The sequence below is a fragment of the Dermacentor silvarum genome, chromosome 2 (genome assembly GCF_013339745.2).
Source record: "Dermacentor silvarum isolate Dsil-2018 chromosome 2, BIME_Dsil_1.4, whole genome shotgun sequence".
Taxonomy (NCBI): domain Eukaryota; kingdom Metazoa; phylum Arthropoda; class Arachnida; order Ixodida; family Ixodidae; genus Dermacentor; species Dermacentor silvarum.
Window position 1 is genome coordinate 173,664,955 of NC_051155.1, and position 72,089 is coordinate 173,737,043.

A 72,089-nucleotide genomic window follows, 5' to 3' on the forward strand; every position below is an offset into this window, starting at 1 on the left:
CCGCCGTTGTCATGCTGTGCCGTTCGACAGCGCATGCGCGGCTCGTGCGCAGACGAGAAGGACAAACGAGAAGGGCAATTTGAAGTTTGAAGGGCCCCTGAACCGCTTTTTATAGAAGTAGAGAAAGACCTTTAAAGTTAAGATAGGCTATTTCAGAAAGCGGAGTTATTGGCAATCAAACATGCCCTTCACGGTACTTCCGCTCATTCTTCAATGCCTTGTACTGCGAAGACTACGCCGTAGCCGGGCGTGCACACAACGCTCCGCCTACTGAACGTCACCATGGCGCGCAGTTCAAATTTCATTTGGATGTTAACCTAGATGCCACTACTTCCGATATGCGCCAAACGTCAGCCAAACGCGGTTGTCCTCAGCGAGCCGCAGTGCGCTTAGCCAGTAGACTCGTCACGGCATTCCGCGGCGGCTGCGGTATCTACGTTACGTAGCAGAGCACAGCTACATGCAACTGTAGGGCATATGCGCAGCGTTTGCTTTGTGCACGGCGGGGCTCGAGTGCGTGCTCGCGCTCATATACAGCAGTCTGGTCCTGCTACGTGGTTTGTCCTTCACCAGCTGGACCGACACATAGAAGCTATACATCCAACTTGCGCATGTTTGAAGAGTGAGTACGAACTTTATTGAGGTCCTGAGGAGAAAGAATTAAAACGCTTGTCTGCCAATGATTCTAACCAGGAGCGACCAGGAGCGAGCGAGCGCTGGCGAGTGTGCGCGTGGTCTGACCCTAATTTTTGCGTGGTACGAGGCTAGTTGCGTGTTCAAAACTAGTCAGAATTAGCGAGACCCGACGGACATACGACACTGATAAGCAGGGTGGCCAAAGTTTAATTCCTACGCACGCAGCCGCGGCTGAGCTTGAGCAGACGATAGTCTGCTTCTTCCGGAAGTACGTAATTATTTTCGCTTATTTTCGCTTACTCATTTTCGCTTACTCATTTTCGCTTACTTGAGCCTGTTTATTAAGCTTCATCAATAAATATACACAGTAACCGTAGGAAGAAGCGCCCTGATCCAAACACCCTTTCTGATTGACGTCAGCTATTGGCCAATAGCAGCCGCATACGGGAATCGGCTTTATTACGAAATAAAGCGTCCAGAGAAGAGTGAGGAGCAGGCTTGTGTTGAAAAAAAAAAGCGTTTAAGGGAAAGGTGAATTTCCACTCCGGCTGCGAGCTTCACCCGTCGCGCACGACTGTAAAACTTGGCTGAGATGTTCACAGCAGCGTATGCTATCCGAGGACTATGTTTTTTCACCAAGTACGAGGAGTGGTTCGGGTCCATTTAAGCTCTGTCCGCGGCACGTAGGGATGCAATACTTAGCAGACACGATCGTTAGCGCACATTGTATGAACTGTTGTAGGCGCTTGTCAGCTCCAAAATATCTACACCTGGTGAGGGGCCCTTTAAGTTGCAGTTTGTGGTTCTCCGTTGAATTCATTGGAATATATGATTGACTTGAATCTCCTCCGAGTATTTTTCGTAGTTTGTCAGATAACTACACGCTCTGTTTGGAAGTAATCGCGCGCTACATCTTCTAGCTCTTGAGATTGTGTTCCTGAAAGAGCTGACGACTCTTTCACACGAAGGGACGCGTATCGCATTGCTTTCGTCCAGTCGAAGGACTCGATGACACCACCTTTACTTTTTAATGAAGTTCCACAGAGACAATGATAAACAGAGCATCCGCCTAATTGGCACCAGTGTACAGGGATCTTAGATAGATCGTGACGATGAATTACGTGAAATTTCGACGTTATGTTTTCATTACCCTTGGCTATGCAGGATCCACTGGAAAGACCACACGACATGCTCACTACTGTTTGGGGAGGCACCTGCGACCCTGGAGACTGCATAGACATCACGAAGCCGCTCTTCGACGTCAGCGTTGGCGAGTGGCTGCTTATGGACAACATCGGTGCTTACGCGCTGAACAACGCGACGGGCTTCAACGGCGCGCCGTTCCCCGCGGTGCATTACATCGTGCCGGAAGACAGCGTCAGCTTTGTGCGCCACATACTCGCCGCATCGCCTTTGCGCAGTGGCTACAGCCAGCCCGAAGGCGCGTTGAAGAAAGCCGTTCTGGATCTTTGGAAATCAGAAGCTGCGAGACGTAATTCGCGGATAATGGTTCCATCCAGTGTGGTCAGGCCTTGCTGATGTTATTACTAGATACGTTTTAAGTCATGGAGTGAAGTAAAAAACAACCACATTCGTATTAAAATGAGGATAATGGACAATTATGAGTAGCTGCAGCACTAGTCTAAGCAAAGTAGCACTTTAGAAGTCTGCTAGCAAGTTCTGCTAGTAGTCTGCTAGTAGTCTTGCTGTCACCTGAAATCTGAATTCAATATAGCGTGTTTGGGAACTCGGTAATACCATAATATTAGTGTTACGTTTCGGAACTCAAGGGATCACACGCTAATATGTATGTCTGCAGTACATTTACAGGCAAAGATACAGGCAAAGGCAAAGATACACAATCAAGATGGCTGCCTAGACTGATCCTAACTGGATATGCCACTCCTGATTTCGCCGTAACATAACGCCCCGCTGTAAAGGCGCCGTCTTGGCGCCAGTTATAAGGGAGGCGAACTTGTGGCAAAGTAAGGCTTCAGCCGAGACACATGAACGTGAGTGGGGACAGGTGAGTTAATCGGAGCGATCTCGTAGTTGACATCACCAAGCTTACGCAAAAATTATGTAGGGCCATATGTAGCGTGGCAGCAGCATTTCAAACCAGCCGATGCAGCGGCGACGTGGGGTCCATAAAAGAACTGCGGAGCCAGAGGAAAATCGAACCGTCCCGATGTGGGCTGTCGTACCGGATATTCTGCGTGGTCTGACTCTGTGAGCCGGGAGCCGGCAATCTGGCGCGCCGTGTGAGCCCGAGCGACGACGCCTTGAGCATATTTGGTAGGAGAATTCGTCGAGCAAGAAATGAGTGTGCCAAAAGGCATAGTAGGGTGGCGACCGAACACAAGGCTAAAGCGAGAAAAGCCAGCGGTGTCAGTGACGGTACGAATTGTATGCGAAGGTCACGTAGGGTAACGTGTTGTCCCAATCACTGCGGTTGTTAGAAACGTACATGTACATTTCTGTCAACGTGCGATTGAGTCGCTCCGTGAGTCCATTTGTCTGGGGGTGGTAGGCGGTGGAAAGTGTGTGCTCGGCAGAATAGGAACGAAATAAGTCTTCAACAACTCGTGGCAAGAAGGTGCGGCCGCGATCAGTGAGGAACTGCGGGGTGCGCCGTGATGGAGGGTGACGTTATGTAAAAAAAAAAAAAAAATCATGAGCCATTCCACTCTGTGAAAGTGGATGACCAGTGAAGCTGTATAGATGGTATATCTAAATTTACAACAAAAATATACATAAATGTTTTGGTGGCTTCATTTTTTCACGCAAGTTAGCATTGCTTTGTGGTCGCTATCGCAGATGGCCATGCGTTCGGTGACGACGATGGACAGGTTCTTGGCGACGATTAAGTCCAAAGACGTGCATCTAGTGGTTGCTGGCACCTTGGGATGGGTGCAGCACTGTAGGCCCTAACCGTTCGAGCCTAAACGAGGGCAGCCAATTGCCATCTGCCGCGACACGTCCACGTTGAAGTCGCCAATGACGAGGACAGGAATTTGATCGTCGTGGGCCGCTGCGCGCCACATCGCAGGCACGTTCCTCTGCTCGGGTCCCCGAGTCGCCGCCACGACAACGTTCCGCGGCGCGGGCACTCTCTTCTTCCCGCACCGATGGGTCGGCGGCGCGACGTATGTCGTTCCTCGTAAAATCGCTGTTCTTCTGGTGTATGAACCACTGGCGGCCGTCCCATTTCGAAGGTGGAGCTAAAATGACACCGCAACGTCATCTGCTAGAACGCATGACATTGCGCGCATGTGGGCGGGTGCTATAGGGGGAAATACGTTCGAGCAGATGTCGTTTCAAGGACACAGGTGGCAGCTAAAGCGCGCTTCGATGCGATGGAAACATGCGATGATGATAGTTTTTCGCACAACGGAGCCAGCTGCGGAAGAAGACGATGACGCTCGAGCCATTGCTGATGAGGATAGTTTTTGTTCGCGAACAACGAACATGCCCTAGTCATATACAGCTTCGCGGTAAAAAAGAAAAAAAAAATCTCAGTTGCACAGCTGGGGGGCAAAGCTTGCTTGATCGCGTAGTCAATCGCGACAACGACCCCCCTATTGCCATATGTCGACATTGGAAAAGGGCCGAGAGGATCGAGACCGATGCGACAGAATGGGTCTGAGGGCCCATCGATGGAGTGAAGGCGTCCAGAGAGGCAGCACAGGTTTTTTTCGGGGTTGACAAAGCACACAGGCTGCAACGTAGTGGTGCACGGAGCGGTAGAGGCAAGGCCAGTAGAAGCGGCGTCGTATGCGGTCTGCCGAGGTGGTCTGCAGTAGGTGCGTCATGGATCTGCTCAAGAACTGATTTCCGGAGATGGCGTAGTAAAACAAGTAACAGTTCTGTTCATTGAGGGTGTGAACTGCGCCGGTAGAGTACGTCGTCGCGGAGTATAACATGCGGAGGGCGGGCTCGGGATGTCCACAATTGAGACGATCGATGAGAAGACGTAAGCACTGATCACGGCGTTGTTCAGTGCGAATGTCACGCAGATCAGGAATGGCGATGCCGTAAGCATCGGTGCCATGCGCATCATATTCAGGGTGATCGACAAGATGACGGGAGAGACAGTCGTTGCCTTTATGCAAGCGGCCTGACTTTATACAGCAAATGAATTGTGCTGGCTCTCACAAGGCATGGTGATCTGTAACCACAGGAAATGTGCGGCAGTACATTAGGGGCTTAATTTGGCTATGCCCAACCTAACGCCAGGCACTCTCTTTCAGTAATTTAAATTTCCTTTAGGTGGGGGACAAAAGGCGGCTGGCGTATGCAATTACGCGCTCTGTGTTACGCTGCCATTGAACGAGTACAGCCCAAATTCCATGGCCCCTGTCATCAGTGTGAAGTTCAACAGCGGCAGTTGTCATAATGAGTCAGCAATTGGAGAACTGTTAGCAAGCGTAGGAGGGCGGAGAAGGCTTCGGTTTGAGCAGTGCCCCATGTAAAAGCAACGTCCTTCCTGAGTAAGCCGATGAGCGGGTGAGCGGTTTCGTCGAAGTTCTTGATGAAATGACAAATATAGGAGCATATTCCAACAATGGTCCTCACGTCTGAGATGGAAGACGGAACAGGAAAGTTCTGGACAGCGTGAACTTTGTCCGGGCCAGGTTGAACGCTAGCGACACTGACAAGATGGCTAAGAACGGTAATTTGACGACATTCAATATGACACTTGATCGACTTAAGTTGCAGGCCGGCTCGTCGGAAAACATAAAGAGTGGTCTACGGACACGTTAGATGAATCCCAAAAGTTGGCGAAATTACTGTCATATCGTCTAGATAACAGAGGCATGTAGACCATTCATAGCCGTGGAGTAAAGAGTCCATCATTATTTCAAAGGTTGCCGGGACATTAGAAAGGCCGAACGGCATATCTTTGAATTGGTAGAGGCGGTCAGGTGTTACGACGGTGATATTCTCACGATCCATGTCATCTACCAAAATTTGCCAATAGCCCGATAGAAGGTCTGTCGACAAGAAGTATTTGGCTCCGTGCAGGCAGTCCAAGGCGTTATCAATACGCGGAAAGGAATAGACATTCTCGCGCGTGCTTTTGTTGAAGTGTCGTTAGGCGACACAAAAGTGGCAGTTGCCACACTTCTTGTCAAGGATCACGGGACAGCCACGAACTGGAATATGGTTCGACGACGCCTTTAGAATAACATCTTATCGACTTCTAGTTGTATCACTTGTCGCTCAGCATGTGAAACACGGTACGGACGGCGGCGTATGAGATTGGCGTCTCCGGTGTAAATATATACAATGGGTGACCACCGACATCTGTGCTAAAGGGCAGCCGTCAAGGTCAAAAATTATGCTGTAACTTTCCAAGAGACGGCGAATGACAGCAGCTTCTGCAGGAAGGAGGTCAGGTGCAATCATCTTGCTACGTTCGCCTACGTTCGCCGCCGATTCACCGACTAGAGTCGGTGAATCGGCGGTACCTGTAGGGTGCTACAGAATTTCAGCGTCAAGTGCTGATATCTCGAAGTCGTCGATAGGCGAGATGTCTCCCAAGGACATTCCTCTGGGTACAAATTAAGTCGAGCAGTTAAAATTACTCAGAGGGAGTGAGGTCTGATTGTGCGTAACAGTGAGCATGGAACGGGTAAGGGCCAAATTTCTTGCAAGCAGTATGTCAGCGGTGAGACTTAGCACATAGAAACCGTCAGGAACAGGTGGAGGAAATGAAAATTGGCTTGTCGCGGCAGGCGGATGTCTTCGGGTGGACAAAACCGTAGCTGTGTGACCGGTGGACTATGCCAGTCGTGGGGTAGTTCAAACTGAATGACACTAGAAGCGCAGACAGAGGACTGAGTGGAACGATAAAAGGTCTGAACCGAGTATAACGTCGTAAGGGCATTGTTACAAAATGGCAAACAAAACAGTGGTTAGGTGTCCCGAGATGCATGTGCGAGTGGCGTACATACCAAGCACGGTAGGCGTTCCTCCATCGGCAACGTCGAGAGTGCATGCTGCGGTGGGTGTGAGGACTTTGTTCAGGCTTCGGCGCAGTTGGGCGCTCATCACGGATATGTGCGCGCCAGTGTCAATGAGTGCTGGGACATTGGACGTCATCGACTGCAATGTCGACCAAGTTCTGTTTGGTCGGCGAAGTGATCAGACGATTTTGCGGTTGAGTCGTTAATGCAGCGTCAACTCCGGGAACTGCATCGCTTAGTTTCTCGGAGACGGGTATCTTGGATGCATCGGGGACGAGCCTGTGGTGAAAGGGACTGACGGGCGACCAGGTGGTGGCGAAAGAGGCGCGTGACGGTGGAGTGACGACGAAGGATTATTAAAAGCGGCACGAGCGTCATCGTTAGGCTGTTGTGGTTGAAATAGAGGCTGGTAACAACGTGGGCTCTGTTTGGGGAGGTAATAACTGGCGAATGGTGGTCGCAGAGGGGATAAGACAGTACGGTTATCACAATTACAAGCAACATGGCCGATACGCCGACAGGCAAAGCAGATTCACCGGTCGTTTGCGGTTCGCCACTCGGCTGGATTTCGGTAGCGTGCAGGATACCGCTGATCAGTGAAGGACAAGGAGCATTAGGGGGCTGTGATTCGGCGGTGGCACATACAGAATGAACTCCAAACTTAGCGAGCAAATGGCACTGTATGAAAGTTGTTCGGCTCACTGGGTCAAAAAAAAAAAAAAAAGAGGTTGCAGGACACATGGCTTCAGGTTCACGCCGCACTATCTGCGACAGATCGACTGATGATGATAGTCGCTGCATTCTTGGCCTGTCGTCACAAGAGGATGTCGCAGCTGTGTTCGGCATTCGTGAGAACGGCGTTAGAATGCTGCGGCTCATGGCCTGGTCAAAGCGTTGACACTCTTTTATGATATCCTGTACGCTCTCACAATGTTTGCACATGAGCCGGTTGAAAGCATCGTCAGCGATCCCCTACAGTATATGTCCAACCTTGTCAGACAAGGTTGGGCCTACTGTTTTAAGGTCTAGCCAGCACGTCCTGGATTTAAGAGACGTATGATTCAGTGAACGGTGGTACGTGGGTCGCTAGTTATTTTTTCGCGGCGCTGTTCCACGCGGCGATACTGGCCCCACAAGTCCCTCAGCTTCTGCTTGCACGTGTCCCAGTCGCTAAGCTCTTCTTCATGGTCATCATACTAGAACTTCGCTGTGCCTTGTAAGTAGAAAACCAAGCTAGGCAACATATTCATCGAATACCATTTGTTGTTGCCACTCACACGCTCACAAGTGGCGATCAAGTCTTCCACGTCGAGGTGGTCGGTGCCACAGAATGTTCCGGAATCCCGTGGCTGAGGCAGACAAACATCGGGGTTGTAGACGATGATGTGGCCTCTTCGGGGCCTGTTTCGTCCGCCATGTTGTCCAGTCCGAGGTGCCAACCACTGCGGAGCTCCGTTGTCTTTCGTATATGTACCCCACACCTCCACCAATTTGTTACGTTGCGGAAAACAAGAGATCACCCGGAAGATGTGTGTACAATTTGTTTGCAAGAAAGGCAACGATACACAAACAAGGTGGCTGCCGAGACCGATACATTCTCGACCCGTCTAACTGTCTTCTTTTGTCTTTGGCGCCACTCTTGGTTGCGCCGTAACAAATTCACTTGAGTTGCTCATCTGCAAACTCAATAAATATGACACGTATATAAATGGGCATTCTCTTTTTATTGAATGCTTTATAGCTTGCGTCTTCATTATTATTTCTTGAGCTGGCATAACTCCTTCGCCGCTAAAATTATTTGTAATCTCTTCATGAGGGATCATGAGAAAAGTGATCACGTTGTTGAAATGCAAATGTATTTGTCAGTGCCTTTCACTTTTACCTTAGCACATGTAATAAATATTAATCTTTGAATACCTTACATGGCTCTTACTGTGTACAATTATTTGCAAACAAATAGTAACCACTAACACAGAATTGTAGAGATCCTCATCTGCAAACCATCAAGCGATCACACAGGTAGATTCGCGGATAGATGGTGAGTGCCTGCATGCGTTGCAGCACGGCATCTCAAGAGCACGCGTTGAATAAGGAACATGGTTGTGGAAAAAAAGAGAGATGTCGAAAGAGTTTTGTTGCGTTCCAATATGCGGCGAAAAAACAGCAATATATGATGGCATCTTTTCCCGAAAGAAACAGACGACGCGCATCGGAGAGCCACTTGGATAAGAAATATCCCCATTGGGAAAAGGTGACCGATACTATTCCGGTTTGTTCGAAACGCTTCACTCGGGACGACTTCTTTCTTCCCGGCGAGTAGAACATTGTTTTCTTTTTATTAATTTAAATATATTGCGGGCTTTTGAAATCGCGGAGTGTACTTTGTTTAGGCAGGCGCTTTAATAAAGTATAGTGATGTATGCTTAAGCTTCATTTGGTTCTGTTCGTTTATAGTTTTGTGCCCCAGCGTCAGTGTTACTATTCTTTTAAGCAGCAGCAATATTCTCGCTGATATACTTTTGTCTGCAGGCACAGTAGCAGGAATGAGAACTACCTCGGAATTTCTGAAGTTGATCATGACGCATGTTATGCCGCGAGGCAACATATCGTTTTCATAGCATGCTTTAGTTTAGGGGTGCAAGCAGGATACCCTGTTTTCTCATTCACCACGTTTAGTTGTGAGTTTATTTGCTCGGAAAAGAATTTAGAGGCAACAGCAAACAGCGCTCGTTCTAGCTTTGGAGCGTTCGACCTGCGCACAGCGCCGCTAGATTGCTTTCCGACACTGTGCACACAGATAAATTCCATTACAACTCGTTCAAATCGTTTCCAAGTCATGTATTGGAAGCCCAAAAGAAAACCCATGCCCCTCCCCCCCCCCCCCCCCCAAAAAAAAAAAAAAAAAAAAAAATCCTCGCTAAATTTTGGAAACCGGTTCAAAGAAACTTAACTTGGTCCGATTGGTTTTTATTCACTTCTCACTTTTCACCGGGGTTTGAGAATGCCTGCGGGTGGCAGGTGTCTGCTGTGTTCCCAAGACCGAGCCCTACCTCGAACACTGCGTACTGCGAGCATGAACCAGCGCCAGTCATAGGACGCAGGAGACCTTATCACACGTATCTTATCAGACGTATCTTTCTTGTCCCTGGCTCATACCCGCAGATCCAATGTGGGTATGCGCCACCCGTGATTTTATTCTCGTTAATCATGACGTAACCGACGAGCATGTGACCCAGTCGTGTTGCTGTCATGACCTATCAGACATGTTAGTCGTAGATTCGTACCCTTCCATGCTGCCGATTTTGGTATTTACCAAGTGAACGAGACGCGAGTGTTCGACAGGTTTTCGATAGGGTTTTAGCGTGACACCACCACCGACACTTGTAAGGCAATACAACCTCCGCTTGAAAAACAAAAAAGCAGAGGGACAACTCCATTAACAAAATTATTCCAAATCAGCTTATTAGAGCTGGAACTTGAAGGAAAACTTGAACGCGTAAGCATAACTACGATACTCGAACAAGCAACGCACCATATGGGACGCTTCTGAAGCAGCTGGACTGTGCAAAAAAAAAAAAAGACATTTTGAAGCAGCGTAAGTATAAAGCGCAAAATTATAACAATCGAGTGAACTGTCGCACGTTGTAAATCAAGCATAAAAAATTACACCATCTTCCCGTAGGGGAACCCTAAGTAGTATGCGAAGCAGTCATGGGGTCGACTCAAGTTCCCATTACGCGAGCCGTCGTTGCATCAGTAGCCGCTTCTCGGCGGCGTTGACGTTTCCTTTCGGCTTCGCGAGCCCGAAGTTCGGGATCGGCCTGTCGCCGCTGCCGTTTCGTGGCAGCGGCTCGAGCCCTCTTCTCAACACCGCATATCCACGAAGTGAATGATGGTGAGTGGGCGAAGCACCGGGGGATCATTCTGGTAGAGTGACCTAGAATATGGGAGAGTGTCCAAAGCGCCGCGCGAATGCACGGGAGGAGCGAGGACCTTTTTGTGTGAACTCCCGCGCCGCGGCGCTGCTGTACCGGACCCGTGGGCTTTCTCCGCTGCGGAAGCCGCGCCAAGGCGGCGGGCGTCTGCTACGAGCCTGATATTTTGGTTGCTATTAGCCAACATCGCGATAATTTGGGATATATTAAGTACCACGTCACCGGCAAGGTAATACCGCAGTGACTCACCGCACAGAGAACGCGTTTGCTTGCTGTGAATATGGGTATTTTGTTTATTTCCTTCTAGCTCGCTTGGTCCGCGCTTACGCGGCTGTTTGAGTAACGCATTCCGCGCACTTATTTTATTTAGTTATGCGCGGAATTAGCAACGTGAACGTGCTGCAGAAGAAAATAAGCTGGAGACTGCGACAACAACCAAGAGAACGTAGCAGGTATGGCTAGCTCATGCTAACGCTTCTACACCCAATCGTTTCTTTTATTTCATGCATTCGATTTGCTTTACAAGACTGCATCCCGCGCTCTGTTGTTTCTTTATTAAGGCGAAATCCTTAACTGGGCTCTTGGGAAGCGGAATGTGTCTGTTCGCCGATGCCGCAGTACCAAAAATAAATACAAACCGCGTAACTCTCGCGGCTCGTTCACTTGGTATATATACCAAAGTATAGTGTGGAAAGGCACAAATGTGCGACTAAGATGACTGATGGGTCATGGCATTAGCAACTTGACATACTTGCACTCACGTCACGATTAACGATAACAATATGACGTGTGGTCATTTGATGACGGCCAGAAATCTCTCTGATGCTGTGGGTGTGACGATAAAAACGTGAATGCCAATCTCGATCTCAACGTGTCGAACTTACCCATATATCATGAAGAAGTGAGAGCACAGGTAAAGGGTAATAATAGTAATGATAATTTATACTTACCTGGTGCTGGGTCGGCGGTGATCTCTCTCTCTGGGGTTTTACACCCAAAAATCACAATATGGCTATAAGAGATGCCGCAGTGAAGGGCTCCGTTAATTTCGACCACCTGGGGTTCTTTAACGTGCACATAAATCTATGTACACGGGTGCTTTATGCATTTCGCCTCCATCGAAATGTAAGCTGCCGTGGCCGGGAATCGAACCCGCGTCCTCGAACTTAGCAGTACAACCTACCAAAGCCACTAAGTTATACCACGGCGTGTATAGGTAAAGGGTACGCGAGAAATATACGTGGCAAAAAACAAGACAACCAAAATAAATGAAACGCTAACACTGTATACGTATGCCTCATTTCATAATTACGAGCAAGCGTCAGAAAACTAACATGATGGATTACGTATGTGCAACTCTTCTTTCGCCTTCTTGTGTTGCAAGAGCGCCAACACTAAGCGAATTTTAACATGAAAGTAACTTTAGGAATATTTATTGCGTATGCTCGCTGGTTCGTACACAGCAAGCATTCTTACTTATCAATAACTACGTACTTGTAGTTACGTAATGAAAGAGGCAACAAATCACTAGAACATAAACTTTTCATTTTATGCTGTTGTTGAAGGTAACTATTTTAGGTATATGTAGAATCCATAGCGATATTTGTAGTGCATCAAGGACAGTAATTTTCAAGATGATTTTCCACTCAATATAATGCAAGCACAAACATCTTCACGCGACATGAATGCTTGTTAGTTTACGTAAAAAATCACACGTTACGTAATGACTATGGTATAATGAGAACTTACATGTTGGTAATTTCAGAGAGGATTCACGGATTTTTAAAACAAGGCTATTGCAGTAATAACTTTTACATAACAAATTAGTAAATGGCTAGGGCAGTAGTAGCTATCTATATATTCATTTCAATGTAGAAAAAATATATTTGTTTAGCTATATTGGCTGGATCAAATGGCTTTTCTTTCGAATGTCTGAATTTGGAAAAAGCTTTGCTCTCGGTGAACCTTAATGTACATCGTGCGCGAAGTTTGTATTGAAGAGATAGCATACAGCAATAATTGTTCGTGTACGCAATCTTTGAAGCGAAATAAGCTAACAATATTGCTCTTTCTCTTGCTTCCCTTACACCTTCTCACTCTGCTCTGTTCATAATAAAATATTGTCGTGGCTAAAAAATAATCGAATAAATACATACGCATATAGCTGTAAACCACTACTGACCGTGAGCGAAAAGCGCGTAATGGTGAGCGAAGCAGTCACTGCACGTACGTAAGTATTTCACTTTACTGCGCGAGTAATTTACTTTTTTTCGTTACTCTTATTCTTGCAGGCATGGTGCTATTGCCCGCGTACCCATGCGAATAACGTTTATTCTTTTACGTTCTTTGCTTGCGCGGGCTCATTTAGCGCGTTTCTACGCACGCACAGTTACCGTGATACCGTTCCCGAACTGTAGCACCGGAGCTAGGCCGCGCTGATGAGTTTGATGCGTCAGTTTTTGCATTATCTTGCTGCCCAAGCACAAAGAAACGCTCAAAGATGGGTAAGCTCCATGCAGCACCACACTGTTGAAATTAAATAGAGTTTAAGTGCTTTGCGTGGAAAATGAACGCAAAAAACTACAGCGCGTAGCAGACGACCCTCGCTTTCCGCGCGCTTCGAGAGCGCGAAAAGCCCACGGGTCCGGAGCAGCAGCGGCGTGGCGCGGCAGTTCACAGAAAAGGGCCCTCGCCGCAGCCGGCGCTTTGGACACTCTCCCATATTCTAGGTCACTCTAATTCTGGCAAAACGCCGGAAGCGTTCTCCGGAAGCCGGAAACTGGCTTCCGGAACCGGAAGCGGAAGCCGGCGTCTGGTTCCGGCTTCCGGAAGCCGGAGCTTGGCGTACATGTGCAGTAGGGGTGTGGACGCCGCACGGCGGAGGGAGGGAAGGAGTGACATAGCCCCGACCATAAGCTGCTTCGCATCTAAAAACGGGAACTACAATATGGTATTGCCGTATGTTGGGCGTGTTGGTAAACAGAAAGTATATTTAGCGCCAGCGGACAAGGACAGGAGGGAGACGACGTAGAGGGGCTGCTACAAAGAAGCCGTTTAGACAGTAACACGCGGGCAAGCGGCAAATCAACGGAACGAAAACAGGAGGAAGGTAGTACCAGTTCCCTATCTGCATAGAACGCTACATAGCCTTAAGAAAATGGCTAGCCGCATGGACACAAAGGTGGTCCTTTCAGCGCCACAAAAACTTGGGATAATATGTCGGTTGACGGACCCGTACCGTAAGCCAGAGTTAGGATGTTCCAAGAACCATAATGAGGCTCCTGTAGGTTGCGTAGAAGCCATGGTGTATGAGCTTGCGCTCTCATGCGGGAAAAAAGACATCGGACAGTCCGGAAGGTGTCTTAATGACCAGCTACGAGAACATAGCTTAAAGCACTTGTCCAGTAGCGTCGGAAGTCGCTGTCTCTTCTCGCCTCGCAACGTTTCAATATAAGTTCGTGTTGTAGATCTGTGTTTGGTTGTGTTTACTTGTGTTTACGCAATTGAATCACGTGCAACACATGCACATGTAACAGTCGGCGTGACAAACACAGCTTCGCTGTTCGACCATCTTCACCGAGTGGAAGGGAGGTATAAGTTTTCTCAGATCCCATGGTCTGTAAAATTTTGTGGTTGAGTTTACACGCTCAGCATGTGCGCAATAGTCTTGTTCAAGCGTTCTGTTCGGCCGCTTGTTTGCGGGTCACAGGCGGTGGTCTTTTGATGAGCCGTGCCGCTGAGGCTAAGCACTGTATTTAGGAGTGTAGCCGTATATAGGCAGTCCCTCTGTCCGTTATTGTCACCGTTGGCACACCGTGCCTCAGAACCACGTTTTCAAGAAAGAATCGCGCGGCTTCGACTGCGGTGCCGCTCCACCAGTGTCGCGATGCACGAACAGCAGGAACTGGGAAAACAGGGCAGGCGACTTTAATTAGATAAACTGAAAAACGATTAGGCATGGGCCTCATCTTCTTTTTTGCAATTCGCGAGATCTTGCGTCTTTCTCTACATGCCGCATATTGGATGTGGCATTATGGAGAAAATTACGGTTGAGTAGGCATTTCCACAGCTGATAATTATGCCAGAAACGCTAGCGTTTCGCTACACATTATACTTAACATGCTCCATGTTTTCACCATATATAAACTCGGTGGTGCATAGAGTTATTTCGCGACACTGGGAAACATAGCTGAGGACGGTCATATAACACCTTTGAACCCTTGCTTAAGAAGTTTTTCGCAAAGGCTGTAATTAACTGGCGCTACCGAAACACTGCTCGCGCATAATGAGGCGCATAAAAGGCACCTCATTCGCTGAGAATGTCAACTTTGTTGCGCGTTGAGTTCTTTCAGAACAATGGACAAACTTCCTGCGTGCTTCGTAAAATACTCTTGGGAAGTTTTGGGTACTCGTCGCCGATAACATAGCCATGATTCTGAAACTATAGAATTGCTACCCCCTTTGTTTCTTTTGGAGCAGTGAGGAAACTAGACTAACAAACTGTGCTCATTCTCAGTTGGAAAACAACATGCACGTCCTAAGCACAGTGAACATGACTGGTATTCGGAAAAAACAATCCCGCTAAGCTCTCTTTGGCACATATAGGGAACCAGGTAAAAGTACGACACAATTTTGTAGCAAACCCTGCAGCTCGATTGCCACACTTGCCAAACACCCGTGTACTTAGATTTAGGTGCACGTTAAAGAACCCCAGGTGGTCCAAATTTCCGGAGTCCCCCACTACGGCGTGCCTCATAATCAGAACTGGTTTTGGCACGTAAAACCCCATAATTTAATTTTTTGCCACACTTGCCACCCACTCTTCACGGGCGGCTCATCACGTCGGCAACGTGGGGCGGAACGTCGCTCTGAGCAGCGACGAAGCGCGAGAACGAATGATATCGAAAAAGGCATCCCTAGAACGTCACGACATTAAACTTACCTAAACAAAAGGAGTATTCATACACGCAATCCGTTGCACACACAGGCACACACTGATGTAAGCAAAGCGCTTAGCGCCACCTGAAGAGGCTTCAAACTACTAAACCGTGTAGTTACTGCGTGACCCGAGAGATGGCGCTAGAAGCTGACTAGAAATAGAGTTACTGTATATTGCCACTTGTCTTCAAAGGGGGCTGATGACGTTTATGGAGAGTATAGAGTGTACTAGAATACGTACCATTGTCTAGTACACTCTAATTGAGAGGAGAGGAGCAAACAACTTTATTTTGTTGATTTGGCTTAGTGAGGGGTGGCTATAGGTGATGCCTTACGGCCACCTCCTCGGCTGTTTTGATGACCCGAAGTTGAAAACGGTGGCGAGAGCTAAATATCGAGTGGGGGCGGTTAGCACGCACACTTTTTTCTTCTTCTGCATCTGCTCTTGCACTGTCCCCACTACTACAGGTGACATTTCCGCCCCTCCTCGGAAAGAGCACCGGCTCGATTCTCCAGAAGTGGTGTGAGAAAAAAAGGAAAACAGGAAGAAAACATACTCACTGCAGATGTTCGCGCACAGAACACAGTGAGAGCTACAGCAGCGGTGAAGTGTGACGTGCATAGCCTCTAGAAACAGAGAGGTAAACGCATTATTATTATTATTATTATTATTATTATTATTATTATTATTATTATTATTAGTATTATTATTATTATTATTATTATTATTATTATTTGATTTGAAAACACATACACAAGAAAGGGAAAGAGAGGAGCACGGCTGGCAACTGCCACCGGAAGGATCATAACGCCTGCCTACTCTTCAGAAAGGAGGAGACAGAAACATAGAAATGGAAGATAGGAAGAAGGGGAGGAAAGAGGAAAGAAAGAGCCAGATAGCAAATTTTAAAGAATAAAGTAGAACACACTGTACAGTTCACACACAGTAGGCCCGGTCACAGCAGGTCACTGCAGGCCACGCTACTAAGGAATGTAAAATGGAAGAAACAGTGTCTACTGGCGTTTTTCACTGGTCGATCTGGAGCAGGATTTTTTGCTCCGCGGCTGCGAATCCGAATTTCACTGGTCGATCTGGAGCGGGTTCGCGCTTTTCACTGGTCGTTTCGGATCAACTCGCTCCGCGCCGGATCGCTCTCACTTGCTCCGCTGCCGAGGCGCGGATCAAGCACGACCATCATGGTCGAGCATGGTTGTTGGCTAGCACGCCGTCGTTGTAGCTACAGCGAGTGTTTGCGATGCCAAAGGGGCGCGTAACTAAACCAGACGTCAGGGCTATTCGTAATTATTACGGAAGCTCGTTTCCGTATTTGTCCACATAATAAAATGTCACAGTTTCGCCCTAAGGGCGAAGCAATGAATGCGATAGCAACACAGCAATGTCATACGAAGTAAGGTGAGCGGCCTTGGTAGCAATATGAATTGTAGTAAACATGAGCTGATTAAGTAAGCAGGTGTGCTGCGGCGTAAGTAGACCGACATGAAGAGAGACTCGATGACCACGAGAAGGCGCGTGTGAAACGGTGGTGTCGATGAGAAGCGCTTACCGTGGGCAGCGCGTGCGAAGGGACACACCTGTAGTGCTGCACTGCCGATCCTGGGCAGCATTGCATGTGTAGCGTGCGTTGGAAAATGTAGCCCGACTATTACTAACTGAATGAACAAGCGCGGTGTGAGCGCGCACAAACAAACATGAATAGATCACACTGAATGACTGCAGCCAACGACTGTCAAAACGCTGGCAGCGAGCGCATACGCCGCGCAGCGGGCGAAGGTACGTGCGGTCTATCGCTTCAACGGAAACTGAGCGGCGAATGCACGGCGCATAAAGGTCAGAGCCGTGTGGAGATAAGAGACGGTGCGGTCGAACGAACGACGAGCGCGGTTGTTGGCAGCGTAGAAGTGCGTCACCCCACCCCCGCTCCCTCCGGCGCTGGCTTCCCGCTTCCTTGCTTGCGCGTGGGAGAGATAAGAGACTGTGCGGACGAGCGACGAGCGCGGTTGTTGGCAGAGAAGTGCCCCCCCCCCCCCTCCCTGCTCCCTCCGGCGCTGGCTTTCCGCTTCCTTGCTTGCGCGTGGGAGATTGAGTGCGTTCGCTCTCCGTGATAGCGCGCGTCCCCGCACGCTTCCTCTGGGGCATACGGCGCGCGGCGAAGATTTTATCTATACGGAACCTCACGGCGACGGCGACGGCGATCGCCGACGGCAGAAATCCGGTTGAAGTGTCCATATAATTGCTATCGCAATAAAATGTCTGCGTTTGATGTGTCTATTTTTCATAGACACTTAAGAAATACTCGTGCACTACAACCATGAATTCGGAACAAACCTGCGATAAGTCATCTGTCGAGTTTCAACGAATATCCTGAGAGTTGGTGGGTGGCAACGAGAATTTTATCGCAGGCGACGAGAGATCCGGTCTGAACGCGGCCATTTTGTCGCCGGGTATCGCACGGCTCTCCGCGCGATAGAAAATTTCTGGGTGTGAACACGCCTTTAAGATGCATTCACACTGGTGACCGATGATCAAGCACCGACTCAGGGCGACCAATCTTCCCACCGGCAAGTGCGACCTATATATAGGTGCCTGTCACATCTGCTCGCACTGCCGTCACCCCGTCACATATCCGCAATCTCATTCGGGCGTGCTGCTCCTGCGGCGTTTATTAAGGCAAAATCCTCTAATGGCTCATACTCGCGGCGTCCGACCGTCCGTCCGTCCGTGCCCTGGAACGGTGCCAGCTGTGGCCTCTCCCGCTCACTCTCTCTCAGCAATCACGTGATGGCACAGCAGCGCATACCAACAGTTGCGCCGCCACAGCTGTGGCCTCTCTCCCTTACACTCTCTCGGCAATCACGTGATGGCACAGCGGCGCGCGCGGCTACGTTCCATCGTCAGACGTCTCGTTGCAGCAGTCGAGTTAGTCGGATGGCTCCCAAGCGGCTCGTTGATGATTCCACGGCAAGCGGTTCGGAGAAGCGCCCCAAGAATGTGGATTCCCTTGATACGAAATGCCAGAAGAAGAATGAGCGAATGCGCATGCGGCGTATATAGTCAGTCGAATGGGCACAGGCTGTCGACGAACACAATTCGGAATTTACAAAGTGTCCTTCAATTTTTGGCTCAGCAGCTTCGCGACTCCAGTCACGCGATCAAAAATTAAGCAGTGAGCAATTGAACCAATGCAATCACTTTTCGACCAGAGCAACCATTTGCGACCGGTGGCTTTGCAGTCAAGCTTGGTCGCGTGACTTCTGCGAGTCGTCGGTATGAGCCCTTAGTGTATGTGAATGACTGAAATAGGCTCTGTGTAACAGGAACAGTGTTGTCGCTATCAACATTTAAGCCCGATAACACAAAAACTACATCTCGCAAATGAACAAACAAAAATGTCCAGGTTAAATACTGAAAATAAGGTAATATAGTACTCAAAACAAGATAACAGAACGCCTGAGTGTTCGCATGGTTGCCGAGAAAATTTTCCATAAAATGAAAGGGAAGTCATTCAGAAAAAATTGCATCGCAGTAGAATGAACCGCACTGAATTGCAGCGCAGTGGGTAATGAACAAAGCACAAACAAACGCTCCACCAACGAATATGAAATGCCGGGGTTACTTCGCGCTCGTGATTAATGTCCCACCTGTGAACCCTCACAACCTGCATGTGCCCTTTGCAGGCAGCTTGTTTGGCACTGCTATGAGACAGTCGACGCTCGCTGCAATTTACGCCGCGAGGATACTGCTCTGTTTTAATTGCATGCCTTTTCCCAATTTGTAGGTACAGATGCCAGCGATTCTTAGAGAGAGACCCTCATGTCCCAAGGATGGCGGTTAATGAAATTGTCGTAGCACCTTCATACTGACGCCAATCTTGTGGGAAGATTTCAGCATTAATACTGACCCGGAAAGAACCCCAAGCAAATTAAAGCTAAAATTAACCAATCTGGAAGGACAGGGATGTCAGCAAGGAATCGTTTGTTACAGGGATGACGGTGGTTACAGGGATCCCATTGAAGCTATTCATATATATCTCGTGTTAAGTATATGGGCATTTTTGGAGGCTTCAAATGAAGTGCAATGCTTATATAACGTTGGTAAACATGTTTCACAGAAATGAGAGTCTTACTAAAGTTTACAAGACGTTTTTAAAAAGGAAATATTGAAAGCGGGTAATTTCATCTCAAGTTAGCATAGACATTGTGCTGTGTAGATCGCCATTTTAACACAGTAATGCGGTCCGACTGAATGTAAAAGTTCATTTAGTTTCAAAAATTCATGAACCGCAAGGACGCCTGCAAAAATCAGGCCCATAATAAAAGAAACAATATTTATGCCCGTGAGTGGTCAAGGTGGCCGGCACACAATGCCTGATTCGACGCAAAGTGAGCGCAATTACATACCAATGACGCCGCTCGTCTTACACGTTAAATGTTACCAGGGAACGTGAGCTTGTTTAAATTTGCTGCCACAGATTGCCGCGAAGGCAAGAAGTCAATACAAATGACAAATGTTATACCTCATGCATAACAGGTGTTGACGCACTCTTATTTGTTTGTCTTTCCATGCTGATCGAACAAATCGTCAGTCACGAAACCATGGTTTACGGGGATGGTGAAGTAACAGTCCAAGAACTCGCTAACAGAGTGACATCCTTCAATTATATATATATATATATATATATATATATATATATATATATATATAAGCGGGATTTACGGAACCACGATCAGATTTCGGATCCATTGTTGACCATGTGGGGCTCTTCAAAATGCACGTAAATCTTAATTGAGCAATTTGACACTATACGCCAGGATCGAAATGCGGTTTCCATATCGGGGATCGAACCCGCACCCTCCAGCTTAGCAGCGTGACACCGTGGCATACTAATATACCGCGGCGGGCAGAGTAAACACACGTCGGTGGAGCCGGACTCCATGACAAGCCAACGGTAGTTCATCTTCCGAGATGAACTCATTCGAAACGGGACACACATTTAGGCGTGGTGCAGGCTTAACTGTTTCCTTCATACTGTTGTAACCAACAAACCATCGAGCTATCCACTACATTTATTAAGGCGAAAGCCTTAGGTGTCTATGTTGGCGGTGCCATTGGCGATGACCTTTCGGTGACCTTGGTGAAACTGCTCTGAGAAGAATAATGGTCGACACAATAAGGAGTAAAACCACGTCTGAAAATACAAGGATTGATGTCACATTTCTCAAGGAGGTTCCTCTAAACGAAGTAAATTAGTGACTTTCAAAAAAAGAATTGTACATGTTTGTCTGGGTGGGATTCAAACCGGGCCTCCACGGTGCGAGACGAGCACGATTCCCTGAAGCCACGGCTGCTACACGGTTCCGGCTAAGGGTATGCCTAGTCCGTGCCTGATTGCACACGTCACGTGGTCACAGGGACGTGCTCGTGCCACTGCTCACGCGTTCATCGTCGTCTTCTACAGCTGGCTCCGATGCCGCTGATCATGCCAGCTTTCCCGAACTGCCCCTCGCGCTCGTGCCACTGCTGGCGCGTTCGTCGTCGTCATCTTCCACAGCTGGCAGGCTTTCGCCTTCACGTTTTACAAACATGTAACACTTGCTTTTCTTCTCGCTTATAGGCCCCGGCACTTTAAGCGTTATCTGCTTGATGCCATAAGCAAGAGAGTGTCCCGCCCGATCGGCGCCAAGCGATAAGTTATTTTGATAGAGAGATAGACGGAGATGGGAAGGAAAGCCAAGTAGGTTGGGAAGCTTAATAACAGTTTGGCTACTTTGTTCACAGCCAGGTATGTTGGTCTGTCTTTACCGTTGAGAAAACGCCTGTATGACAAAAGGTGCTTTAATAAATACGCTTCAACTACGACATCTACACAGAAGTCAGTTCTTCCCGTATAGCCACGCAGGTCGCTTCAGCAGGGAAAAGCCGCTGCTGGCGCCATAGTAGCGGGATCATCGCAGCCCACGGTTTCTGATTGCCATTGCGTCAAGATGCTTCTCTTGAGCACACCCTCTGGCTGGCCGAAGCCACTGCGCAGGGGAGATGCATCCAAAATTCGACGAATGACACTGGCGTTCTCGTGCGGCGCGATGTAATGCACTGTTGGAAACGGCAGGCCATTGAAACCTGACGCCCTGCTCAGCGAGTACGCGCCAATGTTGTCCATAAGCAGCCACTCGCCGACGTTCACGTGGAAGAGCGGCTTCCTTTCAATGCAGTCCACTGGGTTGCACGTGCCTCCCCACACTGTGGTCGGGACATCGCGTGGTCTCTCGAAGGGCTCCTGCGTGAGAAGGAAAAAGGAATAACGCATGCTACAATGGACAAGTCCTGGAATTTCGCCTTTTACAACGAAGCTGCGTCTGCCTAGGCAAACGCCGTCCGTGCGTAGGAGGACACTCCGCAGGAACCAAAGCTCATGCGCGAAAAAAAAGAAAAAAAAAAAAAAACGAGTTGGAGAGGAGTTAGGAGCAAGAGGAGAGGGAATGCCATGGTCTTTCTCCTCGGAGTAACACGAGTTGGTGATGTACATACACCCTCGCAGCGTCGTCGGGGAGTGCCCACGCGCCAAGTGTGAGGGAGCAAGAGGAAAGGGATCGTCTGGCACCCAATTGGCTGCGTGGGTTGGTGACGTCTCTCGCCACGGTGCGCGCGCGCGTCATTCCAGTGAAGCCAACTCTAAGGATTTATCCCTAGATCTTTGGGTTTCCTGCTCTGCTTAGGGATTTAGCGTCTTTCGCGAAGAATGTAAGGATTTTTAAAGATGCAGTTATGTCGCCATTTACGCCGCTATGCATATTTATATGTACCCATGCAAAATTTAGCAAGGTTACTAAAACCATCTGCTTCTTAACTCTCTAGCACTACCAATGGAGGTGGAACAGCGCGCCCTGTGTAGCGGTCACTAGAACTAGTGGCGTTGTAGTTAGTCAGGACTTCTTTCGATTCTGGCATCGTAACAGGAGAGGGTTGAGCGGGTGTCGCTGTACTTTTGACGGCCATCTGGGGCAAGTTTTCAGGCGGCCCTTTATGTAGGCTGTTTCTTTTTAGCCAGAAAGGGCCTTCAATGCCGCCGCCTATGCTTCGTTTTGGAAACATTTGTTTGCTCCTATTCGCGAAAGAGGGCGATGAATTATTGTGGCTGCGTATTACAGCTGGGGCGTAGCTCGTGTAAAAGCGACACTTCTGAAGCTTGGCCAATATTATCGTTCGTGTGCTCGCAAACGTATGCTTGCTAGTTTACAATATTTCTACTTTCACAGCACCTCATACTTTCATGGTTTTAAGCGCTTACAGAGACGCACTACAAAAGTAAATGGCAGCTTGTGGAACAGGCGGCGGCGAGCAAGGTGAGCCGAGTAAAAAATGTCACAGTTTCGCCAAAGGGCGAAGCAATGAATGCGATAGCAACACAGCAATGTCATACGAAGTAAGGTGAGCGGCCTTGGTAGCAATATGAATTGTAGTAAACATGAGCTGATTAAGTAAGCAGGTGTGCTGCGGCGTAAGTAGACCGACATGAAGAGAGACTCGATGACCACGAGAAGGCGCGTGTGAATCGGGGGTGTTGATGAGAAGCGCTTACCGTGGGCAGCGCGTGCGAAGGGACACACCTGTAGTGCTGCACTGCCGATCCGGGCAGCATTGCATGTGTAGCGTGCGTTGGAAAATGTGGCCCGACTATTACTAACTGAATGAACAAGCGTGGTGTGAGCGCGCACAAACAAACATGAATAGATTACACTGAATGACTGCAGCCAACGACTGTCAAAACGCTGGCAGCGCAACGTACCTTCGGCCGCGCAGCGGGCGAAGGTACGTGCGGTCTATCGCTTCAACGGAAACTGAGTGGCGAATGCACGGCGCATAAAGGTCAGAGCCGTGTGGAGATAATAGGCGGTGCGGTCGAACGAACGACGAGCGCGGTTGGTGGCAGCGTAGAAGTGCGCCCCCCCCCCCCCCCCCTCGCTCCCTCCGGCGCTGGCTTCCCGCTTTCTTGCTTGCGCGTGGGAGAGATAAGAGACTGTGCGGACGAGCGACGAGCGCGGTTGTTGGCAGAGAAGTGCCCCCCCCCCCCTTCTCCCTCCGGCGCTGGCTTTCCGCTTCCTTGCTTGCGCGTGGGAGATTGAGTGCGTTCGCTCTCCGTGATAGCGCGCGTCCCCGCACGCTTCCGCTGGGGCATACGGCGCGCGGTGCAGATTTTATCTATACGGAACCTCACGGCGACGGCGACGGCAGAAATCCGGTTGAAGTGTCCATATAATTGCTATCGCAATAAAATAACGCAATTTAATTTATCACTCAGAAGATATATAAAGATGTGAACAGAAGAGCGCAGCAAGCTGGTGGTACCGTCAAGCATAACGTACGTATAATAATTTGGCAGTAACAATTTAGGGATTTTTGTAGCAACCTAGGGATATTTAGGGTCTCAATCTGGGGATAATACGGCACACTGAGTTCGCAACACTGCGTCATTCTCTCTCCGACATGGCGACAGTACAGCCATGTGTCGTGCGTTCTCCCGAGGAGCAGCTCGCGCACGAAGAACGGCGCCGCGAACAGCGCCGGGAGTCCGCCCGCCGCCGCCGTGCCGCCAACACCAAACATGTCCGTGTCTTCATTGCTCGGCATAAAGGAGCGCGTAAAGTGACACATAATTGCGTAACACAGTTCAGCACCACCTTAATATACCCACGTCATAAACCTCAAGATAAACAGCGTGCCCGTCCCTTTTCAGCTTCGCTGGTCAACCATCTCCACAGGGTGTAAGGGCCAAACATTTTTTTTCGGCTGTTTTTTTTTTTCTATTTTAGTATTGGAGCCATTAGGACGTAGGTTGCTTACGCACAATCAAGGTCCGTCTTTTTCTTCACATTGCATCTGTGAATGTTATATTCGACTCTCCAGTGACATACGTAACTGTGTTTAATGTTGGTTTTCACAGTTTGAAGCATAATAGAAAAAAAAAACGCCCAAGCACTCCGTTTACAGATGGTTAACCAGCGAAGCTGAAACGTGCGGCAACGGTGTTTAGCAGTGGGTTAATCCCGACGCTGTATGGAGGCGTTTCTGCATTATTGGTTACATGCTTGTGTTTCTAGTAGAACGCAAGCACCAATGGTGGGCGGATGCTGCTAACCACGACGCCGAGGTAACTCGAGATATCGAACGCATGCGACAACGGCGAGCCAAGGAGGCGGCGTTGCGGCCAGATCAGCGTCAACGTGACAATGGCGGGAACGCGTTCGCCGGGACCTACGCCCGCTTTCGGCGGGAGTTTCTCGAGCGGCACTTTGGCTTCGGCTGCGACGAAACGTCCACGTTGAAATCGCGAAGTGGAACGCAAGCGCCAATTCCGGGCGGACGCTGCTAATCACGACGCCGAGCTAACTCGAGATATCGAACGCATGCGGTAAGTGGTTCTTGAGGGAAAGGGAAAGGTTGGCGCTATCTTCTGCAGCCCTTGAGGGAGCACGGCTCAGCGCCAACGCATGCGACAACGGTGAGCCGAGGAGCCTGTGTTCTCGCCGCTTAGTTCGCGTTGAAGCGAGAGACAGAACGCAGGGCAATTCGCACGCTGCTGCTGCCGCTCTTCCCCCCGCCAGCGTTTTGACATGCAGCGAGTGTCCGCGCTCATCGAGTCAGATGCGTTCGTGTTTGCCTGTGCGCGCGTGACGCCATGTTTGTTAATTTAAGGTCAAGCATTCATTTGGTCAAGTATTGATTTTTTTTTAGTGAACAACATCCGTATGAAACAAGCTTCCTGAAACCGTTGTAAGCGTCGCATAGAATTCTTTATATGTGTGTTTAAGTTCTATAGCGTTGCTTCTACCTGATCCTGTACTTTTCTTGCTCTGTACGGGTATGATACCTCAATACTAGTGATCGTTTGCTTTTGTTTACCTGCTTATAAAGACTTGTTCGCTTTGTGTGACACTGTGTTTTGTGTTTACATATATGAATGTGCAAAATATGTTTATATCCCCCTCCCTCCACTATAATGTTCTTGGAGCGAATGAGGTTTATGTAATAACTAACTAAATAACTAAATAAATTTAGTTAACAAATGTTTACAAGCTTATATCGCCGATAAAACTACTACCCTTACTTCGTATAAGTGTTTAATAATTTGCTATCGCAATCGAAGGTTGGCCTTTCTGGTGCAACTGCAATATTTTTATAGGTCCAACTAATCCGGCCCAATGATGCCATGATAGCTGTGGTAGTGATGAGGTACATTAAGTTGAAATGGTAGCCGTAATGCAACAGAGTGCCTATACAAGCTATGACGCAGCACAATGACAGAGTGTAAAGGCGTGCTCACCTGTAATGGCCAGATTTTCACGTCCAAATAGTCATAAAGGTTCCGCGATACACAGTTGTCCCTGGATTCATTGATAAACACGACCTGGTGTGTTTGGCTCCCTCCTACGCAAAAAAAAAGGCGTCCACTTAAAAGAAGTAACCGATTTTCTTTCAATATACACGTGTATATGCAAGAGGCGTGGAGAATGTGGCATGATAGGGAAGACAAATTGTTTCAATCGACACGGCCGCCGCCACCCCCCGTGTGACAGCATCACTATCACCAACAATTCTGTTACCGACATTATATTATACCATGTAGTGCCGCATCTACTACGACCAAAACGCCAGTAGCATTAGGATCTTCATCGCAACCAAATTTCGTGCCATTATTCGTACACCTAAGGAGGCAAGTAATATGTGGACGTACGAAAATAACAAATGAATTTGCCTTCGCGAATGATTTAAAAGGACACTAAAGGAAAACCTTAAACCGAGTTAGATCGATAGAATATTCGTCTAGAAGTCTATTGTAGTTTTCTCTCTGCTATTTAGTGAGCTTGTTGCGCATGTTGCCAACGAAGGTGTCGCTCTCTCTCTCAGCCGCTCTCTGTCTATCAGCCAGTGCTGACGTCACAACGGAAGTTCCATAGTTCTAAATAGGTGGCGCTACTCTGATTTTTAATTTTCGTTATTTTTTTCGCTTACAAAAGCTCTGTTCTCGCTGCGAATGACACTTTCGTAACTACAGAACTCTAAGACGTGGAACAAAACTACAAAACACATGCTTGAGAGGTGAAAGTTTGCCATGTTGAGTGCCCCTGTGCTCAGAGTTGTCTATTAATTCGCCCTCACTCTGTGATCTGCTAGCCTCCTGGTTTGCTCAGATGGTATACAGCGACCGCGCCAGAAATGCGTTCATCCCGGGTTCGATTCTCGGACCAAGACAATTTTTTTCTTCAAATGCTAAGCTTTCTTTCTGCAAAACCTGTACGGGTTTTTATGTAGCTTCGTGATGCAATCGGGTGAGTGAGAATTTTTTCCTTTCGTATGAACTTCATCCACCTTGCGGGCTTCATCAGAACCAATTTGCTTTTTGTGACGTTTTCTTGCAGGCTAGTTAGTTCATCTTTAGAACTAAGCTAAAACAGCACGATTAAACAAGGACACGCCGAGAAATACACACCACAGAAAAGGCGCGGATTTGATTTAGCGAAACGCGTGCTTCTGGCTTTCAAACGCAAAATAATAATAAAAATATCGGAAAGCCATATACGTTGTAAAGAGGCAGGAATTCTACAAATTGGAGAGTAGTCGCTCTTTTTTGTTCACCGAACGTTCCCGTGGCGATTTTAGCTTGAACGTTCTGAGAAACAGGCCTATTGCACCACCTATAGTAATTGAACTTCCAGTATTGCGCGTACAACAATCCGATCTTTTCAAGTTCCGTAATTAAATTGGTAATTCGCTGCCGCTGAGCAGTCTTTATAATTTGCACGAACGACGCTAATCATGTTTAAAAATATGTGAAATGCAATGTGTGAAACTTACAGTTTGTGCTTATCATAAATAAGCTCGCGAACACTGACCGAAGCTCGCGGTCTAAATGTTAGCCTATTTGAACAGCGAAGCTGTTTAAGCCAGCCGTAATTCATAGTTCGTATCAAGAAATAAAACAGAATAAAATTTCTTGCTGAGGCGGGATTTGAACCCGCGCACCCACGTTTCCAAGGCGAGCGTCGTAACCACTAGGCTATACAGCCACTTTTTTTTTTTTCTCTGTTTCCAGCTAGGCTATACGGCCACGCTTTCAGAACATACATTTGTTGTTGTTGTTGTAGCCTATCACGCATGTGGCATTTATGCGAACCATATGGTTGCGTTCGAGCGTCGTCGTCTTCGTCCACAGCTGGCGCGTTCGCACGCTCGTGCTCTGTGAGGTTAAGAAGTTTAGCGCGCTTTGGTCGGGAGAGAGATAAAGAAAATGTCAGCGAGAAAGAGAGAGACGCAATTTTCTGTCCAAGAAGAACATGCCAAATTATGTGTACTCAATAACACCGATTTTCAGCACCTTAGATTTCCTTGGCACAGCAGATGGTGTTGAACAAGAAAAGTTGAAGTTTCATTTACTAGAATGCGTTGCCGAATACCAAGGCTTAATTTCTATTCCCATAGGTCTGGTTTGGCACCTTCCCCTCAATGTTTTTATTGCAATGAACCCGAAACTATGGATCATTTATTTATAGAGTGTCGTAGGTTCACCATGCATAGAAAGCGACCTCTAGAAGGTCCCCTCCGCCAACTTGGATGACCATTACGCTCTAGTAGGAACGTATGTGATGTCATAGTTAATTTTGTAATGAAAACAAGGAGACTGCCATGCTAATTTTTTTTTTCACAACAAGACAACAAAAAATATTTGCTTCATATCTTAGGATGCGACAGCATGAAAATAATATTAACGATTAGAATTCATTTATTATCCATTCTTAAGTAAGAAAATCCCATTTAAGTATCCATCATTTTTCTTCCCACTGCCGCCCGATTCAAGGCCAATCCCCCGCAGTGGGCTGTGCTAACCAAACCAGACGCATTCACGGAGCGTGTCTGCTGGAACGCGTTGTCGGCACTGCAATGCGGTGGAACGCGGTGTCGGTGTTGCAAGCTGCGCAGTGACGGCCGTAAGTCCGAGACGCGAGAAAAGAAATTATCATCATCGTGAGTAATAAGATGAAAAGTTCGCGCGAACTTCCGGAAAATGCTGGGCTACGATCGCCGATCTTCGCTGTTTCAAGCGTGGCGCGGGCGAGTGGAAGGTTAAGTGTTTTTTTCTACAGTCGAACCCACCATTAGTGTCTATTATCAGACCTAACGATGTTTGATTCTTAATTCCACAATTTAGCGGGGAAGAGGTCGCCGATTGGCGCAAAATACAGACAGGGGTATTCCCCCATCTAAAAATGCTAAACGTCATGTATCCCACCCGCTATAGGGCCACGTGCCCTTGGTACGGTGGCATACCTACACTAATACATGTAACCTGAGAGTGTACTAAGCACCCTCATATGCCAACTAATAATATCACAGTGAAGCAGTGGGAGGCACAGCTCGCCCGTTCCGACTTGGCAGGACAAAAGTCCTTAGTTAGCCAGGTCAGGCAGGCGGCAGAGGCCAGTGGGGCCCTGGACTGAGGGGCTCCGACCACCGCTCCTTAAAATATTTTCCTGTCAAATACAGTTTCTATATATATATATATATATATATATATATATATATATATATATATATATATATATTTCAGCTTTCAAAACACAATCAGACTTTACGGCAGGGAGCGAAATCTTCTTTCAATCCGTTGAAATTCATGCGGTGTAGAGCCTCCGTCCTACCTGCTTCAGCTCGGCAGTTGTTCACAGCAGAGTGAAATCGCGGCGTTTGTTGGAACATGTTGGCTGGAAAAAGCTTGCTCCTAAGTCGGCGGTGCCAGCTGTGCAGTACACCACAATTTAGACCTCGCTGCCTATCGTATCACCAGACTTTGAAAGTAAACTACATGGTGTCACGTACTGCATCAACCCTCTTCGTTGCGCAAGGTCAGACGCGAGTAATGGTGACCTGCAGCCCTCTGAGAGTGCGTGTAAAGCAGCGAGCTGTGCCAATGCATAGGCCTCCATTAGGCCGATCGACTTAAAACTAGAGTGCCCTGCTCACGCGCTGCATGCAGACACATGTATGACCGGGGTTCTGCAAGACTAGGGAAACATTTTCGAATGCCCCAAGTTGAAAGTAGCATATACTTACCGTCCGTTAATATCTCGCGGCGCCTCTTTCCTATGACTTGGACGACGAGTGCGTAGGCTGACGTAATGAAGAACTGTCCAGGCTCGGAAATGAGCTGCACTCCGCTGGACTCTGGGAAGTGGAGATCGGTAGCCAAGCGTATGGCTTCGCACACCTGCGCCACAAACAAAGATTTAAGTTTCGGTAATTTATACTGCCGGATGCTACGACCGCAGAAAGATAAGTACATGTGATAGAACATACTTCAGAAAACATTTTACAAAATATTCTGGGTAATATTGTTCAAAACATATGCTGCGCATGACGATTCGGCAAAAAGATATCTTAAAGGATTTGAAGGCGAGCTTGTTGGTATAAACCCATCGAAGAAAACAGCGCTAAATATACGGACGAGAAACGAAGATGTAGATGTAGATTCAGATCTTGTGATATACCCACACGTACCCACTCTATGGGATTGGTCAAGAATCGGGTAGGTCAAAGTAAATTGCAAAATATGAGGTCATCATTTTATAATGGGTAAGTTAGAATCATAGGATAGAGAAAGGAAGAAGCGCTCGTCCTGCCTTCTTCCTTTCTCGTCCAGGGTTTTAGCGCAGTTTCCTTCGATGGCAAAATATCTGATTTCGGGAATCGCGCATTTACATCCTGCCTAAGGCCAGTTTCAATAAAGTCAGTGCTGCTTACGGAGAGCCTTATTGTTGCTGGTGTTTGGTCGCTGGAAATAAACCAGCATGCATAGAGAACTGACTTAGGCATTTTGAGCACGGACGTGATTCGTTTCACTTTCTCTCATATCCACCCCACTCCCCTGCGTTACAGAGCCATCTGTGACAAATGGCAATTCCATTTCACTTTATACAATTTTAATAATAACTTCCAAAGCCGCCATTCTGCCGCAAAATACTCCTCGCATCGACTTTTCCTGACACATTGTCGCTTCTATAACCCTTGAGGTCGACTAATCTGAACAATAATCAATGCGGTGTTCACTGAAAGAAAACATATTACGGAAGATTAGCACGCCTCCTTACCTCAAGAAATTTGTCACGTATTCTCAAGCCTCCAGGAAAGCCGCCACCAACGTCAAGCACACTCATCTCATTCCCCATGCTCGATGCCACGTCAAAGATAGCTCTTGCTCGCTCAATTGTACGGGCAAAGATAACCGGGTCCTGGTATGCGCAACCTACGTGAAATCTACATATAAAAAACAAGTGGTGGCGTTGGATTTTTTTTTCTTTTGCAGCAGCAGCAGTAAAAAGCTGCGGCGTGTAAGTCGATACAAGTGGTTCAATCTATTCACACGGGTCAAACACAAAAAGAAAAGGCCCAAGAGCCGCTTCATTGACAAGGTCAGCTTGATCATTATACGAAAGCACTTATTTTTTAGAATTGAAGTAAAAGTTCGCTACATTCACTATCTTGGAATTCATGTGTATTTGGCCAGGTGGCCAATGCCAGATTACTTTTGAAATCTTTATTACTTGAGTTTCACTTAACTTATACAAAATGAGATGTATGTATGCGAAAATGCTACATACGATAGGCCGACAACATTGGTTCCGTTGCTCCTAGCTTCTTGAAGAATCTTCTTGGCCTCATTGAAAGAACATCCAAACTTGGAGTTGAATGAATGCTGAGAACCCGTCTCGTCGGCCTCTATTCGAAGTAGTAACCTGGAGGCATAACAAGCAGATGCATTGTTGAGAACATAGGCGCTCCCATGGGGCTGAGAGTGTCTAGTTACAATATTTCATTTGAGGAATCATTGAGGCGAGCAATTTCGAAGCGTGGTTAGACTGCGGCGCGGTCCTCAGTGCTGTGGAGTCGAGTGATGTTTTGTGATACAGGCGTACACTAACGCTTAACCATTGGCTGCCGTTGGCGCGCATAGGAATAATAATAAAAATGTGCCCCAGGACTTAGGTTCGTACAATACTCGGGTTTAGTACTGTCGAAGATTTCGCAACGTTCTCATGTCAGTTTTTAAATGTTAGACGCAATGAAATGGTCAGAGCGATTAGGATCATGCCGGTATTAACATGAACCAATGATATCTCTCTAAAAGCTTTCAAGAAAACGAGTCACTGCAGCACGCGAAAGCCTCTTTTCCCTAACAGAAGACAGCGGCATCTTTATAAGTGTTTTTCGGAATATGGACTCGCATTCACAAAAAGGGAAAATAAACTAGGCGGGAATTGATCGTAAGAGAGAACTCCTGTCAATTCTGATGCTGGACATATTATTCGCGAAGGCATCTTGCAAGTCACCTTGAGCACTTAGGAACGAAAATATTTGTGCATTAAGCCCCTGGTCCTTGCGTCAGCTTTCCTAAGATTTCTGACAGGCCTATCGATGGCGGATATCGATTACTGCGTGAACGTGAAAAGAAATACGCCTGTCTTTAGGTTATTCGGCGCTATTGGTAAAGGTCGAAGGCAAACTATTGCAAAAATTTTAAAAAATAAATTCCGAGGTTTTACGTGCCAAAACCACCATCTGATCATGAGGCATGCCGTAGTGGGGGACTCCGGATTAATTTTGATCACCTAGGATTCTTTAACGTGAATCTAAGTACACGGGTGTTTTCTGCATTTCGCCCCCATCGGGATGCGGCCGCCGTGGCCGGGATTCGGTCCCGCGACCTCGTGCTCAGCAGCCTAACACCATAACCACTGAGCAACCACGGCAGCTGCAGACTAGTGCAATAGCGAATTCAAATTTTAAACTGAGCAAGGTTGTACGCATTCATATTTCGGTTTACGCATTCATATTTCATATTTCGCATTCACAAAGACGGGGACAAAGAGAAGAAATGGGTTGGACATGCGCTGTCCAGTGCATTTGTTCTCTTTGTCTCCGTCTTTGTGAGCGCTGCCCGATCGAATAACGAAGCTTGCCGCCGAAACGTTGCGACATACGCTGTCTCTGTTGTCGTGCAAAAGGTGAACCAAGTGGATATGGCACCCCATAAAAAAGAAGTCCTTCCACATAGGACGTGAGCGATTACTCCTTCATGTGGTCTTTCTTCCCCATTATCTTATAGCAGAATTGACTCAAGAAAACTATCCAGATTAGGGTGGTGGTGTTTACTGTACCTCGCGTCTTTGTCCTTGATCTTGGCCAGCTCTTCTGCGGAATCGAAAGTCATAAGCTTGACGCCGTGTTGCTTAGCGAACTTAAGGTCTGAGGAGCTCTTTACAGTGTTGGCATATACGATGCGATTCGGAGCAACGCCGATATTCAGCACAGCACTCAGCTCACCCTGAAAAATGAAACAAAAACCAGGTGAACGATTCTACGGCAAATTGCTGATAACGTTGTGCTTCGAACCAAAGCTCTTCTGCCACGTCCCCACTCGTATCGACATATCCACAAGAAATTATAATTATCGTGTCGCTACTATGATAGCGAAATGTCATAAAAGTTCGAAGACACCGTCACCGTTATTGGAAACGACGCCGAGCTTGCTCCCTTTACAGGGTGTTTCATTTTAGCTGCACCAAAGCTTTAAAAATTGCCTGTGGCAAATAGCACCTGTATTGGATTAGAATGCGGGCACCAGTTGTCCGTATTTCGAGCAATACAGGACTCCAAGAAGAGAAAAAAAAAAGATAAATATTGGGAAGCTACACAATAACGTCGATGATATTTGGACGGGTTCCTTTTACGCTGTCTTTCATAGAACGACCTTGGAGGTTTCCACGATGTTTTTGCGACTGTTGAAATGAGGTTTTAGAAAACAAACCTACCAAATGAAAACGGCCAGCCAAACTGCCTTCTCTCCCGTTCACGTGATAATGCACTTGTTTCCTAGTTCAGCGTTAGCTCAAATGTCATTCTTGATGGCAAAAGAAAGAAAGAAAGAAAGAAAGAAGGAAAGAAAGAAAGAAAGAAGGAAAGAAAGAAAGAAAGAAAGAAAGAAAGAAAGAAAGAGAGAAAGAAAGAAAGAAAGAAAGAAAGAAAGAAACGAAAATCTAGGCGCGTGGGGTTGTCACCTGACTCGTTCACAGGTGTACTTATTGGTGTCGCCTGCCACGTGCCTAGTGCGGCCTGCATCCACGAGCGGAGGATGCTTTCCTGTCATAAACTTCCCTGTTTTACCAAAATAGCTGCGTTATTTCGACAGCTGTGCCTGCAGTGTAGCAATGCAAGCATATGCTTCCACGCACGTGCGCGCACTCAGGCTGCGATGACGAAGTTGCCAACCCATTAGAATCTCCGTACAAAAGCTAAGCTAAACTACGAGAGATGTCGTGTTAAGTATAAGGTTGAAGACAGGGCGTGTTGGTAGAGCATACTAGAGGTTGGATTGGGCAATATTTTGACGAGACGCACAGAAGAGAAACACACACACAAGCACTCTGTGGTGTGTGTTTCTCTTCTGTGTGTCTCGTCAAAATGTGGCGCAATTCAACCTCTAGCGTGTTACGAAGCTTCAGATCAATTATAAACGCTGAAGCTTCTCCGTGCCAGCGCTATCAAAATGTGGCTTGCCACTGAATTACCCGTATCGGAGTGTTTAACTAGAAGGAGGCGATGGTGATGCGTACAACCTTGAAATTAGCTTTCATGTTGCTTTATATTACGTATCTCTCAACGTATATATACACCAGCCTATTAGTCCCTAGGCCAATGAACCTGCCTTTCTAGTGAATTCCCTCATTAAATAGCTGCATGATTCTAATAAAGTAGAATCTGAGTCTTAACCTGCTAATTGGTCTTCCAGAAGAAGTCGCATTAAAGCAAGTGGGTAAAATTATATTATAGATCGACCACAAAAAACCGTATACTTAAAGAGGAGCTGCGCTCGTTCAAGCGAACCGGTACATATTGCTTCCTTATCGAATTGGTTTTGGATAAATCAGTACTGCGAGGAGCATTCAGATAGACCAAAGGGCGGAAGTGTAGTATTATATCTGCATAAAGGTCATGCAATTGTCATCAGTGTGTTAACCTGAAGCCTTGTGCGTCATGCGGAGTTTTGCTATCCTTTCATGAGCACAGAAAACTACTTGAAGGAAAAATAGCGCGAGAGAGACGAGAACGAAGAGACCGAAAGCTAGAAAATCTTGAGGGATAATGTAGACCAAGCGCCTTTTCGGGTGCTAGCTAGTAAAATGAGATTCGTTCTATTCTTTTGAATTGTGCGGTATTTGGAACCGCACAACGTGAGGATTAATGCCGAATTTCAGTTGTCATCCTCTGTTTTTATGTAAGAGTAATAGTAAAGTAACAGCCCACTACACACAGCTGGAAAATTCACTGTTTATTCTGTAATCTCATACAGCGCTCACGGCGCACACGCTCCGATCACTCGCCCCGAACCACCACCGCGAGTTCGAGCACGACCACTCCAAGTCTCCATGCATACAGGGCGCCGCGTCCGTGGCTGCTCCTGCCACTCCATGTGCCGCCGCGCCACAGCGCGCGCGCGACCAGCTGGTCCCAGTTAGGGAAAGGCGAGCTGGCGCACGCCGCAAGGTAGACTCTAGGCAAAGCTCTCCGTACAGAAAACAGTACGTTTATTAAAATGGGTTTCGACGCAATACACATTAAACAATACAACCGAATGTGGATCTAACTGCTATGCTTGAACATGGCCAAATGGTCGCAGGTGCTCGCTAACGATGCGCCCCGACAGAGAAGACAAAGAACCTACTGTCCAGAGAGGTCGCCTATCCTTCGGCCAGCGCCTGTCATCTGACAACCCACGGCAGAGAAAATAAAAAGAGAAACCAACTGAGGAACATACACGGGTATGATCGGAAGGCGCTGCTTGACGACATCGAGATGTTGGAAGAGGGCGCGCGCCCGCCGTGGCCGGAACCCCGCCGAGCCGAAGTAAACATCGGCTGGTGGCGGACAAAGGGATCGCCACCGGCAGAAAAAAAAAACAACGTATACGCTACGCACCTTCCGAGGTCAGCATGTGGTCTCTCCAGGCCGCGTACTTCGCGAGCGAAACTGCAGAGTGCGCGCAAGCATGGGACCTAATCCCGCCAAAACTCTGTCAATCTTGCAGTCCGCTGATCCCCCATGAGCGGATCGATAGCCGAGTGGCTGTTTTATGACTCGCTGCCATCTCGTACCGGCAAGGAGGCGAGAGACATATATTTCTAGGAAACGCAAAGGCGTCGCGTAACTATTGAGAGCGCCTTGGAAGTAGATAGACGAGTGGATGGATGCATGCAATATTGTTAATTTCCTTGACTAAAAGTTGTATTTAATGAATTCGTGCTATGTGCTCAGTCCTAAAGGTAACCCAACTAGTTTCTCCAGATACATTGCGTGTCACTTGATATAATAGCACAGCAGCAGTCTAACAAGGGAAATACACCTTTTGAACATAATAAAGCATTTTCCACCTGCGTGTATTCAAAAAGCCAATTACTAACTTGCAATAGAAACTTTAAGAACATGTGGTGTGAAAGCTTCGCTTTAGGAGGTCTAACTTCAAGTTGTATTCCTTACCTTGTTGGAACAGTCGAAGTTGACACCGTGGCTGTTGAGAACGTTGAGAACAATTGGGTCTCGACATGCTTTGATGGCTGGAAGTATAGGCAAAAGGGCGAAAGTGATGTACTTTCATTCGCTTGTGCCGTTATTTAAACAAAGGAAACCAAAGAAACTAGGAGCAGCTGGGACGTGCTTTGCAATTTATGAGACGGCACGATGACTATAAAATGCAAGTCGTGCCTCCACCAAAGTAGAGTTACGGATGCCGTGTTACGTTTTTGTGAGTAACAGCCATGGCCACTGCCGTTAGCGTGCTGCGATATTGTGGCCTGACACTGTGGACTTGGTGACTATCACGACCGCAGGCCGTTGTGTCTACTCAAGACTTGATTGCACCATGAGAACGCAGGCGGCCTTGCCATCGCATTTCTGTCAATTCAAGTCAATTAAAGTCGACGCCGGCGCTGTTGGCGTGTTCTCAGGCGCGCGGTCTACTTCAAAATCCATTTAAGAGCGCAGCGCCTGCGGCGAGCGTCGGCATTCCCAGCTTAACCAAGAGAACGAGCACAGCGAAAGATGAGAGCGCAGCGGCTAATGAGAGAAAAGAGGCGAGAGGACGAGAGCGGTGCAGCAGAACCATGAGACCGAAAGCGGAGGAGGGTATGGCGAAAGCGTGAGAACAAAAGCACAGTGCGGCGACGCTGGCGCCCGAGTAGTGCGCGTCGTTTATGGCGTCATCTGGAAGGTCTGTCTTCGGCGGCTTCTGTGAATCGCTCCCACGTGTCACCCACGCGCTGACCCCACGCACTGGCCCTCGCAATCTCCAGATTAGCGAGGCAGTCGCGCCACACTTCGCTACGTTTGCAACTGCACAGGACCGATTGTCTGCGCCAGCCAACCGCACGTCAAATAAAAACATGCACGTCTAGAGCTGCACTCAAATTTCGCATTAGGGAGCATCATAATCGTCGGTGAATTTTTTCTTAATGTTCTTCATTGGTTGCAAGTTTTACTTATGCAAAATAATTATGCGAAAGCCGCCTCTTTCTACTAAATCTGTTCGCTCTGGCTGTCGAGAATGGTCCGCATGACGCAGTTTTGCAAGGATTAACCTCATACCTCATGCATTCTTCTTACTGCAGTTTTACGTGGCAAAACCAGTTCTGATTATGAGGCACACCGTAGTGGAGGGCTCCGGATTAATTTTGACCGCATGGTGTTCTTTAGCATGCACTACAACTCAAGCACACGGGCGCTTTTGCATTTCTCCTCCATCGAAATGCGGCTGCCGCAGCCGGGTTTCGATCCCGCGATCTCGTGCTCAGCAGTGCATCTCTGAAGGAACGCAGAATGTGCTTGGGCACTAAGTGGTCTGTACTCAAGGGCTGTCAGCGGCACTGTTGACTTGAGAAAAAACTAGTACAGGTGTTATCTGATTCAAGGCAGATGTTAACGTAAAATTGAATTCTCTTGGTCTACCTTTCATCGATATAAGAACCCCAGGGCATACCTCAGCTTGGAGGGAAAGTGCTTTGAAGAGCGCAATTTAGGCCATCTGAGCTTGTTCACATTTACCTGAACTTAAGTAAATGAGTAAAAAAATGTCATTATGATCTAAGCACACGAACATGTTTGCATTCTGCTCATATCAGCGACGGCAGATGCACGAACTGTTTCTCGCAAGAATGGCCTCATCTGAAATATGTTTTTTTTTTTCATGTGCAGCAAAATCCTGGAGCGGCCTTCCCCACGAAATAGCCACCATCACATGGCTAACAGCCACATTTTCTGAATCAATTACCGATATTTTGTGACCACTTGCATATATGAATGTGTTTGTAACTACTTTGTGTAATAACCGCCCCTCATGTAATGCCCCATAACAGGGTCTTAAAGGGGTTATGAACCAACCCTCGCGCTTGGTGAAAAAAAAACATGCATTCCACCGATAGCATACGCTGCTGTGGACATCTCATCTAAATTTTGCTGACGTGCGCGGCGCGCGGAGCTCGCAAGCGGAGCGCGAAGTCACACCTATTATTCAAACACTTTCTTTTCAACAGAAGCCTCCACCTCACTCTTTTCGGGCTGCTATATTTCGTCATATATAGCGGATTCCCATTCGCGGCTACTATTGGCTGACATCCAACAATAAGAAGGACGTTTGGATCAGTGCGCTTCTTCCTTCTGTTACTGTGTGTGTTTATTGAAGCAGTTTAATAAACAGACAGACGTAAACGAAAATCTGCATTTAGAATTTTGATAGTACTTACGTATTTATGGAAGTAGGACTATCGTACTATCACCGACTATCGGCTGCTAACGCTCGGCCGCGCCCGCCCGCGTACGATTAAACTTTGGCCACATTGCTTATCAGTGTCGTAGTCATCGGATTTCCCTAATTTATATTGTTTTGAGCACTCAACTAGCCTCGAGCCGGGCGATACATGAAGTCAGACCAGACGTACGCTTGCCAGCGCGCGCTCACTCCTGGCCGCACCTGACTAATTGTCTCGACAGACATCGCTTCGTAGTGCGCCACTTACAGCGCTTCTAAATCCAGAATTTTGGATGTGGCTTCAATCCGTCGGTCAAGCTGGTGCCGGACAAAGCCCGTGTGTACCACGTTGCACGGCCAGACTGGCGCACATGAGCGCGAGCGCACACTGTAGCCCTGCCGTGCACATAATTAGCCACTGCAATTGCATGCAGCTGCTTCTGCAGCGCGAGGAACGAGGAGGCGGCGCGTTGGCCCTGGAAAATCAACGCTCGAGGGAAGCGTGCTTTTCAACCACTGTTTCAACGAATGCAACCACCACAAGGTGTTCTGCTGCCGAGATGCCGGTTGCTTCGTAGGTGTGCCACCTGGCTCGAGCGCTGGAGGCAAGCGAGAATCAGAGGTGAGAGTCAGACTAAGGAGCTCGAATGACGTTGCAACGACCATGACGGCATCACGAACCCGAGCATATAGCCATCGGCCCAAGTTAGTATACAACATGGTCCACTGGGTCGGCATAAGTTCTTGTTGTCAATTCAATTGACAACAAGTTGCAATTCATGTCATGGCATGCATGGCGTATTATCTATGTTATGACGTGATTGTCATTCATGGAAGGTTCACTTTCAGTCAAGTTATGTATCAGGATGTCCATGACATGAATGAAATGATGACATGCATGTCAAGACTTGATTGGCATGAATGACATAAATGACCTGAGTTAAAGACGTCGTGGCCGTTTCATTCACTGGATATAAGGATGTGTGCGGGGAGACATGCATTCATGACATGACAAGATGCATGTTTTGCCGTTAATGTCATGTCATGGCGTAAATTCATGGAATTCATGGTATTCATGTCATGACATGCATGACTATCATGTGAGGACATTCTTCTCTCGTCATTCATAGCCAGATACATATCGAGCTAAAGAAACGATCCTAAGGGCATATTGTCACTCACATCATTTATATCTGAAATAGATGCAAAGACAAGCATGTGATGTCATTTGATGGGATGACAAGACATACACATGTCTTGTCATTCATGTGCTGACGTACATGACATATGTCATGAAATCCATGTCATTCGTGTGAGGTCATCTACGGCAGGTCATGCATGCATGTCACCCATATCCTGATATAAATTGAGTTAAATAAACGACCACGATGGCATCATGTCGTTCATACTGTCATCCAGCACCTCCACCAAATGTTACGCGAAAGAAGGATTAAGTACTGGAGACAATTTACAAGTATATTTACAAAAGATAGCTGCAGCGCTGGCCAGATCAGCCGACAGCTCGAGAGCCAAGAGCAGTTCGTCTTCTTCGTCTGGGCGCCCGCGCGCATCGTCCAGAAGAAACACACAATATGCATGTAGCATTATCCCCGGCGGCAAAAGCACCGTCCGGGTGCGTCTAAATATCAGTGGGAACAGGAGGGTAATACGGTTTTAGGCGTGCTACACGCAAAACGTCAGTGGAAGGCGGGGCCGACGAGGTACTGGTACTGAATGGGGCGATTTCATACGTAACTGGGGTCAATGCACGCAAAACTCAATATGGGCCTGTGTAACGAGACAATACCATTTATGTCGTGACATACATGCCATGGCAAATATGTCAAGTCAGTGATGCCGTGACATATGTCATTCAACCCGCCATGGTTGCTTAGTGGCTATAGTGTTGGGCTGCTAAGCACCAGGTCGCGGGATCGAATCCCGGTCACGGCGGCCGCATTTCGATGGGGGCGAAATGTGAAAATACGCGTGTACCTAGATTTCGGTGCACGTTAAAGAACCCCAGGTGGTCCAAATTATACAGGAGTCCCCCACTACGGCGTGCCTCATAATCAGATTGTGGTTTTGGCTCGTAAAACCCCACAATTTCATTTTGATATGTCATTTATGTAATGTATGCATGCGTGCCATGTCCAACCGTCCCCCCCCTCATGCCTACTCTGATATGGACCCAGTTGAATAAACGACTACGACGGCATCACGACGTAGGAGGCTAGATAGATGGATACTCAAAGTGTCTCAAATTCCCGACAGAATGCTTCGTATTCATGCTTCGCATTGAACCTTAGTAAGCATAATGTAACTGCTTTTCGCGACTGCGGCCAACCGTTGTGTGAAGCTGTCAGATCAATTTGACACATCAGGAAAATCAAAACCATCTACAGAAACACCATCGCATCGACATAGCGGTCTATACTCTCATACAAGCAAGCTTACATGGAGGTTGTCTGGCGCAGCTCGCATTACAAGCATTCAACCGAAGCAACTGCGACCTGTACGTAACCTTCGAATTATCAGTGCTCGCACACTGCTATTACAATGAACAGCGCAGGATGTCCAACAATCAGGTACGTATCCTACGCCCTGCTTCAATTTATCCTGTAAAAAAAATCCGTGCTTATAAAATGCGAAGTGAAGGCACTACGGTAATAAGACTCGTTCTGTGTGTATTTTGTTTTGCCGACGGTATCCTGATGGTGAATAAGAACAGCACTAATAACACTGACATACGGATGACCGCAGGAATCTGACCTGCTGCATATTTGCACAGGATGGGGACATTGCGCTTTACCTGTCACGTCGTTGCATTGCAGGTTCAGAGTACGTCAGAAAGGCTTATGACACTTTGGTTTGATTGATTAATGTACGGGAATGCAGAAGAAGTGCTTTATGAGCATTGTGAGGCCACAGTACAGGTGAAGCCATCAAACGCTGTTGTGCTAGTAAGGTTAAGCGCGTCGACCTACATAAAAGAAAGACCGAGTGTCGCACAAGCTTGCGGCACGAAAGCAACGACAGTGATAGATTACAGGATTCAGGAGAAGCGTCGTTTGTAATTCTTTCCTTTTATGTATTCCACGTCACGACTCGAGAAACACCGTCGAAATGGTGAACCGTACACTGCCATTTCCTCTTTTTCATTTTGCTTTGAGTGCAGAAGTTGTATTCTGCTTTTTCTTTCCTGATCTCCAGAAGCATCTCGTTTAGACTTTCTACATATCTCGGTAAACATGATGGAGATGCTCGATTTTAACAATTACTAGGTACCACGAGATACTGCGGCAGTGAAATTGTGCGGCATATAAGGATAAGGCACTTGTGACTCGAGTTGGGGGGCCTCCGACAAAAAAAAAAAGAAAGAAAGAAAGATGTGAAGCCATGGCGTTCTCGATCTATTAGGGTGTGATTCATTTGGCTTAGTTACATGAACAAAACTATATTCAACCAAGTCGACAGGTGTTTATGCTTGTTCCTGTTTTCGTTTCTATACATTTCAATGTCATTGCTAATAAGCTAAAGAAGTGTTTGCATATTTAGCTGTCCTTTCAATCAGTGGTGTTCACTGGTAGATACAACAGTGTTTTGGCTGCTGTGTGCCATAAAATAGCGTAACAGAAGAAAAAAATATTCCGGCTGAACCTATAGCACGATGAATGTCCACATTAGTGCGATTAGGATTGAAGCTATATATGTAGCGCGGAAACGCGCCACGTATATTTGAGGAGTGCATGAAGCCGGGATTTTCTTTCGCGCTTCGATGATGATGCTGATTTATTGGCATCCCCCTTTGAAACGATGCGGTGACAAATAGTCTCCTAGCTTGCTTGATTTAATCAGGTATGTATGCATTTTTTATCTAGCATTTTTTTATGCGTCTCCTTTCTTTTTGTTTCTTTCAAAAGCTATATTGTACCGCTACCTATGATTGTAACAGATCCGGTCGTATCAATGTCTTCCCTGCTTTTCTTCCACCAATACTTCAAACGTCGCTTGCTTATCTCGACTGCTGACCGATTGAAATTCGGCGCACCTTAAATCCAAGCGCTTCTGGAAGGTGTACGTTACCTAGGGTTCTCGCTGGATAAATCCCTGCGCATTCCATTAGGGCGTGCTGAGTGGTCTCCAGATTTTTCCTGTAGCATGCATATGGCTCGTCTAGTTCCGAATATTTGCCCCGGTATGTCTTTGTCCTTAGGCAACCGCCTCGAGCCTCCAATAGAAAGGCATTGCCCTTTGTGTTATCATACAGATTTTCCCTTCTAGTTTCTTTTTTCTCATTCTTGCAAATCTCCATTTTTTTTGTTTCCATTTTTTTTCATCCAATTAACTGTCTCTGTTTCTCGCGGGACACACTGTGCCAACTAGCGTGGCACATGTGTGAACATACATTATGGCACGATTGTCTGAATATGTATGACGATGTTCCAATTCTTCCCAACCCCGGAAAAAAGTAAACATTTTTTTTTGCCGATGAAGAGCGGCAACTGTCCAATGCCACATACCCACAGACCCAAGTTCCCGTCAAAGAGGGTCATTTAAGAGTGGCACATACCATATGACACATACCCTGTAAATCAAGTAGGCGTGAAAGAGGTTCATAGTCGCGCATTCAATATACCTAGTGATCCTAGTTGGTCCGACGGTTGGTTTCGAACCGGGTTCTCTCCGCGCAGCGGCCCGATGCCCTACCCATTAGACCACGGACTAACAAGTGACCAAAGTTGGCGGGAAAAGCCGTTAGAGACACCGATAGATAGCTACTGGAAAGCGCGTGGAGTATCTTAAGAATACTAACCCAACTGAAAAAAAAAGCACACACAACACTGGCGCCTATACTGACACGAATACACAAAGAGAAAAGTTGTTTACAGAGACTGAGTGGGGTGCACTTGAGAAGCGGGACAATGTCAGGAGGCAAGAACGCTTCGCAGCTGAAGTCTTGTGTCATGGCGCATGCTTACAGCGTCTTTTCTTTTTCTTCTTTTAATACAGCGCTTGAGGTTGTAAAGTGATTACAAATGCAAATTAAATGTTCGAAGACCTGGTCAACATCGCAGGTGGGACAGAATGACGCGCTGGAAAGATAATTGTAAATAGAATCTCGTATAGGCGAGATTCAGGCGAATGCGACGGAGGTGCGTTAGAGAACGCCTATCGAGACCACGTGGCGTACGAAAGTTACACTTGAGGTCCAACCGATTATGTGGCCCGCATTGTCAGTCACTCTGCGTTGCACCACAGGCTACACCGAGCGCCATGCAACGACTGACGCAAGCGCCTCTGCGGCATTTCATGAAACTTGTTTCAGGGTGAGCTTCGGTGAGTCACTTTATGCAGATCTGATCTTGTTTGCCCTGTCACAGCGGGCGAGCCACCATTGACGCACAACACAATGTGGTTTGACCTTAATAGTTATTGTCAGTGTCTAGTTAGACTTGCAGGTGGGGTGACTACCCATTGCAGCCAACTCAGTAGAGGTGGTAGATGTCGTTTATGACTGATATTTTTAAGATGGTGGTCTTCATTGCCGGGGCCCACAGTCCTATGGTGGATGATGTAGGCATGACCGATCAACCACTGTACATGTGACAGCGAGCTCAGGATGAGCTGTAGCTCTGGCTTGTCAGCTTTTCTCTTTATTTTTTTTCTAGCCTTTCTAGCCTTCCGTATACATTTTATTACTGCACCGGCCTTCACCTTGCCCAGGCACGTCCTTTTTGTAAACAAGCTAACCACGCGTGGGGAGCTTCGCGTTCGTCGTGTATATGTTAGTAATATTTATGTTTTTCGAGGGATCAACTGGCCCATCCGGCTTGTTTTGGTGTATTTGCACTATGGTTGCACGCATCCACACAAACACACGGGGTGTGAAAGGGTTTTGGCGATGAAGTAAGGAAAATTCCTCTGATTAAACTTTTAATCGCCAGTTTTATTCCGGGGCTTTACGGGCCAAAACTACGATCTGATGATTATGAGGCATGTCGTAGTGGATTAATGTTGACGACCTCGGGTATTTAACGTTCGCCAAAATCAACGTAAGTACGCGAGCATTTTTGCATTTCGCCCCCATCAGCATGCAGCCCGCGACCTCGAGCTTAGCACCGCAAAGCCATACTCACGATGGTATGATGGTGGGTTATTCCTCTCCTAATAATTTTTCAAGTAACCTGTTTTTTTAAAGAACTTCTTAAGGATATACGGCAGGCTAGGTGATTTTACATTATCACTCACGCAGCGTACACGGTATTTACGGTTTCTGCGACTTGCGCGTCACCGTTTTCTGCGCACTGTTGCTGAAGGATAGGATAGGAATAAACTTTATTTGTCCAACGGTTATGGCTGTTGGTGCCCGGGGCTAGGCTGCCAGGGGTCCATCGCCGGAGAAAAATCTTTCGAGATCTTCGGCAATGGCCCTGGCCCGCTGGACGACCCACTCCTGGTCCTCGGGTGCCTCGCTGAGGAGGGCGGCTTGCCATCTCTCAGTGAGGCGCCCCGCTTCAGAGGGTCCTGCTGTTGTCTTCCCCGTTCCTCTTGGTCCTTCTTCCGCAGGGCGTTGGCATTCCCAAAGTATATGGGCCATATCAGCCCGTTCGTGCTTGCACCACGGGCAGCCGGGTGACGGGTGCAGCGCGGGCCACAGGCGGTGCAGGTGGTAGGGGTTGGTGAAAGTGCCCGTCTGCAACCGCCTCAGGTCGACTGCCTGGGACCTGTCCAGCCGCCCGTGGGGTTGTGGATATTGCATACGTTCTTTCCTGTAGTGTTCAAGAACCCCTCGGTACGAGGCCGGAAACTCCTCGATATCGCGGTCGGCGTCCCCGTGGCCCCCAGCTCCGTCCGCCGCGATTTGGGTTTTGTCGGTAACTCCTCCACTGGGGTTCCGCACAACAACGGCGGCTGCCCTCTGGGTGATCGCGTCGTGGCGGGTAAGCTGCCTCGCGACGAGAAGGGCATGCTCGTTATAGTTGCGCGGGATGCCGGTGTGTTTTCGGCCGTTAGTATTGTTGTACTGTTGCTGAATAACTGTGGTATATGCTTAAGGGAGCTATTTTATGAAGCGGACAAGGACGCAGTAGTATCACGCTTCTTTGAGGGGAGCTTCTCCTGCGCTCTTGAGTTGACGCAGAGTGTATATTTTTGCTATCGACAACGGTACATTAAAACCGTTGGCATCTTTATCGAGAACGTTATTGCAACTTATTTGCGTTTTGTAAACGCAGCGCAAGAAAGTTCAGCAGAAGCATTCTTCAGTTATTGTTGCTACAAAGAAAACTTACGGACGCGTTGCGTACAATCATTACGGCGTGATTACGCCGGAGGACATGGAGAAAATTCTCACCGTAGAAAGGCGTGATTCGTGGAAGACACTGCCGCCAGGTGTCAACTTTCTTGGCAATATCCCGCACGTCACAGACGAAGAATGCGCTGTCTTCTACACGCTGTGAAATACAAAAGTCTTTGTTTGGACTCACCGTCGCCGTCTTGGTCTCCGGTAGCTCGGATTTACAGATAAACAAAGGGGCTAAACGACGTGGCAATGTAATAGCTTAGATTTTTATTTCGAAAGAAAAAGTAAGAGAGAACTGAACGTATGACAGAGTGATTAAATGGTGGTCATTTAAAAAAAATGCGTGCATCAGCCAGCGCACATGTGCATAGCTCGGAAAAGTTGGAGCGTGGACCAAGGCTGTAGAAGTGGAACATTGACTGCACCAGGCCTTTCGAAGACAACGTCTTCTGTGCTGACTTCGCACGGGTTTGCCCCCCCCCCCCCCTCCTCACTCTCCCACTCGTATTTGGCATGTAGCCATCTTGCACTCATTTCACGGAAAAAAAAAGAAACGTAATTTCGCGCCTTCAGGGCGTAGTAGCGGGTCGCAAAAGATTGCAAAATGTCGGTCTCAACGAGACACAAAGCGAGCATTAGTGGCAGAGTAGGTAAAACTAGCGGTACGGGCGTAAGTAGCTGCAATGTAGTAAAATATGAACGGGATTACACCATAGACTGCACTATCTCCGGGATCGGCCCATCTGGCCTCCTGGCCTATCGGGGGGGGGGGGGGGGGGGGAGAGAGCCACATTTCAACTTCAATGCTGAAGAAGGCAAGGTCGACGTAATCATGTAAAAGATCGTCACACAATAGAAATATCTCATCAACATGCACTATCGCGTCATTTTAACAGGCATGGCACGTGATATCTTGTCTTCTCTAGCGTCAGCATTTGGTTTACCCTCTATTTTTTACTAATATTGAGACTGACTCAGAATTATTCAAACATATCACCTGCAAACAGACCAAGAAGTGTCGTCGTTGTCCTTCCCTAATTAGGAGGGGCATTGAAGTCTTAACTGCATGTGTAAGCGAAAACAAGCGCGATATTGAATTGTTCGGCTAAGTTATGCGTGTAAAACAAATGCTGAAGATCAAATATCAGCCTGCAAACACAGTCACTACTGCAGAACCTATCGAAAGCAACGCAGGGCACACTGCATTACCAGAGGATGTATTAAAATGGGATGACGAGCGTCAAACATGATGCGCCTAAGAATTTAGTAGTAGTGCGAATAGTAGTGCGTGAAGCTTACTTGTGCACCTTGCATTCATACTACTTTCTTGCTCGTCTGCTTAAATAAAGTGAATATGCTTTCTTTGTTCAGCAACTTGGGATTTTGCACTCCCTCCTATAGCAACGATCACTTACCCGTTTCGCAAGAATCTGCCTTGCCACGTCATGCGTTGATCCTTCAGTGAAGACGTAAGTTCCATCGTCCGTCACGTAAGGGGCTTGCGACTGGTGCAAGTACAAAAAATAAATAAAATAAGGACACACACACACAAGGAAGCAATAGCGATTCTTTCAAGGTTTCTTCCGTTGTGGTGTTGACCCGCGGTGTAGGGCATCAGCACCATCAGAAAGATAGCGCAGAGTGAAAAAAGAAGCTGTTGTTCTCAACTGTACCGAGGCTCTGAAGGGTATTATTTGAGTTATAGCATGTGGACGCCGCCATTGAGTTCAGTATTCACATAGCGCATCGGAAAGGAGGCTCCATATCGCTTAGCGTGAGCATGTCTGGCTAGACGGCAGAACGTGCGTTATGCAGGAACGAAAGTCAGAAGCCCCAAGTTGCTTGAGAAAGATTTAAAGCGAATATTTCTGAGCCTCTTCCTGTGGTTTGGAAGAATCTATAACCTAACCTCCATTGACGGTGCAGGTGCAAATTTACGCCAAAATGCCTCGCTCTCATAACTCAGGCAAATCGGGCCATTTCCCATGATTGGTTTAGAACCCGATTCCCTCAGCGTAGAAGCGCGATTCTCTAACCATTAGGCCGCGGAAGCTTGCCCAAAAAGGAGGAATAAAGATTTGGAGCACGCTTAAGCTTCGCCTTTAAGAGTGTAACGCGATAGCATGCAAAGATCCCTGAATGCTTGTCAGGCTTCCCGGCCACTGCATCTTACTTTTTTCTGCATCTTCGCCTCTGTACGCCGCTACCGTTTTACGCTTCCGAGGGGGCGAGCGCCATCTGGATGGGGTTTTCGCAAGCAACCTAACCAAGCGCGCCGCTGTTGTTATGGTAGAAATGCTGGAAAAGGTGTTGGTGTTTGAGTTCCCTCGTAACAGAAATATGTTTTCTCGTACATTCAAATTACAATCCAATGTTATCATGTCTGTAGGTTGTAGTTAAGCCGTACTTTACTTTTTTTCTGCCGGATTTTACTTTGAGAAATTCAATTTTTTTTTCACTAATGCTTTGCGTCACGCCGAGGGCCTGTGTGGTCGGGGTGGTACGGGATGGATTTCTCCGCCACGGACGCCGATGCTTACACCGATGTCGGCGCCCACACCGACGCCGACGCCGGATTTTCTGCTACATTGGGCCCTTAACGCTGTCGCGTTAAACACCTTTACAAGTTTCCCTCGTACAATTTCCATTCGAGACGCTCAGCGCGTTAGCTCGCGTCGCTTGGCAACAATTTACTCTTGCATGCGCGCAGTAAACGAAGCTGTATTAAAACATTTCGTGCTAATTTTATTTATGCATAATACATTGAATAAAGTTTGTATGACTTTGCGTCGCTTGGCAACAATTGCATGTGCTTACTCATTAAAGCGCCTTTGAGCACACGCCTTCGCTTTATCGTCTGCGCAGACCACTTGCGAACTCTCTCGCTCTTTCGAAAGGCTGCATCGGCTGTCACGATTGATGAACGTGAAAAACACATAGGCTATTTGGACGCTTGTGGCCTCTTACGAGCATGCTTCACTATCGTACCGCTTCTTCTGAAGTGCGCGCCAAACTGTTATGTCGTGGCTTTGCGCTTACCCGTTTTGCGACAGCAGACTACAGCGTTCAGCTACGGATTGTAGCAACTGCGCTTGGAGCAAAACTTGATACCTGTAGACTAGTTCGCCAGTCAACAGAATACCAATCCGTAGCCTGTACTTCCCATCATTCGGAACGATCGCAGCGCCACATTGCCCTCAAGTAGCGTTCAGCAGAAGCGGAGTTATTGGCAATCAAACACGGCCTCCGCTGTGCTCCCCTTCCTCCTTCAATGCCTTGCACTGCGAAGGCATACGGCGGAGTGAGGCGGGCCTACAACGCTCCGCCCGGAAACGTCACCCTGGCGCGCAGTTCAAATTTCATTTAGGACTTCCGATTTTGGTGCCTACGCAGCGCTAAACAGTAAGCCAAATACGGTTGTCCTCAGCGATCCGCCGTGCGCTTAGCTACTGGACTCGTGGCTGGCACCTCGCGGCGGCCGCGGTGTAGCCGACCGCAGCGACCAACAGCAGCCACGTCTCGGAATGTGCTTTATTACGAAATAAAGCGCACGGAAAAGAGTGAGGATTATGGTGTCTTTTGAACGAGAGACTTTGAGAGAAAGGTGACTGCGCGTTCCTGCTTGCGAGCTCCACGGACCGCGTACGACAGCAGAACCTGGCTGAGATGTTCACAGCAGCGTATGCTACTCGCGGACTATGTTATTTCAACAAGCCCGAGAGGTGGTTCAGGGCCCCTTTAAAAAGTAAGCCTACGCGTCTTCTAGCAAATGATTAAGAGAGAAATTACGGGACGGTTTCGTCGCCAAAATTGGATGCACGTCTGTCATCGTACTGTGCCCCATGGCGCGTTTCTACAAGGTAAATAACACCGTGTCTTGTGATTCAACGTGTTTTAATGCTGAATAAAACTTCGGCTTGCTCTGCAAGATCCACCATGGTGGCTGAGAGAATTCTCTGCGCATCTGTCATTCTACTGTGACGCAATAGCGCCAGAGTATTGTAATCTGTAAATAAAAAGAGACCTGCACTGTACATATGTGTTGTGTTTCAATACACCGTTGTCCAAAACTATAAGATGGCTTCGCTCACATAGACAGACATCAGGCATCTAGATGTTCGGCATAATTGTTTTTGCGGTTATATAACAAAACACATGTTCCGCGAATGTTTTCGAGTTCGGGCAAGGGCATGCTGTCAAAAACATTATCAAGAGATTGCTTCCATTAACAGGGAGACACATATCGCGCAGAATGATGCTGGAAGCATTTCTGCTGAAGCTGTTAAACATTATTAAGTCAAAATAAATAATAATATTGGCAATAGTGTCAAGGAGACCACTGTTCATTTCATTTATTAATATTGTCAGCCCCATTACTGAGGCTATTACAGGGGTGGAAAGAAAAAAAATAAGGAAAAGAAACGTACAACAAAAAGATAGAAATGTTAAGATACACAGAGCTTGGAAATTGTGAATGTGGAGGTCAGGTCACATACTAGTGCGCGCAGCTACGAAACGCAACCAACCAGCTGCGCAATTTTCGTACATCGACATAGACAGAATGCTATGGCCTAAGGTCGTTGAACAGAACACAAACACCATTAAAAAAAATCACTTAGTGTCGTGGCCTCTACAACAGTATCATTCTTCTTCTTTCTGGGGTTTTACGTGCCAAAATCAGTTCTGATTATGAGGCACGCCGTAGTGGAGGGCTCCGGACTAATTTTGACCACCTGGAATTCTTTAACGTGCACTACAACGCAAGCACAGGGGCGTTTTTGCATTTCGCTTCCATCGAAACGCGGCCGCCGCGGCCGGGATTCGAGTGACGCAAGCACAGGGGCGTTTTTGCATTTCGCTTCCATCGAAACGCGGCCGCCGCGGCCGGGATTCGAGTGACGCAAGACGCAAGCGCAGCTTGTAAAGCGAGCGGGTGAGGTTGGGTTACTATTGTTCATCGGTGTACGTAACTCTTGACACGAAGAACTTGCGTTCGTTGATAAAAGGGACAATGATAAGAGGCCACAAAATCTACACGTAAGAACGAGGAAACTTCATTACCGTACTCTGTGACATCAACAGACGCTGAAAAGGTCCAGATGTGCGAGCATTTCCGAGCGTCCATGATCCGACCTTCTGTTTAGGTGACCGTAGCAGAAGCCGGCTCATCAGCATTTGGATTGTTTGGATGTATCCGATAATTGAACCACGAGAAACGAATTCTCCTGAAAAAGTTGTTTAAGGAAGGTCTACTTCTTTTTCATAGGATACTGAGGAGGCTTAACATCTTAAGTTTCCAAAGGCCTCTCTTCATAAGCGGTGAATATTGCTTGCGGAAACAGGTTTGGTTTCGACAATGCATGCTATATAAATTATACAACTACACTTAACAGCTTACGCTACGGCGCATATGCGCATTTGCGAGATTTCGAAGCGAAGCGGGCACAGCGGGCAGCATGCAAGGGACTTGCGACTAACCAGCTTTTCTTATTTTTCGTACCCTTGCACGTAGCCCGGAAGAGCCGAATGGCGCATTATATTTGAAACAGTTGGGACGCCAATTACAATACCAATTTACTTACTCCGGAAAACCAAAACCTCTACAATAGAAGCGGACCTGGGCGACCCAGATACGTTTTTCTCCGCATGTCGCGGTCGTTTACTGGCAAAAAGCAACGTTGCATTAACGGATGGATCCCGCAACGGACGCACAACCATAGGCGTCGAACCCTTAATGAGAGCAACATTAGAAGTCAATGTATTCAACACGCCCTGCGCAGCGACGGACGTTGGTATAGGTTGGCACTCTTTTCTTCCTTTAGTTACTCCACGATTTCTTTTGTTTAGGGTGGCCTTTTGTATCCTTTAGATAAAGCAAGCGCGTGAGGAAAAAAAAATACCGCATATCCACGGGGTGAATGATGATGAGTGGGCGAAGCTCCGGAGGGAATCATCGGTAAACCGTGAATCTTCCGTGTAATTCGCCCAGTCTCGCCGCACTAAATCGAACGATTGACTTCCACCAATGACGCGCGCCATATGTGACGTCATTCCTATTTTATAACAGCGCCCTTCATTATAATTGCACCATCTCCCGCTTAAGGGGACGCTAGCACAAACGCGTTAGAAACGTGCCGTACTCTCTAGTAAGGGGGAGAGGCCACAGCGTCTTACGCAGCCGTTTACACATGCCGGAACGTGCACCGCGTTTGCCGACGCCATCACATGACTGCTGAGAGAGTATAACCCCCGTATTCATAAACGCTCCTCGACTTGAACTTGACTTGCCACCACCTTCAAAGCGTTTCGAACGCGCTGCCCAAGGCGGTGGCAAGTCAAGTCGAGGAGCGTTTATGAATACGGGGGTAAGGCGGAGAGGCGACAGCGTCTTACACCAGCTTCTTACACGGGCCGTAACGCGCTAGCACAAACGCGTTAGAAACGCGCAGTCTTTCGTTAATGTTGGGTATTTATTGTCATCGTGGTGCGTGTGTCCATGTGCGCTTCGTGGCGTAGTGGTTAGCGCCGCGCGTTTGGAAGCGAGGAGTCCCTGGTTTGATTCCGCGCTACGGACACAACTTTCGGAAATTTTTTTTCATAAATGTAGACGTGGCTACCTACTACTACTACTACATACTACAGAGGAGGGACAGACCCACACTCTAAGGAGCTTCGCCCCTAAAAAAAAAAAAAAAATTGCCCCCACCTCCCCGAAGGGAATCGTGAGGAAATGCGAATGCATTTCTTGCGCCGAGAGTATACGGCGTAGTAATTTTCATGGCGTAAATTAATGACGAGACGAGGATTTGTACCGTAACCATTTATTTACACAATCATCAGCACCTGTTTGTGTTGTCATTGTACCTGACGGCCATAATCGCAGCCTTGTGGTCGCTAAAGTGTACAGTCAAAGGGTCTTTCAGAAGCATGCGCACGTCACAGTTTCGGGTAAAGGCGAGATCAATGCAACTTCCGTGAATGGTAGTCGGACACTTGTCGGACTCGGCGGAGGCACACTGCATAGAGTACTTTGTCCGCATGTACTCCACCAACCACTCGCCGCTATTCTTTCTCACGTCCACGTTAAAGTCACCAACCAAGACGACGGGGTCAGATACTTTGGAGCGCACACATACACACTTTCCATAGCCGCGTCCAGTTGCGCGGCAACGGCGTCACGAGCGAGGTTGGGCGCGAGGTACACGGTCACCACAAAGACTCCGTCTCCGGTGTAGGCAAGGGTGTAGAAGTCTTTGTACGGAGACGTGTCTCGAACGGGCGAGGTGGCAACGGCATGCGATATGAGGTTCCCATACACGTTAGCAACGAGATTAACGCCGCAGTATTCGCAGTCCTTGCCGCTTCGAGCAAAGTAGTACTCGTTGACCGCAAGAAGCGACCGCTTCTTGCGCTTTGATCCTCGAAGGAGCTTGTTCTTTGTCCTTGAAAAGGGGTGGAATGTCTTCAAAAATTGAACTTTCAATTCGGTTCCCGCGATGCGAGCGCCCTCACACGCCAGAGCGCGCTCCTCCTCTCCACTCACTCTCCGCTACTCCGCCCGCACCACTGCTCCGGTTGCTAGGGGCGAGGATAAGCGCGCGCGCCCGCAGCTGTTGCTATGGGAGAGGGAGTGAGAGCGGAGAGATAACACCTGCCGGCGCGCGGACACCGACAGACGCCTGACATGCCCCGACTAATGGCGTTTTTCACTGGTCAATCTGGAGCAGGATTTTTTGCTCCACGGCTGCGAATCCAAATTTCACTGGTCGAGCTGGAGCGGGTTCGCGCTTTTCACTGGTCGTTTCGGATCAACTCGCTCCGCGCCGGATCGCTCTCACTTGCTCCGCTGCCGAGGCGCGGATTCGGGCGGAAATAGGACGAGAGGTACGTCACTTCAGCTCGCTGGGGGACGGCGATCTTGGTGGCCATGGAAACATGCAGAGCGGAAGTCGATTTTTGTGACGTGTGTGCGCAGACTTCCGGTACGATCCAGCGCGGAGCATTTTCGCTCTCCGCTGGCAGATTAGGGTTGGTGAATTGCGAGCGCTCGCTCCAGGATTTCGGTGGCCGCTCCAGATCGACCAGTGAAAAACGCCATAAGAAATGCATTCGCATTTTAAAAAACGCTTGCTGCGTCACCTCGAACAGGCCACCGGTGCGCAGTTCTTTAGGGCATACTACGACTGAATATTGTCTGCAGCGACATTGCTGACTGAGGAAATTATACTCGTATGATCAATACATAGCAGATGGTTTAACCAATGAATGCGGCCAGATCTCAGCTCTTTCAGCTTCCAAGGCGGTCAATATTTAAATTAAGTAAGGTTCGTCCGTTTTCTTTCACATATCACAAGGGGATCAAAGTGTGAAAGGGCGTGCGCCTTCTTAAGTGCTACTCTTAACGCGAGAACATTCATGACATACAGTGTCTCAATGGTTAACTTGCATGAAATAAATTGACCGTTGGGAAGATTACCTGACTACTGTTACCATTATTTATTGGCATGTGTTCTGATAGCAGCATATCCGCGTCTCTGGAGGCATGATCATCCGCTCATGAAACAGTACCACTTTAACTTTGCATACCCAGAACGCGGAACACAAGCGCCGGAATTCGTGCACGTGTGGGTATTACGCATCACACGCATCTATTGACGCACTATATGTCACTAGATGTGTGCTATTGAGTGCAACAGATGTGAAAATCAAGCGTATACCCTTAGCGTGACAAATGAGCAAGATAGACACTATCTGCGTTTCATGTCCTTTACTCATGGTGTCCCTTCCATCGCGGTATTTTTGGGCACGACCACAGATAGTGTTCGGTGTCTCCTACCGCGTCACCTGAAGTACTGTTGGGAGAATTGGTACGCCCCGTCTCAAATAACGTTGCTTGTGTATGAGCCGATCCTGTCCTCATTCGACGCAGTAGGGATACTTCATCTCGTCATCCCTCACAATGCACTGCTCTGTTTTCGGATGTTAAGCCCCAGAATTTAAAATTACACAATGTACTGAGAAAATTGGGAAAGTGGTCTGTGACACTGCGCTCAGCACTGGGTTTGCAAGCACAGCTAGATTTCATGGTTTGCAGCTGCATGCGCGTGTTATTTCCCAAGTGTATAATCATCATGTGTGTGCGCCTTGGAAAGCACCTCTCACTTTCACCTATAGTTTCTGCAGGCACGTATTACTTCATCTGTGCGCCAGTATACATCACGCACCACATCGCAACATCATATACCTATTCAGTCTTCGGGTATCTGCATTGTGTATAACGCAACTCTTTCCAGTTTTACAGCGAATCTGTCTATGGCTAGGGTTCTATGCATTTTTCGTGCGCTTCGACAGATCTGCGTGTGCAAAAACTCAGCTCCCGAATTTGATGCAAAATCGCTTCCTTCTACGCAATATACGTCTCATAACTTGGATATGTATTTTCAGTAGATTAGTTATCAATAGGCACCATTTTCAAGATCAGTAGACTCTCAGGTTTCTTTTTATATAATAAGGATTTCTAAAACATTTGCTGCTGTGCGACCCGCATCGACTTCGCGCACGCTCGCACCGCCGTCTTTTTGTCGTCGTTCCCAGCGCTCGCGTGCCTAGTTCTTTCCGTTCTCCCGGCGTGGTGGTCACGTCGCGCGTGTCTAGTTTCCTCCGGCTCCCCGAGGTGGCGGTAGTCTTCCACGCGAATGTATGCCATCGATGAAGACCACCGATCAAAATAAATCTGTGTGTGCGTGTGGTCTTTCTTCGGGAGGACCACCGTTGCCGCCCAAGAGATATAAAATTTCCTCATACCTTTGATCTAAATTCTTTGTCACCTCCATGTGGTGTGCTAAACTGCTTCGCTCGTAATACACCTTCACAGCTGTGGAATGGCGCGTGTTTTTTATTTTTTAATATTTGTATGTTCCTCTATTCTAGGACTATACTGGGACCTAGTTTACTCTCTTCTGGTTAGTTTTTCTGAGCTTGAGTCGTTTCTAACCTCATATTATTATCTTTATGTTACAACTATGCGGATAAAAGTTAGCTTCACATTCGTAATGTGACGAAACCTTTTATTTGGCTTTCATTTCATTAAGAAACTGTGACCGCTACACTAACAATAGTTTGTGACTTCGCAGTTTTTACGTTTCGTCAGTCCTCCCTGGATTGATTCTTCACTTTGAAATATTCTGTTATTTTGTATTTTTCATTCTCAAGTGAATTTTAGCTTAATTGTTCATGCTCTTACTGTGTCTGTAGCATAAAGCAGTATGCAGTTCTTGTGCGGGTAGCCATAGCTATGCCCCCGAATACATGACTTGTGTGTATGTTCAGTTCGCTTTACTTGAACCGACTCAATCCACGTTACTGCTGTCTACAGGGCTACTTACATGTTAAACGTCGAGAACCAGTTGGGATTCATACCACAAATATTTCGCCTCACATTACAAAGTACAAATATTTGGGCCTCTATGACATGTTTGATTCTAGCTTGAATAAATAAATAGTTAACAGAATGCCGTGGAGAGTATCCTCTAATTATGAAGCCAGCTAAAGTTAAGAAGACTATAACGAGAGGCGAAGGAAAAGAAAGTTGCAGGGTCCTTTTAGAACGATAACATCGAAGTTGAATGTGCCAGTGAGTTGAAAATAAGATTTGCCTTTAAGATGCCAATATGATACCAATTTGCCTTTATCACACCAATAATGTTTCTCATATAATTTCTATCGTTATTGTCGAAAGTAAACGGGCTATACATAATATGAAAACGGGTGTTGCCGGGCTGTGAAAAGAGTTGGCTGTACTCCCAGTGCTCAGAACGTAAATAGACCGAAGTGCCGTGCTTATAACTGTCAGATGCGCTTCTGGATCGCTGCAACAAACCTAGTATATGCTTGACACACGTTCTGTAAAATTTTTCCATGAATGGCATACGATGATAAGAGACAATCTGGGCTTCTTTCTGACACGCAGTGATGCCGAGTGTCCTTGAACATTAGTTCGCTACAGAATAGTTTTTTACCCTACTGCAGCGACGCTCTCTCAGTCTTCATACAGGTGACTGTGACATATCAGTAGATTAGCACACAATGATTAGGAGCAGCTAAGAAATGTTTACGTTCTAGTGACACTAACTGCAAAATTCATACTGAACATGGTACTCACGACAGCGCAACCTACTGCTTCTCAGCTGAACCTTTCACTGCTAGTCGTGGGGAAAAAAAGCGCATGCAACAGCATCTATTCCAGCTTTTCGAGCTGCGGCCGTTATTCAGAAAACAGAGGCCGAATTTATAAAGAAACAAAAATTTGTCGTGCACAAAACAGCAGACATTCACATAAAACTGAAAAAAAAAAGAGATGGCAAGGAGGAGAGATGTCAAGTATGAGAGATGGGCCCCAAATGGAGGTCTCATCGGAAGAGAGAGGCGGTTGTGAGCGAGCAGTTGCTTTTGAGGCGAGAATGAAAGCGGCAGAGGGCACCAGCTGCTGTTTGCTGGGTGTCCTTCTTTCAAAGTATGGCAGTAAAGTGTATCGTACTCAAGCGGTTATTTGCCGACGGGTGCTGTCGATGCACCCACAAGTCAGAGGTAGACTCGATTAAAACACTTTCTGCTCTGCTTTTCTTAAGCAGCAGCCATAGTACAAAAGTTTAATAAAGCCGTAAGGGGTAAACGGATTGGGCGGAGAATGCTGGTCTTGCTTCTGAACGTTCCCCTGCCGTAGAAACCAGTGTGATTCCGTAATGTGGAGACAGGCATTCATTAGTTGACGTCACCAGGCTTATGTTAGCGACCGAATCCGGATTTAAGGGCTAGTAACCAACACGTCTGGGATAAAAAAAAAAGAAAGAAACCGCGTGCGCTTTGAGCCATGACGTCAGACAGGAAGGCAGTCGAGATTAAATACACCTCAAAAGGAGGCGCGGATGGCGTATATGTCTTTTGCAAAGCACGACTTTCAAGGAATCCGAACGTGGCACCCATTCACCGTCCTTCAGCCCAAGATTCTGCCCACGATCCTCGGCTAAGGGGTGTCTACGGTCATTGGCAGCGCACATGTTCTTCGCACATCAAGCACACAAGCTCCTACACCCCCCTCCCCTCTTCCTTTTTCTATAACCACATTCGACGCCTTTGCAGGTTCCGGTCCTGTCATTGCCATCGTATATATAGTGCGACGAAATAATCGCTCTGACGGGAAGTGTTCCCGTGATAGCAAGTTTATATCAGCACGTGCGCTTCCGCTGGATTTGGTGAGTAGGCGCGCAGGCAAAATTATTTCGCTGACAGAGATTTCAAACACGCACCCAGCACACAGCGCTGGATTTTATAATAGCTTACTGTTAATTGGAAAGCCATACATGTTAGAAACCGTCGTGATAGGTTCTGCACGTTTGGTGGATCACCCGATAAGACACGGCAACACGGCTTATGATTTAAACAAGGAATCTCTCAACAAAATAGTTCCTCTGCGCGCACCTCTGTTCTGCGTAATAAAACGTTAAATCACGACGCAAAATCTGTACACAAAGTGTAGGTTCATATGTATCTATAAAGAGCACAAATCCTTTAAAGAATACCGCATAGTATTCAACGCTCCCTTGAATTTTCTTTAATTTCTTATATCCGGACGCTCGTCTAGTTGACCTCTCTGCCTTTCCTTGTCTTGTTTATGTTTGGGCTACTTCCTTCTTTACCATTATAAATGTGCAACTAGGCATGCGCCCAGTCAAGGCCGTTCCTCTGCTAAATGGGTGTGCGCCGCTGTGACACAAGGGGATTTACGCATTTTCGAAGCGTGCCGTATTTTTCTGTGCATACACCTCTCATCAAACCTAACAGAAAGAATACATGCTATTCAGTTGAATCTCAACTGACATTCTGTTGAAGGCAACAGAAAGTCAACAGAAAGAACAGTTTCTATGATGATTTTTGTAAGGGAACGAATATTATACACCGCCGTCATTCTCGTGTCATCGCTGCGTCGATGTTTCGCATGGTGCATACGCCTGATTGACTGATTTGACGTTTGTATTTCCACATATCTTGTGAACTGCCTAGTGCATAACCATAAACACTGCACGAGGTCAAAGTTCTAACCTGTACGGTGCAGAAACTTAAACATGTCATAGCACTGCATCGTGTATAGCATTAAAATAAACAGAATTGTTCGCGTCGCATTTAGTTGCGTATAATTTAGTTAACTGCTTTGCTAAGGCATAGATTCCAACTTGTGTGCTGGAACTCCAAAACATTTTAAGTCGAGCACAGCTTGTTTCCGTGACATGACAACTCTACTGTAAGCCCGAATTGTTGACCTTAGCGCTCTTAAAGGGTCCCTGAAACGCTATTACAGCGAAGCTGCATGCCTCTCGTTGGTCGGAAAATTTCGTGGCGTAAACACAAAACGCCATACCCCATACGAGCTGTGCGATAGCTTCGCCGAGCTGGGGGAGAGAGAGCTGAGAGAGAGTGACAGCAGTAGTAGTAGTAAGTGGTTCATGTGGAAAGAGAAATGTTGACGCTATCTTCTGCAGCCCTTGAGGGAGCACGGCTCAGCGCCAACGGGAAGGGGTAAGTGGGGGAGAAAGGAGGATAGGGTGGAGTCGCCATGGCTGGGCGAAGCAAAACCGGCAGGCTGTGGCGGCACGTATCAGGCCGGGATGGAAGGCCTTGGTGTGCTGCACAGACTGCAGGGGGTGTTGTTCCGGGCCTGTTAGGCCCGGGGTGGGATGGGAGGCCGCGAGGCCGTCCCGCTTGCAGAACTGATGTCTTAGAGGCGTGCGGAGAGCCCTGACGAGTCAAGGTACTCCACGACGCCTCGAAGTGCAGGAAGGTGGTGTCGGCCGGGGAAGAGGAGGTCTTCCTCCTTGCCAGAGGGGAGGCCCAGGCGGCGGAACTCCTGCAGGAGTGGGCCCCGCTGCTGGAGGTACGCCGGGCAGGCCAGCAGGAGATGCTCGATGGTCTCCGGCTCCCCGCAGGAAGAGCAGGCCGGGGACGTCGCTCGTCCTAGTCGGTGGCTGCGTGCTGCCGTCCAGCTGCAGCCGATGCGGAGCCGGAGAAGGAGCGAGGTCTCCCTGCGAGCCAGGCCTCGCTGGGGGAGTGGACGTGGGGGGCATCCCAGTGCCACCCGTTTGTCTGGGTGGTGGGTCGCCAGGTGTCGCCGCAGCCTCAGTCCTGTGAAGTCGCCCTCCGTCACGGCCCGACTGAGGGGCACAGTGATGTGGTGGGCGTCCTTCGCCAGGGTGTCGGCTGCCTCGTTGCCCGGGATCCCTACGTGGGCGCCGGCGGGGATCCAGTGCAGGGACACCGGGTGGCCTGCGTCCTGCAGCGCTGTCAGCCTGGTGGACAGCAGTGCGGCTCCAAGACTGGCGCTTTCTGGCCTCTGCAGGCCGAGGAGGGCTGCCTTGGAGTCGCAGAGGATAGCCGCCGGTACCTCAGGGAGTTCCTCGGAGAGTAAGTCGACGGCCAGGTGGAGGCCTGCCACCTCCGCTGCAGTCGAGCTGGCGTGTCTGGGCAGTCGACACTGCCTGCTCTTCTGCAGGGCTGGTGCCGTGCAGGCCGCCGTGGCAGAGCCGGTGTCCGGTACCACCAGTGACAGCAGATGATAAGATGATAAGTGGTTCTTGAGGGAAAGGGAAAGGTTGGCGCTATCTTCTGCAGCCCTTGAGGGAGCACGGCTCAGCGCCATGACAGCAGAGTCTAAAAATAGCATCGCGCAGCATAGGGGATGCAAGGTGGAGAGGAGGAGTGAAGGCATGTGGTAGTGGGACGCGTAGAGCTGCTGCCGACGCCGATAGCGTTTGCTCGCGTTGGCGCCGAACCCGCCTGGTACGTGTCCGTTACTGCAGCCGAAGCCTCTGGCGGTGGCTCGGCAGGTTTCGACTAGACAACTGGACACTAGTCGTTTCCGAAAGACTGAAGCAAGAGCTGGGGAAGCTAAAACCAAGCGTCGCAGAAGAGAACATACCGAGTTTAGATTAAGGGAAGCCGAAAGTTCGCGTAGGCGAAGAAATGAAGCTCTGGAGGCTTGTGAACGTGACCGGTTGAATTCATCGCGATACTACGCAGAACATCGCGAAGAAATCCTGAGCGCCAGGAAACTGTGGTTTGCCACTGCTTTACTAGGCTTTCTCCAGCTCCGCTTGTATTTGGTGTTTGCGGTAGCAGAGCCACGCATAATGTTTATACAGCGAAGCTGTATACCTCTCGTTGGTCGGAAAATTTCGTGGAGTAAACACAAAATGCCAGGTTAACCATTGAAGGCAAACGGCATATCTTTCTTTGCAATGAGGCATACAGCATATATTGACCCTTTTTGCGGCGATCCCGTGGGCGCTGCCATGTTTGATCACGTGGTGACGCGTCCATTGCTTGCCTCAACTGCCTCCGTTGCCTCCTTGTTGACAACGGAAGTGTATGACGCCGGCGCGGCTTACACCGATATCGTAGACGGTGACTAGGTGGACGACACGAAGCTTTGATCACAGCTTCAGAGAACATGCAAAAGCAATTTCGGAGCTCATTAAGCTATATCCAAACGGCACAAGCACCGTATATGGTGCTTGTTCTAAAAGCGGGGCTAAATAGGTATTCCAAGCTATCCAAGCTTTCCGATTATGAACTGAGCACACCCGCTCGCGGGTGTGCTCAGTTCCTATAGATTTGTTCTTGCTGCGTACAAGGCTTGAAACGTAGCTGTTTTGTGCATTGGGTAACTTACATGTAGCAAATATATATTACAGCTAGTAACTCGCTTACTCTTGTGGACCGTCACGGAACATTCAGCTTCGACCATTCGTGCGCCATAGGTGTAGTCCGTCATTTATTGTGCGCATACAGTGCGCATATATTCAAGTGTGCGCCCATTCACTTATTCTTGATACGTCAGCGATAGAGTGGGCGTAAGTTTTCCTGCCATTTGGGAAAGATGTGTATAGATAACGTGCGCGAAACTTACTATGACAGGAAGCGGCGCTACTCGCTTTGTCATTGTTTAACGAGTGGTACTCAATCTTGCCGACGTTCTGGGGATGAAGTCCTTTCTTTGAAGGTTAGCGATACAAGGCTGGCGGATGAGCAAATTTCTGTATCCTCGAGGAAAGCCGCACATCACGAAGTGCCAGTAACACGTTCGGACAGTTGCAGCAGCGGTCCGCGAACTTGGCCACACAGATTCATTCTATTCCTTAACATGCTGGCATCCCTATTTTTGAAGCCGACTACTGCACACGTCTTCAATCCACATGATTCAATCTAGCATGATTGGAGCACAGTGCGTTAGCGAAAACTCAGTTGCATTTCCGACAGCTGATCGCGCAGAAGCAAGGTAGAAGCTGTAATGGTTACGTATTCGTGCGCGGTCGCTGAGGAGACGTATGGCGCGCCGCCGTAAGCCCCATCTCGTTTCTCTAAAACAAACTGCTCCGCGAAAAGGGTCAATATGTATGCTGTATATATATATATATATATATATATATATATATATATATATATATATACAGGGTGTTTCAGCGCACACTTTCACAAATCCGTAAAGATTGCCTATGGCAGATAGCACAATTCGAGTTGATGAGCTGGTCTACTCGAAGAGGCGGACATTATTTTCACAAGAAATTGAACTGCATAATCGAATAATTAACAGAAATTAACTAATTAAGTTTTTAAATAATTACCTGATGGCCTATATTGCAATTTACAAATTGTGGCCGTGGAGTTCGCAAGACGGATCCACTTGGAACGAATTCTCGGGATGACAGCAGTTTCGAGATATTAATTCCCGAACTTTGCGGAGAAATGCATTGGCGTTCCAGTTAGTTGCTTAACAAAACGTCGCTTTATGCATTGAAGCACAAAATTTGTGAATAGGAGAACTGGACTATTTATAACGTTTTCGCTACACTATAATAAAAAAAAACTACGGAGAAAAAGATGTTACAACGTACATCTTTTTCTTCGTAGGAGGTGGAGACGGTACCACTACACCAATGTCAAATGTTTTTCTTTCATGGTATTTATTACACTAACACGCTACACAAAATACTTTCACCAGTTGTGCACATTGATAGAATGGCGGGCACAATCATAATCACACACAGAAGAGGCACAAGCCGTGTTCATACTTAACGTGGGAATTCAGGTTCCGCTTCAGAAGAGTGGTAAGTATAAGCACATCACCAAAATGAGGTACTAGTCCAATTGAATATCACATTCATCACAAACAATGAAACCAACCCTAGTAGGTACAATTGGTTCGGCGTTGCGGTCCATCATTCGCGATTTCCACAAGCTCTGTAGTCTCCTCAGAAAGAGTTCGAACGGTACATTATCATCAGACGTCGGCGGCAAGTATCGCACCGTATGAGGGTTGATTTCCCAGTTTTTCTTTAGAGTCCGCTGGAGGACATCCCCAAATAGGATGGCATCGTTGCACCTAATCTAACGATGTTCAATTGTCCCTGGTACATCACAATCACGATAATTACCAGAAGGCACAAAGATACCTCTTTTGTGTAGCGATATTTTTAACGGTAAGGTTTAACCATGAAATTTAAAAATAATGTTTTGCAGCAAGGGAATAGATACAATTTGCGGACTCGCTATAGTACATGGTGGCCTGGCCATTCGATCTAGAGTGATCGGCAAAAGGAAGCGGAAATAGCCTGAACAGTAAATCTTTGTATAACGTTTTACGTGACACAGAATACAAATACTCAGTGGAAAACAGAACTGTCAGGAAAGGAACCAGCAAGCAAACCTCTTGCATGAAATCCCCCATAAGCGCAAACCTGCAGAAAAATTTGAAGAAACTAAATTGGGCGAAGCATTCACAAATGTGACTTACACGAATGACCGAATTAGAGGACGTGAGGTATCGCGAAAAAAAAAAAAGAAGAAACGAGACATATTCAATTGCCACCCGTAAGGATGCACTAAGCCTAGCCCACCTGCACTAACTGGCCTAAACATATTGTCATGCCTCATGGGCACAGAAGTTCAAGACTCTAACCCTTTCAGGGTCAATACTGTGCATGTACGGCCTCCGCGAACACCCTCAAAATGGCCAATGGCGTACACGTACGTTTGATCCGTTTGTGCGTACAGTACTTTCGTCGCACAGGCCCGAGAATGGCGGTCGGAGCGCGCTGCAAAGAAAAAAATATACAAAAGCGCGACGCGTGCTTCAACGTGACACGAATTGGCCAATGGGGGAGCGGAGGAGGCTGGGGCGACAGGAGGCGGCGAGGGGTGGCGGCAAGAGCGCGGTGGCGGCAAGATCTAAGAATGGCGCTGCTTTTTATATATAGGTGCTTTAATTATCGCGCCTCGATCGCGCTGGCCGCGCCGAGCGCGACAGTGGAACGGAGGAGGAGAGAAGTGATTGGCACTACTGTTTATATACAGGGGTTTTAGCGCCAATGCCTCTCCGAGATTAAAAAAAAATATATATATATATATATATATATATATATATATATATATATATATATATATATATATATATATATGGCAACGGCGCGTCAGCTATCGCTCGCGCATCCGGGCGCGTGCGCGCGCGGCGTCGGCAAGTACGCGCCTCTTTCGATCATTTCTTTCACTTGGCACGTGGTGCCACTCGACGGGAACACGTGGAATTTTTTACGTGCGCCAATGCCGCCCCAGTTTTTTTTTTCTTTTTTTTTTATGGCAACGACGCGTCGGCTATCGCTTGCGCATCCGGGCGCGCGCGCGCGCGGCACTGGCGGCAAATACGGTGTTCTCCTGCGGTGGATCTCGCTTGTTGGACGCGCAAAACTAATGGCTATCTGGTTTCAAATCTCTCAAAGGGTGACCGCTTGTTACTCAATCGTTTACCGCCCACCGCGGCGCGATTACACCTGTTCCCGGGCAGGCGCGTAGATACACAAACGATGCTGCCGTTTTTGCGTTTCCTTTTTTTGGAGACCACATAAGCTCTATATCGCACCTCGCTGGCGATAAGACGAAGGCTTCTCACTTTTTTGGTTTCCGGACGTGCACACAACCATTTTTCAGTGCGCTTATCTTCTTATTTATGAATAAACATTGTGTATTTTACAACACAAACAATTTTTTTCTCACGTTACTGTCACTTTTAAAAAATTACAACCATATTTTTTCGAAATAGGTTCTTTCGAAGAATTTAAATCAGTAATAAAAAAATGGGCCCTTGGTGGTCGCATTTGGCAAAAAAATTCGACCCTCAAAGGGGAAAGTTGCAAAAATTCGATTACAGAGCCTGGCACAGTGAATAGCTTGCAATACGTGGTAAACTTTTGTTGCAGAAAACATATTGCAGGCTTCAACTCTTCCAAAATATAAACTCGCTGGGAACAAATGTCTGAGTTTAACATTGCAGGGTCGAATCCCCTTCTTTCCAATATCGGGCGCTTAATTTATATGCCGATGATATTCTTTTTTTCCCAGTCCACTACATTTTCAGGCACGGAGTGGCGCCTGAACCGGCAAAAACAAAAGAACAAATATCGCCGAGAGCTAGTGGGGCTGTACTAGTCAAGGTGCAACAAAATTAGGAAGGCCCACTAAGCTTCAACAAAGTCACTCCCTGGCCTCCCTATGACTACCTCCCTCATGACTCCTACAATTTACCCATGGCGCTCAGTCCCAGCGGCTGCGGAGCACCTGACCAAGGCGACGGTCAGACCTGCGACGCGGCAGAGGGTGCTAAGAATCCCTGGGTCCGGACAGGCCGCCACTGGAAATTGAACCTGGCAACGTTCAACACTCGCACCCTATCGGGTGAGGCTAGTTTAGCAGGGCTATTTGAAGAATTATCAGGTATTGCCTGGGATATTATTGGCCTTAGTGAGGTTAGAAGAACTGTTGAGGCTTATACAGTGCTGACTAACGGCCACGTCCTCTGCTAGAGAGGTCTTCCAGATAAGAGAGAATACGGGGTATGACTTCTAATCCATAAGGACATAGCGGGCAACATTGATGATTTCTACACCATTAATGAGAGGGTAGCAGTCGTCGTAATAAAGCCTAATAGGAGGTATAGAATGAGGGTAGTACAAGCCTACGCACCAACCTCCAGTCACGATAACGAAGAAATAGAACAGTTTTATGAAGATGTTGAATTAGCAATTAGGAAGGTGAAAACTCAGTATACTCGTACTGTAGTAATGGGCGACCTCAATGCAAAAGTGGGGAAAATAATTATTGGGTTTTACGTGCCAAAACCACGATTTGATTATGAGGCACGCCGTAGTGGGGACCCCGGAATAATTTGGACCACCTGGGGTTCTTTAACGTGCACCTAAATCTATGTACACAGGCGTTCTCGCATTTCGCCCCTATTGAAATGCGACCGCCGTGGCCGGGATTCGATCCCGCGACCTCGTGCTTAGTAGCCCAACACCATAGCCACTAAGCAACCATGGCGGGCTGGAAAAGTGGGGAAAAAGCAGGCTGGTGAGCAAGCAATTGGCAACTATGGCATCGATTCTAGGAACACTAGAGAAGAGATGTTGGTAGAATTTGCGGAAAGGAATAGGCTCCGAATAATGAATACCTTTTTCAGGAAGCGCAGCAACAGGAAGTGGACCTGTAAAGCCCTAATGGAGAGACAAGGAATGAAATAGATCTCATACTCTCTGCCGATCCCAGCATATTGCAGGATGTAGAAGTGTTAGGTAGGGTAAAGTGCAGTGATCATAGGTTAGTGAGGTCTAGGATTCCTTTCAATTTGAAGAGAGAAAGAATAAAATTCAAGAAGAAGTAGGCCGACCTCGACGCAGTAAGAGTAAAAGCAAACCAATTCAGGCTGGTGCTCGAAAACAAATATGCAGCTTTAGAACAGGAATATGAAGACAACATAGAGGTAATGAATGAAAACGTAACTAGGCTGATCTCAGAAGCAGCAATTGAAGTGGGAGGCAAGGCACCAAGGCAACCAGTAAGTAAGATATCCTGAGTAACAAGGGACCTCATAAAGAAACGGTAAAACATGAAAGTGTCAAACTTGAGGGATCAGATAGAATTCGCTGAACTATCGAAACTGATCAACAAAGAGAAAGTAAGGGATATCCTAAATTATAACGTGGAAAATATTGAGGAAGCCGTAAAATACGGATGCAGCATGATATCAGTGAGAAGAAAACTTGGCCTAGGACAAGGCAAAATGTATGCACTGAAAGATAAGTAGGATAATATCATCAGCAATTTAGATGACATAGTAAAAGCAGCGGAAGAATTCTATACTGACCTGTACAGTGCCCAGAGCAGCCAAGCTACTTTCATTCGAAGCAGTGATGAACCGGATAAAGAGGCTCCTTCTATAACTAGCGATTAAGTTAGAAAGGCTTTGAAAGAATGACCAGGGGAAAAGCTGCCGGAGAAGATGCAATACCAGTCGATTTAATTAAAGATGGTGGATATATCATGCTTGAAAAGCTTGCGGCCCTTTATACTCAATGCCTCACGACTTCAAGTGCACCAGAAAGCTGGAAGAACGCCAGCATTAAACTCATACATAAGAAGGGATACGTTAAAGAATTATAGACCCATTAGCTTGCTTTAAGTATTGTATAAAATATTCACCAAGATAATTTCGAATGGAACCAGGGCAAAACTTGACAACCAAGAGAACAGGCTGGCTTCAGGAGGGATATTCTACGATGGATCATATCCATGTCATCAATCAGGTAATAGGGAAATCTGCAGAGTACAATCAACCTCTCTATATTGGCAATTATCTACAAGGATTATACAGCAACATTGGTTCTCCACAAGAAAAGTAGAAAGATACCTATCAAGAAAGGGGTCAAGCAAGGAGACGCAATCTCTGCATTGCTATGACAGATGCACTGCAACGCAATCTCTGCAATGCTTAGAAGTATTCAAGCTCTTAGACTGGGAAGGCTTAGGAATGAGGATCAACGGCGAATATCTCAACAACCTTCAGTTTGCAGATGACATTGTCCTATTCAGCCACAATGGAGACGAATTACAGCAAATGATTGAGGACCTTAACCGAGAAAGTGTAAGAGTGGGGTTGAAGATTAACATGCAGAAGACAAAGATAATGTTAAATAACCTGGAAAGAGAACAAGAGTTCAGGATCGTCAGTCAACCTCTAGAGTCTGTAAAGGAGTACGTTTATCTAGGTCAATTACTCACAGGAGACCCTGATCATGAGAAAGAAATTTGCAGAAGAATAAAATTGGGTTTGAGTGCATACGGCAGGCATTGCAAAATATTGACTGGGAGCTTACCACTGTCATTGAAAAGAAAAGTGTACAATCATTGCATTCTACCGGTACTAACATATTGAGCAGAAACTTGGAGTTTAACAAAGAAGCTCGAGAACAAGTTAAGGACCGCACAAATAGCGATGGAACGAAAAATGTTAGGCCTAACGTTAAGAGACAGGAAGAGAGCGGTGTGGATCAGAGAACAAACGGGGATAACCGATACTCTAGTTCCCATTAAACGGAAAAAAATGGAACTGGGCAGGCCATATGATGCGTACGATAGATAACCGGTGGACCATTAGAGTTACAGATTGGATACCAAGAGAAGGGAAGCGCAGTCGAGGACGGCAGAAAACGAGGTGGGGTGATGAAGTTAGGAAATTTGCAGGCGCAAGCTGGAATAAGCTAGCGCAAGACAGGGGTAATTGTAGATCACAGGGAGAGGCCTTCGTCCTGCAGTGGACATAAATATAAGCTGATGATGATGATTATTTAACTTATATGCGTCTAGCGGCCAGCCGAGATACTTTGTCGGAACATGATTCCACTTATCGCTTGCAAACTGTTCTGTCTTATAACACCATTAGCTGAACCATAAGCCTCAACTTTTCGAGGGGCTCTTCTGTGCTCTGATACGCTGCCAATTTTTTATATTATAGATACGACCTTTTCAACGCTCGGCTTATTTGAGGAGACGGACGCGAGCTGATCTGCGTAAGCTAACACATTTACCACATTACAAAGTATGTTAGAGCCATTGATGCAACTCGACTGAATTACGCTTAATCATAGCGGTTACACTTAAGCATAGGCGAAGAGCAGTGGGGACATCGGGCACCCTTGTTTTACCGAAGATCAATTAGAAACGGGTTAGGAGAGATGGCCTGTTTTACTAAGTGAGTAGAACAACGGGTATACCTGTCGCAGTGGCTTATCTGGTATGGTGTTGCGCTGCCAAGCACGAGGTTGCGGGATCAAAGCCGGCCGCGGATGCTGCATTTCAATGGTGGCGAAATGCAAGAACGCCCATGTCTCGATTGTGCACTAGAGGCACGGTAAAGATACCCTGGTGGTAAAAATTAATCTGGAGTCCCCTACTACGGCATGCCTCATTATGAAATCGTGATTTTGGCACGTAAAACCCCAGAATTTAATTCGATTCAACACTGGGTATAGCAAAGCCCAGCGCCTAACGCAATGTTGGGACAACGATGCCAACATAGGAGTGTTACAGAAGAGAAAATAAATAGTACTGACTTGCACGATCAAAAGCTTTAGCAAGGTGTACCTAGAGCATTGCAAGTTGCCCTGTGGTACCGTAACAATGTTGATGAAATGTACGGGTGATATGCATGTTGGTTTGCATGGATCACCCCCTAATTGCGCACCTCTTATAGGAACCAATGAATAGGAACCAACCATACGAATTGTAATGTATTCCACAGTTTGAAAGTTACTACAATGTGTTGTTTAGTGCCCCTCCCGATGGTCACTACGGAAACGTCTTATAAAGTATAGTATCTCTTGTAAACATTCACAGGATGATGAGTGTGCATTCATCAATGGGACCCTTACGATCCAAGAAATAGAGCTAGCTACTGATCAGCTGCCTTTATCAAAAAGCCCCGCGATGGACTTTCAAGCGAATGTTACAAAGCTTTCAAAGAAATTATCAGTTCAATATTATTGGATATTTTTATTACAAGTTTAGAGGTGGACGCCGTTCCACAGTCTATTTGAAAAAAAAAAAATGCACCAACGCAGTTTAAGCTCCAAGACGTTCTGGCACTGAAAAACCACATTCTGTTGAAGCTACAGGCGAATCACATGGTAAGACGGCGATTATAAAAAATTTTCCGAAAGGTTTATCTAAAGACTACACCAAAGTCTAACTCGAGAAAACGGCTTTTTGTCGGATATTATTACACGTTGTAAAGCATGTTCAGTTTCCTTTCATGCACTTTTTTTTCTGGATATCGATTTGATCGGACATATTTTACAGGTAAGCTGTATATGGGAGGGGGGGGGGGGGGCGGCTATGCTTCCGTGCATTTTTCAACTCCGTAAGCAAAACCTCAGGTCCTCAATTTGTTGCAAGATTACGTTCTTCTAAGCCAAACCTTACAAGTCTCATCACCTGGACATGCATTCTGCGTACAATAGTTATCAATAGGCACCATTTTTAAGATCATTAGACTCTGTGGTAGATAATAGAGGGTTCTCAAAGATTTACCGCTGTGCGGCCGTGTCAGCCATGTCTACGTTCAAACCGCCCTCTCTTTCGGCCTGCTGGCCTTCCAGATTGTCCACATTGTCCGCTGGAACGGCATGTAATCTTGGATGCGTTGGTTCGACGGCCTTGGATAACTGAGCAGGCCACCGGGGTAACATGGGACGCTGCAGCGGGCGGCGCCTTATCATTGTGTAGCTCAAGATGTTGAGGCAACTGAGCTGAGAGTTGCTGTGATGGTGGCTGAGCCTGACTAGTGGTGTGTGACTCTGGGCGTCGGAAACGACGTTTGCGGCGACTAATAGACGCAGCCGCTTCTTGGTGACTTGTGTTGTCTTTTACCATCTTCTTCAGGATGAGTCTCTCGTTCTTCATCATACGACAGTCTTTAGCCGTCGCCTCAGGAGCACCCAAACAGTTGGTACACTTGACAGTCTCCGTCGGGCAAGTATCATGCGGGTGTGGGCCGCCGCATCGACGGCAGGATTTTTCGTTTCTGCAAACAGCACTCACATGGCCAATCTTGTTGCATTTGTGGCATTGAACAGGCCTGGGCACATACAGACGGACAGGATGCCGCACACAGCCCACCTTGACGTGGGATGGGATAGAGTCGGTTTCAAAAACTACTTTAACACACCGTGATTGGTTGAAACGATGGATGTCGACTATCCGTGCCGTAAAACTGATGAGCGTCCGCAGATCGCTGGGGTCTACATGTGTAATTTCAGGGTCTACATCTGTAATAACTCCAGTGGAAGTCCGTTTTCCATGAGAGAGATAAGGGTGGACCGGCATAGCGCCTAACACTCCAATTTCTTTCAGCTTGTCCACTGACGCCTCAGATTTCACATATACAGTAAGGACATTCTTCCATGCGTTGATTCTGACCTCTTGGACTTGTCCCGGAATCACCTGGTCAAAAAATTGGGTCAGCCGCTGTCTGGTAATGATATTCAAATTAGCCGTCTCCGTTGTGGCTACGAAGGCCACAGAGAACCCGTCAGGTGTGTCAACATTCTCTGTAGGCAACTCCCTCGCTGCTGATGTCGGCGCAACATGCCAGGTATGTCAACCAGTCTTTGTAGGCGACTCACCAGCGGTTGATGTCCTGCGCAACTTCATTTTCAGGTGGCGCGATTCAACACTCGTGAAGCTGCCACTGTCGGAATCCATCTCAGTCACCGTGGAGTCATCAGACGAATCTGGAAGCTCCACGTCGGTGACGACCGTAGCAAAGAAGGCACCAACCGGCCGAGCCGCAGTTTGGTCGACTGCGTCGACGGAAAGGTGTACGGGACGTGCGTTCGCCATCCCGAAGGATGACGCGATCACTGTGTACACACAATATTAAAAAAAACGACAGAAAAGTGGAAGAGCCGAAAAACACAGACGTTCTCTAGCGCCACTCCTTCTCTGTCACACGAATACCACCCAGGCCCGAGAAGTCGCCCTTCATCGCCTCACAGTCTCGCAACCTTCTCAAAAGCGACGCTACGACCTTCGGCACCGAGACCACCATTTTTCACCTGGTTCCTTTGTCGTTCTCTGGATGCCTTCACGTCGCGTCGGCTTGTCGGAAAAAGTACTTTCCCGTTCTTCTGGTCCATACCAGATCTCACGTCAACTGTCTGACGTGACATGCATTATCACGCCAGTAGGTCAGTCTTCAGTGCCTCCCAACGTCACCAGCGATGTTGTTTACGTGGCCAGGCTCAAGCCATATGTCCCCACGTTAAGTGAAGCTCTATAACCTGCACCGGGTTGGAGCGAACCCCTCCAGGAGGGTGATGTTTGGTTTAATTTGGTGCATGTAGATGTAGCACAACCCACTACGGGGGACTGGCCATGAATCGAGCGGCAGTGGGTAGAAAAAAGATGAATACTTAAATAGGATTTTCTAACTTAAAAATGAGATATTAAATGAATTCTAATCGTTAATATTAATTTTCATGCTATAGTATTTTAAATTGTGAAGTTA

The 72,089-nt window shown here is 47.4% G+C and overlaps 2 protein-coding genes across 2 annotated transcripts in view; one reads left to right on the forward strand and one right to left on the reverse strand.

Moving 5' to 3' along the window:
• LOC119440568 (uncharacterized) overlaps positions 1 to 2,296 on the forward strand; it is a 29,360-nt gene extending 27,064 nt beyond the window's left edge. Inside the window, exon 11 of the mRNA XM_037705466.2 lies at positions 1,801 to 2,296. Within this exon, the coding sequence (XP_037561394.2) occupies positions 1,801 to 2,175 (375 nt within the window). The 3' untranslated portion in view covers positions 2,176 to 2,296. The remainder of the gene's footprint in view (positions 1 to 1,800) is intronic.
• Positions 2,297 to 21,353: 19,057 nt separating this feature from the next.
• Positions 21,354 to 50,983, reverse strand: LOC119442138 (ornithine decarboxylase-like). The gene is made up of 10 exons (XM_037706890.2): positions 50,708 to 50,983; positions 47,062 to 47,151; positions 45,698 to 45,797; positions 36,078 to 36,154; positions 32,702 to 32,868; positions 31,145 to 31,279; positions 30,635 to 30,800; positions 29,601 to 29,754; positions 25,819 to 25,922; positions 21,354 to 21,774 (listed from the first exon to the last, which is right to left on the reverse strand). Exons 1-10 carry the CDS (start codon positions 50,819 to 50,821, stop codon positions 21,403 to 21,405), a joined length of 1,479 nt encoding a protein of 492 aa, XP_037562818.1. The 5' UTR covers positions 50,822 to 50,983; the 3' UTR covers positions 21,354 to 21,402.
• Between the last annotated feature and the right edge of the window lie 21,106 nt (positions 50,984 to 72,089).

Coding starts and splice junctions, on each gene's coding strand:
- LOC119442138 (XM_037706890.2), bottom strand. CDS start 50,821: ATGCTGATGAGCCGGCTTCTGCTACGGTCACCTAAACAGAAGGTCGGA. Junction 36,155..45,697: donor ACGAATCACGCCTTTCTACG/GTGAGAATTTTC, acceptor CTATACTTCCAG/CCATCAAAGCATGTCGAGAC. Junction 31,280..32,701: donor ATCAAGGACAAAGACGCGAG/GTACAGTAAACA, acceptor TTATGCCTCCAG/GTTACTACTTCGAATAGAGG.